This window comes from Aptenodytes patagonicus, chromosome 7, assembly GCF_965638725.1.
Source record: "Aptenodytes patagonicus chromosome 7, bAptPat1.pri.cur, whole genome shotgun sequence".
Lineage (NCBI taxonomy): Eukaryota > Metazoa > Chordata > Aves > Sphenisciformes > Spheniscidae > Aptenodytes > Aptenodytes patagonicus.
This window is the reverse complement of record NC_134955.1, coordinates 60,677,220-60,729,357: the sequence shown is the minus strand read 5'-3', so window position 1 is coordinate 60,729,357 and position 52,138 is coordinate 60,677,220. Positions and strand designations below refer to the sequence as shown.

General features: G+C 41.3%; 1 protein-coding gene across 1 annotated transcript; it reads right to left on the bottom strand.

Annotated features, from left to right (window-relative positions):
• Nucleotides 1–1,400: 1,400 nt before the first annotated feature.
• On the bottom strand, nt 1,401–51,168 carry DYNC1H1 (dynein cytoplasmic 1 heavy chain 1). Its single transcript, XM_076345471.1, has 78 exons — nt 50,859–51,168; nt 48,046–48,133; nt 47,266–47,439; nt 46,792–47,047; nt 45,224–45,410; nt 44,780–45,051; nt 44,443–44,670; nt 42,868–43,944; nt 42,399–42,578; nt 41,632–41,781; nt 41,233–41,379; nt 40,946–41,086; nt 40,627–40,803; nt 40,404–40,514; nt 40,202–40,321; nt 36,767–37,006; nt 36,064–36,219; nt 35,586–35,699; nt 34,845–34,955; nt 34,554–34,763; nt 33,979–34,125; nt 33,586–33,752; nt 32,697–32,870; nt 31,788–31,953; nt 31,521–31,709; nt 31,243–31,437; nt 30,256–30,538; nt 29,887–29,987; nt 28,188–28,347; nt 27,647–27,890; nt 27,269–27,452; nt 26,592–26,804; nt 26,180–26,418; nt 25,913–26,069; nt 25,273–25,500; nt 24,805–25,035; nt 24,540–24,680; nt 24,040–24,273; nt 23,241–23,447; nt 23,025–23,146; nt 22,489–22,654; nt 22,088–22,251; nt 21,691–21,820; nt 20,791–20,924; nt 20,411–20,525; nt 20,123–20,284; nt 19,831–20,045; nt 19,540–19,744; nt 19,227–19,400; nt 19,011–19,130; nt 18,762–18,882; nt 17,938–18,133; nt 16,630–16,747; nt 15,424–15,639; nt 14,651–14,863; nt 14,357–14,484; nt 13,789–13,942; nt 12,847–12,993; nt 12,614–12,764; nt 12,152–12,405; nt 11,846–11,980; nt 11,653–11,747; nt 11,386–11,560; nt 9,861–9,936; nt 8,569–8,729; nt 8,182–8,293; nt 8,040–8,100; nt 7,521–7,644; nt 7,060–7,173; nt 6,608–6,778; nt 6,184–6,401; nt 5,851–5,954; nt 5,249–5,460; nt 4,224–4,377; nt 3,327–3,469; nt 2,729–2,897; nt 2,237–2,364; nt 1,401–1,788 (listed from the first exon to the last, which is right to left on the bottom strand). The coding sequence occupies exons 1-78, from the start codon at nt 51,127–51,129 to the stop codon at nt 1,660–1,662; spliced, it is 13,956 nt and encodes a 4,651-aa protein (XP_076201586.1). The 5' UTR covers nt 51,130–51,168; the 3' UTR covers nt 1,401–1,659.
• Nucleotides 51,169–52,138: the final 970 nt, after the last annotated feature.

Genomic DNA, 52,138 nt, shown 5'->3' with positions numbered 1-52,138 from the left:
GCTGTAAGCTGGTACCACAGCCCAGGGGCTGAGCTATGCACAAAAAGCAGTAGCTGAAAGGTGCATGTTCAGCTGAGCTGCTAATAGCTAGAACTTGTACATATTTTAGCTAATACTTCACACTACAACTGGTATCTGGAGCACACTGCTATTGGTAGGACGTCTGCTTCCTTACTGTACGATGTATTTCAAATGATCCTGGAGGAAGTGACAGTATAAATTCCAGATACTAATATTCTGGTGATGGAAAAGAAAGCAACTCATAGAAGCTGAAACAGAACAAGGACATTATGTTATGGTTAAAACCAATCTTGGATGATACATGTAGTTTCCATCTCTGTTTGTCAAAATTGGATGAGAACTACAAGAAGCAGACAAAGATTACATGATGGACTGGTCTGGGATTCATTCTTTGTAAGGGAATAAAACCACAGGACAGTTCAACCTATGCAGATTAACTATAGGAGCTACAAAACAGTATGGAGAGGGTAGACAACAAGAATTCTCTATTTTAGTAATTAGTAGGCATCAACTGAAACAAGCATGTGAGGCAGGCTGAGGTAACAAATTTTCCTCCCAGCACAGGCATGTGCTGTAGAACCACTTATCACAGAAAAAATATTAGAGTTGATGCAGGTTCAGAAAGTCACTGCTTTCATAGGAGAAATCACTGGAAGGAAGGGGCTCCTGAGATTTCCGTTTTGAGATTGAAAAGCTATGCACCTGTATTCTTCACGTGCATCTTTGAACACTTGATATTAGCCACTGTTAGGACAGTTGTTCTGACAGGTTGGTCAGGAGGGCAGAAATGCTTACCCAATGAACTTAGGATCAGAGAAAGCAAGCAAATACCCAAACCATTACAGCAACCCAAGCAATTAGCACAACTCTCAGCTCCCCTAATTTGGTAACAGTTGGTGACACGAGTCTGAAATAAGATTATAACTCCTTGTTTAAGCATTTAATACCATCCTCCCAGGCTTAATGAGACATGACTTAATGAGACAAGAAACCGGAGCCTTATTTCACCATAAAAGCAGCTTAAGAAAGAGGAAGCCCTGTGGGTCTTGTTTAGGATACTCTAACTTCTGAATGCATCTCAGCAGCTGGTAAAAGCAGGTTACTTCAAGCAAGAGCCAGTTCATTGTAAATAATTCATGTAATGTCATCAGATGTCATAGTAGATAATGTCAGGCTTTGTGTCTTACTGCACTGAAGACTTACATTCCAAGGTTATTGTTACTGGAGGTTAGCTGAACCAGTTGCTGAGTGAGCTGTGTGAAGGTCAACAATATGCTTGAATACTGACTTACTACTTGTTAGTCTCCGAAAAGATCGTAGGTACAGTTTTCCCAGACCAAAAAAATCATCGTTAAGAATTATAGTTCCAGAAATAGTCAAAAGTTTTGCTACAGATTTTATTTCATATTACATGATCCATCAAATATCACATCTACCAATAGATGTCTAAAAATCTCATCCAATTTTCCTTCGAAGAAATCTAGCCTACCACCTTTCCAATGCACTGCCCCCTTTCTTTCTAGTCAACTTAACACAAATCCATCTGACAACCTAACCTCACCAGGTTACAAAAGTACAGGTGAATACTACATAGAAGACTGACAATTACTACAGCATTACCAGTCAAAACAAATCTTTTCACTCAGTGCAGAGAACTGCAACACCACGTTCGTAGAAGCTACGAGGGTCTTCCTTGGTAGCTATTTCAAAGTCAACCGTGAAAATCAGATCAGCACGAGTGAAGTTCAGATAAACTGGTAAAGTAACCTGGGAAAAAACATGAATATAGAAGAGTTTATGTAAGGCAGCTGAAGAGCGTAAGAAGTTTCTATAACACTGCATGGTATTTATGAGATGGGAATTTAGTCTCAGATAACTCAATACCCAAAATATGAGAAAAAAGCCAGGCCTAATAAATTCACCTAAAGCACAGCCTTCTTTATAGGTATAAATTCAAGTTTTGGCCTGAACAGCATTAGTATTTTTTGGATGCCTCTCCTTCTTCTTATCTAACTACAAAGGAAAGACCTAGTCAACACTAGGTCTGTTTGCTGCTAGCCCGGAATTTAGGTACCAACTGACACTGAGAATATTAGAAAAGAACATTTTGATTCGTGGTGCTCGATAAAAGTATCCAAATAAAGCTTCAGGAAAAAAATTACTAGGTAGATCTAATTATGAGAATTTTTTTAAAATTCTTTTTATCAATACTTACAACATTTGCTTTTTTATCAGCATTTGTCTGCTTGATCCAGCGAAGCTGTGTAATGGGCAGTACAGTTGAAATAGCATTTGAAAGCGACAGCTTGTTGTTACTGCATGTAGCTCCCTGAAGCTTCAGGCCTGTAAATTGAAATACACTTTAGAGTTCTAAGAGCTTTCATACACCCAAAGATTGTCTCCCTATGTTACCATTTAAGGGCTAAGTCCCCTAAATGAGAGGTAAGTATTTCATACCGCAAAATAAAGAGGTTGTAGCAGATACACTATCCAATACCACTTAAATATATACTGACCCTAGTCTTGAGATTTATTAGCATAATTACTTCCCTACTAACTAATATCAAACTAATCTTTAAACAACTTCAGAAAGTGTGTATTAACTTTTGCAATGATATGATCTTCTTTATTTCATACAGCCCATTTAATACCAGAAGCTTCTGAAAGTATTTTAGAGCAAGGACGTCCTTCTTTCTGATTAGCTTACCTGTCACTCCAAAACTGCACGCATCCAGTACTGCATTCTGTGTAGTTGTAACATTGACCTCCAGACAGAGTTCTTCAAGGGACCAACTGTTTGCTTGGGCAACATATTGTCTTGTAGCAGTAATATATGCCTCTGGTACAAACAGGCCACCAAGGCACACATGGATGTTCTAGTTGAGGGGAAAAAAAAAAGAAAAAAAAGGATATCAGCTGCAGTATTAATTAATGATTATTAATTAATTAATTAATTAATGATTATCATGAGTATTACTTCAGCAATCTATTTACATTAAAATTTTCCTGCCGCTACTGGAACACTGTGTAACTGCTAAACTGCTTTTTGCTCTAAGGCTACGTCTTCTGTCATTCTAAAATACTAAGTTTCCCTCTAATCTGTACGAACAGTTAGCCTGCTAAGCCCCACCATTTTGAGATCAGGAGATACTCAACAGTATTTACAAGCACATTTCGGAGAACATTGACTGAAGTTGTTTTGCCTGAGGAACTATTTAGAGGTCTTGATGTGAAGACTCCATGAAGCAGTTATACAGCTCCATCTGAATTAGACAGAACCTCTAGAAAAAGTCAGCACAAGATACCTTTAGTTCTTTTGCTCCACCAGAAGCAGCTGCCTGGGAAATATTCTGCAGCTGTTTAATGCGCTCACTGAAGTCAGACACCCACTGAATAACAGTCATACCAGCTGGCACTGTGTAATGAGACCAGCTACGAGGCAAAATACCTATGAAAAATGTGATTAGAATTAAGTTTTGTTTGCATACAAGTTGGAATTACACACTATTTTGACACTTTGCTTTTTCTCCCAATAGCCATTTAAGACTTGGACCAGGATATCAGCCTCTATCTTAAAAGGCTCCTCAGTAAGTGAAAGCAAATGGCCTCCAGGTCTAGTATGTATTTAAAAATGCCATCCAGTTACAGAAACCCTTCAACAGCAACTTCAGTTACACACAGCTATATACTGCAGTAACTGCTTCAAGTTTTCATGAAGATTTGAGTCCTTTAGAAAAATTTGAAGAGGTCAAGTATCTGTGTTTTAGGAAATGCTTTTGTTCAAAGCAGACAGCAGATCTTCATGTATTACTAGAAGCAGGATGTCTGCGAAAATTCCACATTTACGTACAATCTTGAAACAGAAGTTTAGAGAACTTGAATATTTTCTAGGAGATTTTATAGGAGCAATATTACTCACTTTGTGGTATAAATAACTTTGTTCCACCACAATTCAGAGACTGAAAGAATTGAGAAAGACTTCAGCTCAGAAATTAAGCTGCTGATATAAACTGTACAAAAAAGCCTAATATTAGCTATGTCAACTTGAAATCCCAAACCACCAAACCAATTGGTAAAGTCAGTCCCAATTTTCCTGCCTTTTTTTTTTTTTTTTTTTTAAGCTGATGAGAATAATAGCCTCCAACTTACAGAGTGCAAGAGGCAGAGAGAGCACTGGGAGATGCTAATTTGAATTACCATACCTTTCACCAGTTCATTTATAAGTGTACGCAAATAGTTGGTTTGTTTCTTTTTTCCTTCACACACTTGAACCACATCTGCAAGGTCCTGACGAACATCCTGAAGCAGCTTAGCTCCCATTTTCACCTCTCTCTCAAAGAATCGGAACAAAGGATCCTGATTGTCAAAACATTGAAAGTAAGTTGCAGATCAAAGTTCAGGATTCTTGCTGGAGAACTGCTACAAAAAGCAACCCTCAAATCCTGGATGGACTGACCAGTGACACTGTGACTACAAGCATTAAACAGGAAGATGCAGTCTATGGTGCAGAAAGTGACTGCAGAGACTGTTTTACAACCGACAATCTCCTTCCCTTGGAGAAGCAAGAAAGTAGAAGTCTTAGTTGAACAATTAATGCAGACTGCCTGCTGCAGCTCCTTCCAATCAACTCTGGATTTCTTTTAATCAGCAACAAAAGGTTTTCACCTACTATCCCAGAGTAAGTCTTTAGAAGCAGTTAGGCAATCATGGGCATATTCAACTGGGGAGCTTATTCCTGAGTTAGAGCTTAGGATACTACTGTCCAGATCACAAAAGTTTTCTCCAGCTCTTCCAATTTCTGTTGCCAGTTAGCAGAAGCTGCTGCTGTATCTCCCCTCACTAACCATCACTAAATTTTAGCAGTAATTAATGTGCACTGGCTCTAAAGGCAATATCGTAAGTAGCAGTCAGTGTGCTACAAATACAACGGGAAGCACTTGTTTCTTGCTACCTAATCACAGAGAAGCTTCAGAAATGGTACCCTCGATAGACAGTTTGCCACTGTGTTTCTTCAAATAATGCCCAGAATACATAAACCAACTTTTAAGAGCATTTCAAGAAACCCAGCGGGGCATTACATAGCTATGGCAGTCAGAATCAGCATCGATACAGGTTCCATTGTCCCCCCAACAGTTTAATCAGTACTTGCAAATCACAACGCACTTGTTCCAATATACCAGAACTTGTGCACTTCTTATACCCATGTTAGACAAAACTTAGTTCTTACCTTAATGTTCTCCACAGTTCGCTTCAGATGGTTTAGAGTTTGTGGGATAAGGTGAAGCCAGTTAGAGGCTGTGGTATGCAGTGTTCTCATCCAGGCTGGGCGACCATCTGACGTAGAATCAGTTCTTGTTTTCTTCTCAGTTTCTGCATAAGCTAGATCATCCTCATCCTCTAGCATCTGCATTTTCAGCATTTTACTGATCATATCTATGCCTAAACCAGAAGATATGCTGTTAGTCAGAGAAGCAGTGGCATCAGGATGAAAACATTTTACTACATGCAAGAACTAGGACTTCTCTTTTTCCCTAGTCTCGACCTAAGATACAGAACTGCTTAGCTGTAGGTGGCTCCAGAGCTCACAATAAAGCTTTCCAGAATCAAGATGGGAGCTTGACATCTGGAAGGCTGAATGTTTAATTCACAAGCTTCCTGTCAGTTTTTGGACTGCTTGAGTGTTTTACCTTGCAGAAGTTAAATGAACTATGTTGAGGGAGGAGGGGAAAGCTATCAACTCTTCAGCAGGATTTATATTTCACTTCTGCTTTTTAGTTAAAATGTTGGCCTAGTAATCTATGCGAGACATTGTTAAAGTTCTGATTTTACCTTGTGTGGTGAGAAGAACTTTCTCCGCATTATTTGGCAGGCCCAGCCATGACGGCGTTTGTGTATCTGGCAGCATCTCAACCCACTGGACAAATTCTTCACGCCTGCACGTCAGAGTTTTAATATTCATTAGAAGGCTTCCCTTATTAGAATGGCAAGGTAATTCTTTGCCTGAGACAAACATTTACACAGCTACATTCCAGCACAGAGATACAGGTTAGGCTGGGTTTGGTGGTTTTTGTTTTGTTTTTTTTTTTTTGTTTTTGTTTTTTTTTTATTTATTTTAAAAAGAGAAGTTGTACATAGAGATCAGGATAAGGACAAAAGTGATACCTGATTCCATCTGGCATCTGAATATCTTTGTGTCCATCAACTTTGCAAGCCAGTTTGAATTCACTATCAAAACTTAAAGTAGTGAACAGACGTTCCAAGAACGTATTTAACAAACGCTGATCAAATTCATTATCGACGCGACCTCCATAGATAGACTGTGCCATCAGTGTCTTTAATGCAGACCAGGGGATTTTATCAGGTGAGATGTTTTGGCGACCCTATAAATAAAATGCAATGTAATTAGCAGGAAACAATCCTTTTCACCTCTCCTCTGATAGAGGAATCAAATTCAAGAACTAAGTTAAATTGCCACCAAGTTATTTGAGCCCATCTAACTTACTAAATGTTTCCAGAACAGACTGCCTCACTGAAGATCTTAAGTAATCCAAGTATTACCTGTACCTAAGTACACAAAACTACTTGCCTTCGCTGTATCATCCAGCCATGTATCTACTGTGTCACAGGCAGATCTCAGATCAGATTCTCCAAATTCATACTTCTTGGACCAACCCAATGGAGCATAGCGCAAACGCTCTTGGATAATGGCATGGAACCAGGCAAGGAGGAAATATAAACGAGCACGCTCATTTGGAGACTAGGAAGTGGAGAGAAAGAAAAATACACACACACTTATTACACAAGTGAACTGATAATCAAAGCTTGCTAGAAGGCTAGAAAAGATCAGATTTAATGCTAGACTGCTGCCAAAACTGAATACATTCTACCAACAGAAGGAGCAACTACTACAGTACTTCTGTGAGAACAAAACATTCTATGTACATCTTAGAAGCTGAAGTTTTATCCTCTTTTTCTAAGGTAAGATTTTAACGAACACGTTCTGACATCTCCTTTCACCCACACAAGCTGCAGCCTTACCTTGCACATTCTAGAAACGGGAATGCTACTGAAAGTCCTCAGCATGTTTGCCTTTACACCAGGAGGAGGTTCAAACACAAAGATCCGGCCAGCACGTAACAAATTCACTGGCACCTAGAAGAGAAAAGATCAATAAACTCAAATCCAACTCTTTTAGCCTTCACTAAATTAAATCTCTCTAACAGCACAGTTTGCATTAGATTCAAAATCTCACTGTGAGCACACACAGTGATGTCCTGCCTTTCTTTGGGAGGGTAGGAGAAGCAGCAAAAGGAATGGTATGAAGTTTTCAGCTACAATTAAGTTATCAGAATCCAAGGCTAGTAACTACCCTGACAAGCACGTATTCTCCTCCCCCTTTAATGCAGAAAGGCAGTAATGAGAAAACCTTCCCTGGGTAGCACTCCTGGCTCTGCACGGCAATTATTCTACCAGAGCATCAAATTTCAGATCAGTGTTACCTTTGGATTAATCTCCATGGTAAGGAAGAGCCTGAAGCAAGCATGAGGTTGTAGGGAATGTAGCTTCTTTTCTAGTTGCATGAGCCAACCAGGAGCCAGGTGAACGTTCTTCAGCATTACCCATCTGTGAAGTTTTGAAAAAGAACAAGTGCTTTTTAGTGTACAGCTTACAGATCTTGGCTATAATCACCACAAAGAGTAACAGAATATGATATTAATGCTACAGATTTTCCTCCTTCTTTAAAACCTGTCTTCTACATAGAATCAGCTACTGTCTACTGTAAATGAGGTAACTTTTCTGTTTTGCAGATACAACCTACTTCTCTTGAAAAATATTTAAATGAAATATAAGTTGTGAACAGCTGTGCTTAAGTTATTACAAATTTCAGTTTAGAAGACAGTCCCGATTTTTTTAAACCAGTTTTACCTATTTACCCAATAGATTATTTCCCTCTCTGCCCCCTGCCCATTTACCTTTCTACTAGGCAGTATTCTAGCTAAAAAGGAGATAGAACTTACCTTCCAGATTTCACTGCTGTGTTTATTGCTTTATCTGCTTGGTTAAACCCTTCAGCAGAACCTAAAAGACAGAAGATTGTTAAAGCTCTTTCTGCTAACAATTTCATTTATGCTTAGATGATGAAATATGGCATGTTCTTACCAATAGCAATAGAAGTAATCTGTGTATTCTGCTCAGCTGCAAGGTCTTCAACATGACCACTGGCATCATAACCAGGCACTGAACACATCAGCACAGGGGTATTAGGTTTCACCTATTGTCCGAGAAGTTTAAAAGGATATGAATCAGTCACTACATGAATACAAGAATGTAGTAAGCTCAGTTTTTCTTCCCTCTGGCCAACTAAAGACATTATGCTACTCATAGTTTTACATTAACAAGTAAGAAAATAATCCGTTCTTCATACCTTGGGGAGAAGGATAAGTGGAAGAAATGTTCCAGTGGATAGCTTTACTCACTACGGAACTCATGCAAAGTGGCACTGAGCATTACCTCACGATTTTAGCCTTTCAAAAACAGGCAGGTTACCTCTGTATCTACGATGTGTGTCAGATCTAAAGGCTGCTCCATAATGGACATGAACGACTCTCCAAGATTTGTTGAAACAAAGGTATGTGCCATCGCCAACAAACGATCTGGACGGAAGGCCTGGATCAGAAGCAAGCGATGAATGGCCTGTCCAATAGGAGCTGAAAGGGGAGACAGGATTAGATGGACAGGTAAAACCATCCTCAACACCCTCCTCTTTTCAATTCTCCATTCAATTTTTCCCATCCTGTTCTGAAAACCAGATATTTAGAGAGTTAATTATCCCTTTGAAAGATCTGTTGCAACATAGTAATGGAATGCTTATATTCTGTCTTCACTTTGACAGTCAAAAGAAACTTACCATTGTCAGTTGGTTTGTCTTCTGCGACATTTTAATTACCTGCTTAATTGCTCATGTTGTGAGCCCTTTAAAAGCCTACCTTGACAAGATGCTTTTGGATTCTACTGGAATGCTACTGGTTTACAAAATCTACAGTCTAGAAGTATTGCCATGAAGTGATTTTAACTTCCAGGGACAACAGATCACATCTCCTCAACTCATTCAATAATCTGCTGTTCTGCTAGATTTTGAAGTATTAAATACTTGTCTAGCATGGATAGGATAGATAACTGAAGCAACTCTACATTAACAGTCAAGCTTTATGGTAGCTAGTAAATACAAGCTTAGAATTCTTAATTTAGAAAGCCACCTACAGGAATGAGCCCTGAATGATCACAGATGGCAAACACCTTTCAGACAGGGGAAGGGTTGAAGGTCAACAGTCATATCCTTAAGTTCTAACTCTTAACAAATTAGCACTAACAACTAATGCAGCAAGAATTAAGACTTCATGCTTAGATACAACTGCAGGAAGAAACATTCCAGTAGACCAGCCCTGTCCTCAGAAAATCTGTGTCTTGGAGCTCTTTAGGGTATTGAGCTGCCTCCAGATTTGCAATGACTAAGGTTAATCCAAACTATTATGCAATCTAATGAGATTGTGGAAGTACGTTTCATCCTCAATGGAAGACCAGATCACAGGTTAAGGTGCAGGAACCAAGTGTAGTGACTATTGCTTAAAAAAAAGTGTTTTGTTTTGTTTTTTTGTTAAACAAACCAAATGAAAACACCAAACTTGAGGTTTTTCCATGATCCCAACTTTATGATTTTCCCAGGCATTAAGGTCCAAATTGAAGTTCTACTTTAGAATTGCTTTAAAATCATAGTAATTCTACTTAGATTAAAGTCAGTACAGTAGGATTGGTGTGGACAATAGTGCGACTTAACTTACTTGCAGGTTTTTCTTCAGTCCAAAGATATGGTACAGTCTGCTCTGGTGAACTGCTATCCAGCCAGATACAGAATTGCTATATTGAAAGAAAATGCAAAAAACTTGAAATGGAGTTTCATGGCATCAAAAATCTGCTGCAAGGTGCAGGTCCTGTTCACGGTGCAACAGAGATGTTCAATCTCAGCCTTAAAAATCTAGAATTTAATGTACTGCAGAAGTGTTCAGCTACATACCAACTTTCAGTAGGAAACAAAGATTGCTAGGGTAGGGTTGAACTTGGTACAGTCCAAAGTCTACTAGTTTTGGATTTGCAAACAGATCTTTAAAAATTTTAGTAAGTAGTTAAATGTCTAAACAATGAAATGCACAAGTTCGTAAGATTTTTCCCATTTAATGCTCATATCTTACCATCTGTCTTTAGAATAAAAATTTAGATGGAGTACCAGATGAAGCATTTGAGCTTCCGTCTATGAATAAGTCTTGAGAAGTAAGACAGGGCTAACATTGTTAAAGAGAATTTCATTAATATAATAGTGCTTAAGTCAAACATTAAACTTAGCCCCAAATATTGTCCAACACTCAACATAGTTTGGTCTTTTCCAAGGCTTCTAGATATAAATGGTTTGAGTGTTTCATATATAAATGGTTTGAATGTTTCCCTGAGCAAGACTGCAATTTGACTAGCATATTTAGTAAGTTCTCGACTAATTTTTCTTCAATGCATTTCTCCAAGTTGTTTTTTTTTAAACAAAAATCCACATGTAAAACTCAAATTATGCTTTGTCTATTATGCTTTCTTTAGATGTGTCCAGTTATTTCACTGATATCCCCTAATTCTGCATTGCCTCCAGCACCCCTGATTCTACCGATCTCTACAAAGTCCCAGCCCAAGCTATACATTATTTTACCCCAGGTTGAAGAGTTTGAGGAAAATTAGACATAGCAAAGAGAATTCAACTTTTAATATAAAAACTAGGCAGGGCAACCAAACAGGTACTATTTAAGATATGGACATATTTTGGAACATACAGTTTCACAGTCAGGACACAGATGTATTCTTGGAACACTTAGGTCATCAGAAGGAGCAAAGTGTTCAGCAGCTGAGCACTATCCAAATTTATTCCAAATAGTAATGTCCAAGAGCCCACCATAATGATGTTATGTATGGCTAGGGCTGCTCCCCTCTACTGCATAATTATCACACAATAGCGAAACAGTAAAAGACACACAGTATCACGCTTTCTGCTACCACAGGAACCAAAGCTGACCGCAAAGTTAGATGAATGGTGAGGGTGCTTCCAAGGCCGAGTAATGAACGATGCTGGTATTTACAACTCAAGTTTCATAGCTTGATTACAAATGAAGTAAGAACATTCATTTCCACAACAACTACAACTAGTTAACCTGTAAGGCTTCCTTTCTCATACTAGGAGAGCTTACTTGTAAGCATAAAGCTCTCAAAGCAGACACCTAAAAAGCTTTACCAGGTAGTTTAGTGCAGAAACAAACCCTAGTCAACACTTACCTCATCAGCTTGAACTTTTGAAACAAGGTCCTTAAATGCAGGAAGGCAGCTCAACCTCATCATTGCTTCTGTTTGCTCTACAGTCAAACCACTGATTTTTGGGAGAGATGCAGTGTTTAGTACAATCTCCTTCCCTCTCAAGAAATGCTGGAATTCTGCATCATATGTAGGCTCCCTAATGTTAAGGAAAAAGACGACTTTAGCTAGGTGCCTTCAAGACGTCCCTCCCTTTTTCAACTAAAGCGAAGTGAGAAAACAAACGTTTACCCAATAGTGCCTTTCAGTTTAATCCGGGCCAGCAACATAGCAAATGTTATATGATCTTGATGCAGCATGCCACGTGCCACTCTATTGAAAGCCACCTACCAACAAAACAGTGAAGTTAGTAGCAGAAGCAGCCTTGAACTCTGACCCTTCAAAAATGATTGAAGAATTACATTTACTAATTAAAAAATTGAACCTGAAAGAGATCCTTTGTGATGATTGAGAGACGCTGAGTATGGTCTGTAATTCCCTTCAGATTTGGGTTCTCATACAAGACGTTGTGATAGATGTCCAAGAAAAACTGGAGAGAGTATTGGTACAGGAAATGTATCTGCAAGGCAAAAGAGTTTGTTTTTTCTCTCTAGAGTCCTGCTGTTTGACAGTCAATGGCTTATGCCTACCAAACTGCAATACAGCAGCCAGGGCTGGAATTAGGCAGTGCCTGTTTAGCTTTGAACAGTAAATACATGAAGCTTCTAGTAGGAAGAAGAACTCATCCTACCTGCTTCAGTGACTCCATAGTAAAGTAGATACTGCTGCATGCTGTAGAAAGAGGCAAGTACTGCTGAGAAACAGTCTCCACTTCTTGCATTACAATATCAGTCTCTTCTACTTTTCTGGTGACCTCTGCTGCTTCCTTCTTCAGGTTCTCAAGCGTGGTAATGATGGTGTCATCATCCAGGATACGTCCCTTCACTTCATTAAGCGCTTGTAGTAGGGATTTTTCTAACTGACGCAAGCGCAGCTGAAATTCACCTTAATTAGAAGAAAAATTACGTTACATATTGTATAGATGTATTAGCTTTTAAGAATTATATGAATTGTGTATACTTTGCCATTGGACATCCTGAAAAAGCAAAAGTATCAGCTATAAAGGTATTTCACTATGTATTTCTACAGCTACAGTAAACTGACTGTATTCTTTTAGAACAGGAGGAAGTTACTTTAGTTTTGGTGAGCATACCCTGAAGCTTGAGGAGGTCAGAGCGTTTTTCATCAACATCTGGTCTTTCAGCTTTCAGGACTTCATTCAGACACTGGCTCTGTAAGCTGCTGCGAGTTACCGTGAAGTTCACAAATGTAACACGAGAGCAAAGGTCTGGTGGGAATTCAACCTATCAGAGGAAACATGAAAAAACTTTTTCAGCTCTCTGACATACCATTTCTACAAACAGGACAGCCTTTTGTTTTACTTACTGTTGGATCTCTGGTGGAGAGGAAGATAACGAAGGATGGTGACAAATCAATATCTTGGTCTCCCAGAGTAATCAGAACTCTGCCTCCAGTTCTCCGGACTTCACGATTCAGAACAGGATTCAGAACTGGATCATAGCTCTCCACATCCTAGAAGCAGAGATATGTTAAGAGATTCTATTTCTTGCAAGTGTCTCAAGCTAAAAATCCTGATCCAGCTGGGGCTTAAAGCTCTGGTAGCTATCAGTTTGCAGTTGGTTTTGAATACGGATGACATTCAGAAGGTATTTCCACTTTAGATTTGTAGTTGAAGTACACAAGCACAGAGTTTAGGCTATTACCATACAATATCTCAGTAGGGGAGTATTATTATTGTGTTAGTTCTAACGCGTAATAAGCCCTATTCTAAGCAGCACAAGCAATAGTTACTGATCTCATCTGTGAGCTAATCCTTTGTTTTACCATTTCCATATTAAGAAATGAAAAATATAGCCATCTCAAGTGAAAGTCAACTATTCCTACAGTTGCCTCTTTCTTTGTATTACTGAAACTTCTTCCTGCTACTCAGAACAGATTTAATTCTAGATAACTAGCCATATTAGGTGCTATTACCTACGACTAGAGATAGCATATGGGAACAAAGGAACAGACAGGCAGGTTGCAAGTCATTTTATAGAGTGGAAATAAAGAAAGATCATTTGAAAATAAAAGCATTTGATCTTAAAATGGTGGAAAAAAGGAAATACCTTCTTTTGACTGTGCTTCTCACTAATCATATTTTTCTCAGGACTAACACCTCACATATCACTCAGTACTAGTTTACTTGTTAAATTATGGTTTGAAAATAAAGTTTGCATCTTACTAACAAAACAATTGCAAACTTCTCTAGCACACAGGGCAGAATTCAGTCATTTTAAATAGTTTCTACATGATCATACAACTAACCTGTACCAGAAGTGGGTTACCAAATCTCAAGGCGCTTTCCAAGTTCTTCCTGAAAGCGTCATCCAAGAAACTAGTACGAGTTATCTTACGGTCTTTATATTCATTCATGATAAACTCTGTAGCTTGCCCGGAGGGATCAATGATCAATGGATACCTAAGTTAGTAATAAAACACTTTCATTATTTGGGTTTTGACTGCAGAGAGCCTCTAAGCAGTTTTATGAATTTAGGTTGTATTATTAGTCTCAACTCTAAAAGCTTGTATACTGAAGGAAAAAGTTGGTCAGGTTCAACGACTTAGTTCAGTTTTGAAAGATAAGTCTGTATTTGGACAACAAAATAGCTTCAGTTCAAGCCAACTTAATTTTAACAGCTAAGCGTAACAAAACAGGCAAGAAAAGATGAGAGTTTTTATGTTTACACATGGTTGAGAAGCTTTTACAAACATTAGAAGCTCTCACAACAGTGAAACAGTGCTTTGAAAGAGTTACTGTGTTTCTTTGATAGGTGCAAAATCCGGCCTGCTGTGAGAACATCACTTTAGAATTCTACATCTTAGAATGAAATACCTATTAAACCGCTTGAGCATGATGGCATTCTCAGTGCACAGGTCGTCTGCAGGTAGAGAACTTGCTTGCCAGCGAAGCCGCTCATCTGCGTTGGAAAGGTACTCTGTCCTTGCAATGTCTGTACGGAACTGCAAGAAGTACATACAGTTAGTATTTGACTAAGGATTCTCCAGCTAGCTGGTGAAGACATTTTGACTAAATGCAGCTCTGCAAGGTATTCTTTTCCAATAGCTCCATTCTTTACTTAGCAATCTTAAAGCTTCTTTAACTGTTGCAGTAAATTGCTATCTTTACCTGGATATTTGCTTGCTGCAAATGGTGAGACCACGTAGTGAACAGGTTCTGACGCATCTGCTGATCAAAGTAGCCAGCATAAGCAATAAAAGCTCCTGAAAGTAAGCAGTCTCCTGCAATAGTAGACATCTGGTTCTTGAAAGTTTCACTTGTCTTTTCCCATCTTTCACGTTCAGCAGAAAGACTCTTCAGAAGAGCTGTGCTACGGTTTACCTAGAAGTAAGTGGTGAAGTAATCTCTTTAGATGATGAATTGTTACAGTATTAAATGTGTCTTGGGACACTTATATTGACTCAAGGCCCAAGTTAAATTTAAAAGCTCAGAATTAAATTAGATTTGTGTTTCTTCACTTCAGTGTTGATTTATTATGTTGGTATTCAATTGTTACTTGGAAGAATTTAAAAGTGTAAGTACTGGCATAGTAATGACATGCTAATAATTAGATCAAGTACATTGGGAATTCCGCTCCCCCAGTAAAGTTCAGTTAAAACATTACAATTGCACTACATCCATGCCTCTTTCCAAAGGCTTCCCACTTATTTTAAGCCTTGTGTGAACTGTCTCATTAATCAATTGGCAACATGATTTGATATTTCTAACTCCAGCCAGGTTTCAGTAGATTAAGAAGTTCGTGAGATCCAGGGATGAAACAGACAACTCAGATGCACTGCACAGGGAAAGCAACCAAGTCTGCTCACAAGTTTGAAGAATGGTTCAATTTCTGACTGTCAAAGATTAAGGAACAGAAAATTACTGATATATGAGAGTCTTACTTTTGCTTCTACAGCAGCCAAGTCTGCCTTAATAGCTTGAGCCTCCGAAATCAGTACTGCATATTCTTCTTTGTAACGGGCAATGCTGGCCTCAAGATCACGAATCATCTGCTCTACTTCATTTGCTTTCTGCTGGTTGTCTTTGGCATCATCCTCCAGCTTCTGCAGCTCGTTGCGTAGAGGTTCTACTCTTTTCAACATATCAGCATAGTTCAGCTGTAAACAGTAAACAGGCCCTTTATACTTTCTAAAATCACATGTGTTAACAAGAACCACAGCATTCAGGTATATACAATCAATTGCATCTTTTCAATCTTAGGCACTTGTGACCTGTATAAGAATTAATAGCTCCGTAAGAGAAACTTCGGATTGTTTATCAATCGCTAGGACTCTAGTTTAAACCAAGCCCAGACACAAAAGTAATTGCTTTTTGCAAGATTCTTTTACTGCTCTTTTTACTGTAGACTTACAGAAGTCATCTGAAAGGTTGAGACCACACTAAGTAGCGTACAGCACTGTTTTGCATAAATACTTGACTGGGTGTCCATGCCAGTACTGCGCTAATCTACCTTTCTTAGTAAAGAATTGAGTATAGCCAAGCCACAGAACAATTAGGATAGGACCTATTGGCAAGATATAAGCTAAACAGAGTCCCTACACATCATGCCATTCATAGCAGGCACAGTTTTAACAAGTCAAGCATACTGCTGTATTGAACACCAACAGGCAAGTGAAACTATCCTTGGATATCTCAGTCTGGGGGCATCTTCCCAAAAGCATATTCCTTTAGGAAACTAGTCAAGTATTTAAAAGTCTGCCTAAAAGACCTTAACAGAGCTGCCTGTGAGCGTGCCCCACTCTGAAGCAAGACAGAGACTGCATAAGTTTCATTAAGAGGATTGCATTGCATGTTCCAGCTAAGGACTGTATTGTCCTGTAGAATGACAGTACATACAGAAAGGATCAGCTATTGTTTACCTAAAGTTTCTTGGTGCAAAAGCTGTATCACAACTGGCCAGTAGTTCTCTGGCACAGTACTACAGGGCCCAAAAGCATTCATCTGAACCTTCTACTGATTTCTTTGAAGCAAAATAGCTTGCAATGTTTAGTTGAACAGAGACAGATTCAGAGCCTTTAGACACTGTTATATGCCTTCAGGTTCACTCTTTTCACCTTGCATTTGCTTTCCCACAGTACTGACTTTACCTGTGCAATTGCCCATTTCACCATAGGCCCACAGGCCAATGATGCTCTGTTTACAATTTCATAGTTGTAACTTGGATTTGACAGGTAGTTTTTCTTCATCTTCTCCCGGATGGCATCACTGAAAAGGAAAAGTTTTTAGAGATAGCATGAGTACACTGTATGTCAGCACACAGGTGTTCAGTATCTCTTTATCTGGCCTGCCTTCCACACTTGACAAACATTTCCTAGCAGTTTTGCTGACTGGTAGCTGAGATGTTTTAATTAGTTCAAGATGTTGTTTCAGAAATTACAGCTTACGGGTGATAAAAGGCACTTAGTATTTTAGGATTAGTCACTCACAAATTGCTTAACTCTGCTCAGAAGAAATTGGGGTTGGAAGGGAATTCGGGAGGTCTCTAGTCTGACCTCCTGCTTAGATTCAGAGCCAGCTAGGAGGTCAGCCTGGATAAAGCTCTGTCCTGATTTCGGCTGGGATAGAGTTAATTTTCTTCCTAATAGCCGGTATGGTACTGTGTTTTGGATTTAGGATGAGAATAATGCTGATAACACACTGATGTTTTAGTTGTTGCTAAGCAGTGCTTACACTAGTCAAGGACTTTTCAGCTTCTCATGCCCTGCCAGCGAGAAGCTGGGAGGGGGCACAGCCAGGACAGCTGACCCAAACTGGCCAAAGAGCTATTCCATACCATATGGCGTCATGCTCAGTATATAAACTGGGGGGAGTTGGCCGGGGGACGACGACTGCTGCTTGGTAACTGGCTGGGCATTGGTAGGCAGACGGTGAGCAATTGCATTGTGAATCACTTATTTTGTGTATATGCTTTTATCATTACTATTATTTTCCCTTCCTTTTCTGTCCTATTAAACTGTCTTTATCTCAACCCACAAATTTTTCTTTTTTTTTTTCACCGATCTTCTCCCCCATCCCACTGCAGGGGAGTGAGTGAATGGCTGTGTGGTGTTTAGCTGCCTGCCGGGTTAAACCACAACAAGCTCTCAGCAACCTGGTCTGTTATTGCTGCATAACAACTTTCAACTAATAATGTGGCTTTGGACAGCAACACACTGTTTTGCAACCATGCCTTGAAGTTATTCAACAGCAGCTGTTTTGTCCCAGTTTGCATGATACACCTTTGCTTCAGTAGTCTGTTTCCTGTACCACCTACACATTCATTACATGCAGGAGTAAGTTAGTCTCACAAGAAGTCAAGTGCTACTAAAGCAATTACACAGAGAAAAGTCCAATTAAGACCTTCCATATCTTTGTGAATAGTTTATTCACATAAATAATTCACAGTTGCACTTTACCTGATTTCCTCAGCAGAGAAGTTAACAATGGTTGGAATGAAGTTCTCTCTCATGATGATGGAACGTATTTGTTTCCAGTCAGTTGTACTTTCACCCAGTAGCAGGCAGATGGACTCCAGTGCTAGCTTCACTGCTGCAGGTGGATTAGCCATAGAACGGACCTCTACCAGATGCTGTTTCTTTATCGACTTCACAGCTAACCAGTGCCAGAAAGATGATGAATGTTGATTGGGAAGAAAAAAATGAACAAAGTCTGTTAAAGTACCTTGGATTAGTAAAAACGCTTCAAGGGTCTCAAAAGGGATTTGAGATTATCAGAGAAGCAGATACTAGTGGATAACGTTCAAACTACTGTATATCACTAGATAAACTTTTCTGAATGTCAACTTGCCAACTGGCCACAGGCATCTTATTCTGCTGCCTAAAAATGATTCACTCAAATCTTTATTACAAGCAATGACTCCTCTATCCAGTTTAATGAATGGACAGCTTGATTGTATGCCGTCTGTGCAGTAATAAGGCATCAGTGGTCTTTCTGATTATGATGTTTCTTTAAGAATATATAGACTGAATAAATAACTAGAGCTGGTCTGCCAGAAATGAAGCCACAAGCCATAAAAGGAGTATCGAGTATCAGATCAGTACTATAAACAGCATAAAATCAGAGTTCAAAGATTAGGAATTTCTTCAACACTGTTCAGCTCCACGCTAAGAGCCTACACTTTTGTTAGGCAAGACCAACTCAGACTGCACCAAAACGCATTCCCATAGACTTCAGTTTTAGATCCAATCCCATAGTGTGATCTCTTCAGGTGCTAACATACCATTCTGAGCTTCAATGACAGCAGGCTCCACCTTGTCAAGATCTTCTTTCACACTCATCTGCTTGTCTGCAATGACCTCCTGCTGCTTGTGCAGCTGTTCCTGAATCTCCTGGCTCATGACCTAGGAGGAAGTTTCACAGACAAAATACTGCTTTTTAGAAGTTGAACTTCTTCCAGTACTTGTTCTGCAGGCTCTGTTTTGTAAATAAAAATATTTTCTATGCACAGAGATTTAACAAAGTTTTTTACCTTTTTCTTCTCAGCTTCCTGCTGATCTTTCACCATCTTTTTCAACTTGTCATTGGCTGCTGCATTCTTCACTTCCAGTTCCTGACTCTTTATTCTTAGGTCACGCCGCAATTCTTCCACCTGAGATAGATTGTAAGATGGGAGAACTCAGATTAAGCACAGGGATCTATTTAATCACTCCAGCCTTATGAAGGGCAAAGTTTTAAAGATATGTACCTGATCAACTGTTTCCTTGATTTTTCTAAGGCCAACATTCAAATGCATTTGCTGCTCCTCCAATTCACTTCGTTTCTCATTGAACAAGTTGGCATAATGGTTGATGAAGTCTAAATAGTGGCGTGGTGTGATTGCCATGGTTCTACCTCCTCGTTTTGCCAGACGAGCATTAGCCTTTAGGGAAGAAGGAATTGTAGATTACGCATTGGTTTTAAACCTATTCAAATGCCAAAGATCGTACTTTTTAGGAAACTGGTGCATGATGCTGTGGCCTAGAGATCAACATAAGTTGAGCAATGCAATAAAAACATACCTGATGGAGAGTCTGATGAACAAACACACAACTATTAACAATAGCTTCCCTGTGTGATGGTGGTTGTGGTAGCTTATCATACACAACTGGCATGTAATCGGGCACAATATAATTTGGTTTCTCAAGATCCATTTTGCTTGTGAACTCTTTGCCAACTTGGTACAGTGCCTCAGTTGACCAGTCTCCAAACCAGTTCAAGACACACCTGAAATACAAAGAATTTGTGAAGACTTCCCAAAAAGTACTGTTTTAACAGTATTTGTAATGCATGTTGGAATATAGAGCAATTACCTGTTGAAGAGCGCAGGAGAGGTAGCTGCCCTGTCCTTCAGGCCCTCAGAAGATGGATTCATAGTGAACACAACATGGAGATTGCGAATAACTTGGCTGGTGAACCATTTGTAGAGTTCTTCATGTGAATCTAACATTAAACCTTCTTTCTGTGCTCCTTCTTTACACTGAGTCATGAGGGTGGCATATTCATCTCCTTCAAAGAGACCAGGAACCTAATTCAAAAGATAGTTTTGTCATAGCTTATAGTTGTAAAAAGGTGCTTAAAAGTATTTACTTAAAATCTTCTTACCTCTCCATTGGCTAGAAGAGTGTTCATTCTCTCCAGGAATCCAGAATCCAATACATTTGACTCATCCATTATAAAAGCTATTTTTTCATTTTTACAGCCAGAACGTCTCAATACTGTCCTAAGGTCTTCATCAAAATCTTCACCTGTATATTTTCTGTGAACCTAGTAAGATTTAACATTGGTTATTAATATTTTGTTTTAGCTTTTAAGGGGATTTTTTAGGGGTCAATATTTAAGAAGTGCGAGTTTTGACTAACAGTTTTTGTTAAGTGAAAATAGCATGCCAACCTTAATTTGGTAGACGCTCAAACCGTTCATCCAGGCAACAAATCTTGAGAGAGTTGTTTTCCCTGCTCCACTGACTCCAATAAGCAGCAAGTGGCCCTGTGGCTGACGGAAGATTCTGAAAAAGAACATAAGCAAGTATGTTTTGATCAAGTGTTATCAACTGACTGAAGCTTTTCCTTAAGCATCTAAACTTCAAGTCAGTACCAAAACTGACACGTCTTTCCAGCTAGGATCCTGCTATCTGGAGGCCAGAAGTAGACAATCTATAGACAACAATGGGATCATGCTCCATTCTTACTTTGTCTGTACTCAGGCTACTCTATTTTAGAACAAGCCTTTAAATACTATTTATATGAGCAGCAACTGAAGTCTCCACTTACCGGTCAATTCTTAACACATGATCCAAGACTTCATTGAACAGAACAAGTGGTACATCAAGTTCTTCTTCATAAAAGACTTTAAGCCTAGCTTTCACATAGTCTCTTAATTCTTCTTGATCCACTGGAATATAATCCTAAAAGAATCAGTCAATACAGTATGGAATTTAAGATTAAGGCAATTTTGCTTAGGGATCAACTTATGAGTAGATGAAAGCAGAACTATTAGAATACTTAAAGGTGCAATCCCCTACAAAAGCTTAAGAGTACTGTACTCATTTAACTTGCACAGGACATGTCCACAGCTTAGAGTGCCACAGATAGTGGCATGGGGTTTAAACACTGTTATCTGCTGAACCTATCATAGGTTGAGCCTGTGCTGCCAGTCACCGAAGACACTAGGAAGTAGCATGACAGACTTACTCCTTCCTCACTCCCCCAATCTATTTTAAACAGTCTTTCCTAGGCATCCGCTATCAGTCACAGAGATGGGTAGCGGATGGGTAGCAGGCGGGTAGCAGGCTAGATGGACTTCTGCCTTGACCCAGTAGGATTTCTACAGATTGCAAGAAACAGTTCACCATAAATTTACAATATCAACGTTGTTCAAGGGTCACTACCTTATCCAAGAGATTCTGTAAGCAGTAACTCAGCAACTTTCTGGGAGTGTTATCCTGTTCTCAAGAAATATTATTTAATACTGCCTTTATCTGCTGTGGTAGATCTTACAATAGTATCCCTGGCATAATGGCTATTAACTTTGTGGTAGAGTTCACTTCAGATAATCATAATAAGAACTTCTTAGAGATCAGTTTAACAAAATGATGGGCACCAACTATCATGTTAATATAGTCATAAGAACAGCATCACTCAGTTGCTCCCAAACTATTTATTTATTTTTACCTTCGACAGCCAGTTGCTGTATAAGATAGGTCTGCTCATAGCTTTTTCTTTGTCAATATTGGGGAAGTGCTTCAGAGCAACCATATCTATGTTCTCATCAGTCCAGCGTCTCTCCTCATCTTCTACAAGTCTGGATAAAGAAAAAAGTCAGTGACTACAAATCCTCTGTAACAGGAGGATATAGTCACATCACATGGCAGTGCTACCACTAAAGTATGTTTCTGCTTTGCATAGATACGACTCCCAGTAGTGTTAAGTTAAAGCAAAGGGAAATATTCTCATTTGTATTCCAGTTATTTAACATGAACCACACTTCAGTTTGGTCTTCTAATAAAAGTTGGCAAGGAGTGGGGAAAATTAATTTTGCACCCTTTCCCCCGCCTCCCCTTTATTTTACCTGTCTTGGAAGAGACGTAAGGCTTCATGGGCCCAAATCCTGATAAGGCCTTCAACTGGTAAGGTTTCTAGTGGTCTTAATGCTTCGAATATACCTCTCACCCATCGAGTCATTTCACGAGGTGAATAGATGTAGTGTGGCTGTGTGTCTTGAGTGAATCTCTCCTAAAAATTCAAATATAATTAGTTACTTCATCCCAAAGTTGTGCTATATTTTTACAGATCTTGTGTTGCACGATATTACTTTGCTACTGTCATTCAGTGGCTTTCACCAGAACTCAAGTAACTAGTTGAGTTCTTGCACACATATTAACCATATGAAAGGCAAACAATGCATGTTAAGTGATCCAGCATAAAAGGAAGATTTCTGATTAGAATTTGGGGTTGTATTAAAAAAATTACCTGAGACATTGTGTAGAATTCTACCATAGCAGCAGTGAGGGGTTCTGCATATGTGCGAAGTGATGGGATCAGCCTTAGCATTGCACGATTGAATGTTCCATATATCTGAGTAAGCGAAGCTGGTCCAGGATAGTCCACATAAACCACAGGAACATGTCGTAAAAATCTGAAAGATTAGCACATTACATAGCCCAGAAGGTCAAATTACAGCCTGTATTATTTTCTTTATCTTTTGCCAAAATTAAATAACTGCTTGATTCAAAATTATCAGCAGTAACTGCAGTTGGCTTAACTGCTCCTCAGTGACTTGGACCAAAAAGTATTCTGAAGTATCCACAGCATTTTAGACAGGTTATTCAAGAAAAGTCCACTGGCTAGCTGTCACGATAAGAACCAACTAGCAGTTAGTTAAAAAGCAAGGAATACAACTTCAGCACAGCTGGTGTTAAACAAGTGTATTAAGAACAGATTACATAGTCGATGCTTCAATTTTGACCTCTATTCTGTTGCTATACAGAATTTACTAGATACATTACCTATGTGAGAGAGGTTTTCTTCCAGGATCAGTAGGTGGATTACATGCACCAACAAACTGAATTCTCTCCAGTTTCACCCATGTCTGGTCTGATGTACGATAGAATCCTCCATGTTCCACCATCTGGAAAAAAAAAAAGTAAAATAAAAATCAGTGGAACGTTGTATTTCCCTGAAAATAACTGTTATGATATAGTTGATTACAAAGAAAAACAAACCTGTCTAATGAAGGATATGACTCTCTGTGTGCCATACTTATCCATATCTGGCAAGTTGATTTCATCACAGAACAGCACCAGCCACTTTCCTAACTGCACAGGAGCCAGCACCACTCCATTAGGTGTACGCCTGTACTCACAGTAGTGATCAAAAGTTTTCAAGAGCAGTTCTGGAGTGGTAGCACTAGAAAAGTTGAGTCCAACCACCTTAAAAAGAGAATAGTGAAAACAAAGTTAAAATACACTAAGGCTTGAAAAAGAGCATATCAAGAGTCCTGAAAACAGGTATGTTCGGCTTTCCACAGTGGAAGTATATACACCATCTATATTTCAGGTTACTGCCTATATTCCGACTGTATATTGTTTGCTTCCCACTGCAGGTTCTCCATTTACCATGCAGCAACACCTCCTGTCGAACCTTGTACTTAGAATATCACAGCTTCATGTAACTGTTACTCCACCTAAATACACTGAAGGATGAGAGCTATTCTTAAACATTACCACAGGTTTTTAAATATTAAATGGTGGAACGCTTCTGCATTATTGAAGCGGCAAAGGAAGGAAGTAGCTTTTAGGTTAAGGATCTTGAGACATAAATTTAGATTCTGCTCAACATAATTTTTATTTTTTGCTATGTATACACATGACTGACTGAGGTGGAGGTATCACTGAATTCTGGCTAGCAAATCATTTCCATGCTAAATCAAGACTGCTTTAATCTTTAAGGAGATTAGAGACTTGGTACTACTCTGTAATTCACACATGCACATGCGCGCGCACACACACACTTCTTGTGTACCTCCATGTCAGGCAGAGCTCTGAGAGCACTGAAGAGGGTCATGGTCTTTCCGGAACCCGGTGGACCACACAGTACTAGAGGTTTGTGTTCTGCCAGCCAAGTATATAGCAATGCTTCATGGCGAACGGTATCTAGGGTTGGTACTACTACATCAGGAGCTGCAACTTTGTGTGTCTCAACTTCAATTTGAGGAACCTTGGATTGCCACGGCACCCATTCACCTGTAATGGACACCTAGGAGCACAAAAACATGATCAGACAATTTAGAACAGGAATATAGCTCAACCTTAGCTAAAAGAGAATATATTTTTTTTTAAACCACAGAATAGTTTGTGGCATCAAATCTGATGTGTTTATTTAAACAGGCAGCTTGCTCACTGAACTGAAACTGTAAAATTTAAGGTAGTCTAGCGTTTTATTTTCCAGTTTCATCTCCAAAAATCTAAAGCAAGCTTCTAAGAATACAAAAGAGCAACACTTCTAGCATAAGAAAGGTTTACCTCATAGTCAATTATAGGTATGTTGGGTGCAGTTGGCAGTGGCACAGTGGTGATTCTCCTAATGTATTCTCCCAGCTCTGCTCTCATTTTCAAACGACTGTCTCCAGAAAGAGACCAGAGTATTGCGTAAACCAGGTACCTCTGTAAGAAGCAGAAAAAGCAGGTTTTAGAGTAATGGAACAAAACTTAATGAACAATAAATCAAATCTAGCTGCTATACTGACATGTCAAACACAGCAGTCACTTAGCAGCATACTGTTTTTACCTGGATGTAACGCTCCAGTTGATCTATCTGCATTGGAAAGTCTGGATGATTGGCATTGTACTGGGCTACGTTGCGGCAAGCTTGATGCAACATGGAGAACAGAGAACCAAGACAGCGCAAGCGGGTGAGATCCATAATATGCTCCAACTTGAAAGCATGTTCAAGTGCTTTAGTTACCAGGCCGTTAGATGTGAAATATGGCTGCATTATTGTTGCAGCATCTCTCTGAATCTGTTGGGGGGAGACAAACACTGCTCAAAGCATTTACTTCTCATTTGATTACCAGGCAGCAGGAAATAATTTTGTTTAAGGTTTGAAATGCTTCATATTTTAATATTCTTTAAAAAAAAAGAAAAAAGACGTGAAGAGGAACTCAGCTTTTCTATGATAGGCTGTCATAAATTCTAAGTACTCCTTGTGATACAAGTCTTCTTACTACGTTATCCCATAACGTAATCTAAATTATACCTGCAACATTGGGGATGCTGCTTCTTCTCCTTCATCTTCTTTGCCCTTTCGCCTTCGCTGAGCTTCCTCCTCACCTTCATCCAGAGGAATGCTTCTTAGTCTGGCCAGGAAGTTATTGAATATCATGTCTGTACTGAGAACATCCTCACTGAACCAGACCATGCCACACCTTGACACAGTAGCCAAAGTGGCATATTTCAGATCCTGTACCTCAAACATGATACGCACCTGAAGAGCAGAAATTTAAAACACGAGTTTGAAGTAAAAACAACCAATGAACCAAAAGCAAAACAAAACAAAAAACTCCCCCCCAAAAACCAGAGACCTTTTAAAATAAGTTAATTTATATTTAGCCTGTGAATAATCAACAGCAGCATTAAACTATCCTAAGGTAAATTCATCATTATTGACTGTTACCCTAGACTTTTATATAATCCACAAAGGTTGTCTTACAGGGTCAGAGTAAGTATAATGAGAAATGTTTGTTTCCACAAAAGCTCCTAACTCCAGCAAACCACTACCCGAGATCAGTATTACTCTGCTTGTAATGAGAAAGAGGGACAGCACTAGTACGGATTAAGGTAACAGCAACAAGTTTATAGGACAGCATGTAAATGTCGTGTAAAAAAAGTAACATTACATTTGGTGGAAGGCTGAGACGTTCTCCATTTGGCAGAGTCAGTAGTTTGTTGTCATCCAAAACAGAGTTCAAGTTCTCAACCCATTCAGGGTCTACATCACCATCAAAGATAATCCACTGACGTTTTTGTAGTTCACCTCTCACATTGTCTATGATTCTACATTAAAGGAAATATTTATTGCAGTAGAGAACACAGACTCAGTAAGGTCAGATTACCCATGGCACAAGTGTACTGGCCATTTTTCATTTGTGCTATTAAAGACTCACTTTCTCAGGACATGTGTAAACAAGCCATCTGTCCATTCTCTGGTGTTTGGATCCAAAGTACCATAGAGGTGATCTTTGCTGATTGCTTTTGGATCTATAATATGAGCAACACCTTCCACACCCTCCAGCCGTTCGAGGGCTTTCAGAAGCACTCTCCAAGCCATGCTCTTTCCACTTCCAGAGGGACCAACCATCATCAATCCATGATTTATCTGTGTAATCTGATACAGCTGAAGAACCTGTGACAGAAGAAATGATGTACCAATTAAGTCTCAACTTCAGTAGTCAATCTAAGCTTCTATGTATTGCTCGCTTAAGACAAGAAAAAGGAAAAACTTTCCACCTTTCATAATAAAAAAAGTTTAGTCTTATACATAAACTTCAATTCCACCTTTTCAGTTTTATACTTTACCTTTTCAACCCACATGCCACCAACTTCTTCTCCATCACCGTAGGTAAGGTACATTTCCTGACACACTTTCTTAAGCTCCTCTCGCAAGGCTGTCATCTCCCCACGATGATACTGTACTCCAGGGAATACATCAGAAAGGAGACTGAACAGCAATGGAATGTCTTCTGCAACCAGTTTTGGTACCATAGTTTCACATACACTTTGGATCAGGATCTGCAGAGAGAGTCACGTTTTGGTTAAGATTTTTTGTTTAGTTCACTTTACCAAATGTGTTTGACAAGGAATACTTCACTAAATACTTTATTGATAAAGCACCAGACCAGGGTCGTCTTGGTAAAAACGACCATTGATGGGGTTTCAACTTTGAAACTACACAATGAATTCCTATTGATTTTCAGTTTATATAACTATAGTTTCTTATGCCTCTTCACTATGCTTTTGGTATTAACTGCTGAGGAACTGAGCAGCAATAAGCACGTTATGAGTGCACCACCTCCTACGAACAAGTCTTTCATTATGATTCAGGGACCCCTAAGACATGTTTAACTTGGTGCTTCTAAGCTATCAAATTACCACCTTTTGTAACTAAGATTACTTTGCTTGCACGGCAAAGCAAAAATTACTAAATGGTAAACACTGCAGGGTGTGTTTACCACCCTGTTTACACTGCACATTACCTCTTGTTCTGGTAAGTTCTCGGCGATTTCTCCCTCATCAACAACTTCACCACGCTCTTCTTTCTCCCGCTTTATCTTCTGAATCCTCTCCCTCTTCACATTACCTGCACTAACTAGCACACTCTTCAGTGCTCTCAAGCCAAAATCATAGTGACTTTGGGAGGACAGCTGTTCATCACAAAGCCTAAGAAGCAAAAGAGACAAAATACAATTTAATTCTCAATAGGGACCAACACAACACTCAGTAAATGTCATTGTTTACTTGAAACGATTGCTTGAAACGACTGCTGCACAACGTGCTTAGTGAGTTGCAAAGAACATTATAGCTTTGAACAATAAGCTCTATTTTTACTGATTGAAGCCAAACTTGTTACTCACTTGAAGAATGGTACTATCTTATTGGCAAGCACTTCAGCTGTACGGAAACCTTGGGAGTACAACATGACCTGGGCAATCAACTGACGGTCTGGTTTTGTCATTGCCAAGCTACGGAACAACTTCTTCAAATTGTCAGGGAGATTTGATCTGCCTGCATAGCCAGGATTCATGGTGATGAAGATAGCCATGTCAGGGCTCACTTTGACTTGTTTGTTCAGCAGCTCACAAGTAATAGGTGTTGCAGCTGAAAAAGAGAGAGCATTTAGTTACACCTGAGTCAGTGATCAATCACCCTGAGAACACAAGTCATACTTTATTCTATTTTAGTTTCCTACAGTAATGGACAGCAGGTCCTCTAGTACTGCAACTCAAATACTCAAATACAAATTTCTACCAGCTGAAAGTTACTTCAAGTTTTTAAGTTTTGATAGGAAGTGGCTTCCTCCTTGGATTGTTTGGGAGAAATGTAACTGAGCAACAAAACAGCATGAAGGACATTAGAGATGCTGTACAACAATATTAGGAATGAACAATTACGTACTCTTGTCATAGTTGGGGTTGGAATGCTCTCGCAAGGCTTCCTGGATGCACTGAACTTGCTGTGAAACAGCAGAGAGCATACGCTCCTCCAGTCTGTTGAACTCGTCAAAGCAGCCCCATGCACCCACTTGGCAAAGTCCCACAAAGATGCGTCCCATTGCCTGCACGTAGAAGGGAAAATTCACTGAAGTTGCATGATCATTCTTGCCTATGCATAGGCAAAGGGAGCAGAGAAGAGCACTTTATACAATGCATCCAAGGCAGAAAGAAGCTGTATTTATATGTAGGTTACCATCTTTGTAGTACTGTAAGAGTTAAAAAAGGGTTCTAACTGACTTTCAGATGTTCACTGTTTCATAGAATCAGAGAAGATGATCATAGCTTCCTATTACCACATACTGTACTGCTGTGTATTCACAAAACAGCCAAGGTAAGTCCACTGCATAATGTTTTGTTTGCTGATACTATTAATACCAGGTGCAGTTCTAGTCCTTTATCGCAAGGAGGACGCTAGAATTACAAAACATTTCAGAAGAGCAAACTGGATGGCCAGAGTATGATAACGCTTCCACCTAAAGAACAACCTTTAAGGTAGGATTCCGCAAAAGGCAACATGAAGGAATATGACGGAGGTCTAAAAGCCACTGGTTTAGGATGAATAGGAATCAACTTCACTGTCTTTTCCACTACAAGAATTAAGGAATCATTAAAAAAAAGACAAAAGAAGGTGCTCCTTCATAAAGTGCATAATAATGCAGTGGAACTCTTTGGTAGAGAATGCTATAGAAGCAAGTGTGCATGTGGATTTAAGGGGAGAAACGAGTACCTGCAGAAACGTTCACTGGAGTATGAATAGAGTTACCCATTTCAGCTTGGGACCTCCTGATCCTCACAACTGTGAGAGGCAGGAAGGGGACTGGGGGCAAGGAAGGAGTATCATGCACTATCTGTGATCTTACTGCTCCTCAGCTATTTTCTTACAGTCACCACTACAGGCCAAATGCTGACTAAATGGACCCCTGGTCTGATCAAAATACAGCTGTACAGGAAAAAAAAAAAACGAAACAGATGGGCAACCTGGCAGAGTCCATGAAGTATCGTGATTCCTTGTCCATGTTTTATATTGTTTTTTATATATACACCTGACCGAGGCTTTTATTTTGAGACATTTGCTGTGTTACAGTTTACAGAGGCATTTCATCTGGTTCTCAGTTTGAAGGCGTCATTAATTTTGAAATACCTAGGTAAATTTTCTTAGTTTTGAAGAATCTTTCACATGCTGAGGCAAACTCCACAGTTATGTCACAAAGAATAATTTGGTAATAGTACAGCTATTTTGGCAGTCTCATACTCTCATCTGTTCTCCATTAAACCAGTACTATCAATGCAAACTAACCAGTTTAAGTTACTTTCCTAAAGCCAGTCTTAAGCCCCCGTCCCGTACTTCCTCTTCCTTTCCCTCCATTTGCTGCTATAGAACTATCTGTTCTAGAAAAACAGAACCCCACCCCCAATGTTCTGCCCCACTTTTGCTTTAGGCATTTTTTGTTACAGAGCATCTATATGATCCACAGATACTGGCTCAGTTAAGACTTATAGATAATCACCTTGAAAATAAACACTGCTGGCTGTTTCAGAGTTCTGAAGAGATTCCTATTGCTTGTTAACAGAGACTACATTTTTTTAATCAAACAGCTTACCTGGAAGTCAAATGTTTCATCGCAGTTGAAAACCAACACAAAGCGGCCAAGCTGATGTCCAAGAGCCTTAACAGATTCTGTTTTACCAGTACCAGCAGGACCTATTTTTGAAGCGGGACAGACATGTTTTAGTGTTTCTCATCTGAGGTACCACCGCCTACTCATGTAATCTGCCAGAATGCCGATTCTGATGGTCCTTGACAAGAGGATTCAGTGAAACCTAAAACTGTTACAACTTCCCCCAAAAGACTGTTTTGTCTTCAGTATCTTAGTTATAAGCGTCCTGCATGTTCACATTAAAGCTATATATTAGAGAGACAAGTTTATATACTTGTCTCAAGTTTTTATTGTACTTCAGTACAAACTTACCAAATGGTGATCCTCCAAGTCTTGCCTCCAAGGCTTGTGTCATTGTCAGGTAACAGCGGTCAGTAAGAGGAGTCTGTACTAGCTTATCCTGAACACCCAGGTACTCAAAACCATAGTTGAATTTGGCATTTGCCATCTGAATGGAGAGCTGTTGCAACACATCTGTCTGTTTTGGGTCAAAGTAGAATCGCATTTGGCTGAGCCACTCAAAGGATTTGGAGTTGTCGATCTTGCTTTTGATCAGTGATCTTGTAACATCTCTCTGGTGTACCAACTCGGTGATCTGGAGAATGAAATAACTCCTTAGACCACAGCAATACCAAGCCATTGCTAATAAAGCCAGGAATCCTACAGCTTCTCAAATTAGCACAGTAAATTGCCATCACTTAGAAATCATGACCTACCAATAGTCTCTGCCTTAAAATCTGTTGTTACAAAGACAAAACTAACAATGTTGACTGCTCTTGTTAAGGACTTCCCTAGCTTTCAGCAAAGCGCTCTGATCCAGTTAGTCTGTTAATCCATTACACTGCTGAACTAGATATTTTACTTGCCAGAAACTATGAAGGCAGGTACTCCTAAAACAGACCAGATATTGCCCTCTAAAAATCTATAGAAATAACCCAGGATGGGATAACTTGTCCCCCCGTCAATCTTTACCTACAAACAAAAGCATATAACAATTACAATAATAAGCAGCTTAAGGAGATATTTTACATTTGAACGAAGAAATCAGTAACTTCGATATTTGAAAGAGCTAGTTTGAAGACCAATTCAGTGAGCTAGTCTATAATATGCTATGATACATTAAGCTGACTAGAGTGAAAAACTACCACCACCTACATCAAGCCCTGATCCTGTAGTTGCTTAAATTGCATGAAACTTTTTCCTAGAGGAAAAATAAGTCTTAGACTAATCAATCTTTTCATTAAACTTTTAAAAATCCTCATCTGCAAACCCAGAAGAGGAAAGGAGGTTTGTACTTACCAAGTGTTCCAGTTTCCTTCTGCGAAGAGGTGGCTGCTCCATCAGCACAGAGTCTGCCAGGACATTGAGTGTGACCTCAACATTAGCTAGCACAGAGTGGAGAGGGCTGTTGTCTCCAACTCCACCCATACCATTGAGGGCTGACTCAACATTCTCAGACCACGCAATCTGGGCTGACAGGACAACAAGCTGAGCCTGTGTAACAAAAATCCTCATCAGATAGTTTTCCTCACTGAAGTAACCAAGCTGCAGTATGCTTAAGTGTTCCATAGTGATACCTGGTATTTGTCAATCCAAGAGATGTAGACTGCTGGATCAATTGAAGTTGCTTTTCCAAAGATTTCTACTTCAGTAACTGATTCTGCAAGCAATTTCGCAAGGGTCACTCTCATTTCTTTTTCAACAAGAGTGAGCCACTCATTGATCTTGGGATGTTCTGTGATGGAGACAGGTGTTTTGAACAGCACCTGCAAGAATTAGGTTTAAGTCAGCCCATGTTCACTTACTTTCAGAATTTTATTTAAAAAGAAACACTGCAGCTATACCTCCTCTCCTTCACGTGAGGATATACCAAGAACCACAGAATTATCTTCATTGAGAATAATGCTAGAAACACCAGCAAACATCTTCTTGAAGTGTTTCTGCAGCTTAGCAACATTTTTGCTGTTTCCAATGATTTCAAGCAAGTCTTCATCACCAACAAAATAAAACCTAGTAATTACATAAAATTAGATCTATATCAGAACTCCAACTATCACTTTTAAATTTATTTATGCTTCATAGATGGCCACTATACAGGAGTAATTGACACTCATTTCCCCAACACCGCAAGAGTACACAAACCATAAATTTGCTAGAAATACTTCAGTTCTAAGATTAAGTCTCAGTTCATGTGGTCTGTACTATGCAAAAGTGTATATATGCTCCATACTGTGGATTGTTTTCTTTACCTATCCATCCCTGCAATACTCACAGTAGAGCTTAGGATTGAATTAAGTCTATTAGGCAGGGAGAACTCCCACTCAGTACCTCCTTCACCCTTACTCTCTCATGCTAAGTGACAAACTAGTTGAGGACTAGAGGTAAGTCAGAACCAGTGACTTAAATACTGGATTGTGACAGTTTAGACACTGTCCTTCAATCAAATGCCAGAATTAAGCAGTTCAAAAGAGAACCTGTAAGTTTACAGAAATCAGCTGCAATGGTTCCTTAAGCAATATCTGAATCCTACAACCAGTCACAGATGAGCAAGTAAGGGAAGTTTTAGTCCCTCCTCCTGAGAAGTAGCTGTAACTGAATTCTGCATTTAGACAATGCAAATTTAAATGGTCGTAACATCTTATATATATGCAATACATAAAAATTGGCAGAGGCTTTGCAGAACAGTACACCAATTCCTGCACAGAAACATCAAATTACTTTACTTCAAGAGTCAACTAAAGTCAACTTTTTACCGAGGGAAAGAAGATCTCTCCCTTTCCAAGTATTCTCCAAGCGCCTTCTGTATCTTCCCGAGCAAGTCTGCCAGTCTCTCTAATGACCTCTGCACACCTTGAATGTTAAGAACATCCATCACAAGTGGAGATTTGGACACTTTTTTCATGAGTGCCAAAAATTCAGTGCTGATGCTGCAAGTAAAGTAACAGTACATTAGTGCAAACTCAGTAACCACAGGCCTGCAGAACACCGAACTTATTTGTCTCTAAATGACCACTGCCTCTCTAATTGTTGCGGCTGCCCTAGGGAACACAAGGCTAAATTCCCAAAATAGCTCTTCATCTACCTCAAGCCCACAACAACAAAATCTAATTACTTTGCAATGTTCAATCCATCAATTCCACTGCTGAAGGTTTACTTTTCTTCATTTCCCGAAGAGATGCATAAATCTGATTCTTTGATCTGACTGGAAGTGTGTGGAATGAATAAGGATGACCAGAGCAACTTAAAGCAGAGGAAGAAAATGACGTTTCAAGGGTTAGACTGAAGGCTGTGGCAACAGAAGTCAGCCTGCTTCTTGCAGCCACAATGCCAGAAAAATCCTTGAGGTAGCTGACTGGAACTAGCACGAAAAACCACCTGAATCCCAATCATCTTCTAAAAATCGTACATCAGCCTGTTTATCACAAACCTTTTTCTGTCATAGTTGTCTACATGCACCTCTTGCCATATTTGTTTGCTTGATGAAGTTATGTCTACAGCAGGGCTGTAATCCAGCTGGACCAGGTAAGAATACAGTCAGTATTTCAACTTAGAGAGTGCTACACTGAAGTCATGAAGTTGCAGGCCTGGCCACATGGTGTTCCAAGGGAGGCAAGAAAAAGAACAAAGCAATTAAAAAGTTACCTCTGGAACCGCTGGGTCTCCACAGGCAGCAAGTGCTTGATGTCTGCACTACCAGTAAAGATACCCTCCAGGTAGACCCATCGCCTTTGGACATCTATCCAGACATCAAAGAGTGCCATGATACGGTTCAGCTTATCTTCCCAGCTAAGGGCATCTTCCTCAAACACCTAAAGTTTAAACACTGCATTAATATTCATTTTAATAGTATCAGGAGTTTGACTGCTAATAATTATTAGTGGAAACAAGTTGTTTGAGAGTTACAAAGTATGCATATGCAATTAATTGTCTGTCAACTTAAATAGTGACTATAGTCTCTCTTGACAAATATATAAACTAAACAAGAGGGGAAGGCAGAACTAAATGAAGATTCTTTAGCTTTGTTCTCCATTTTACCTTGTAGTATGGCGATAGCTTCATAGCGGACACACTGTTAATGTGCTCTTTTACTTTGTTGAAAAGGTCATCCCATCCACGAATCAAACGACATTTGTTCTGGTAATTGACCAAGTCCAGTTCGTAAGTGTTCCACACTTCTCTTATCTGAAGAAAAAAAATGTTTAAGACATGACATCAATCATTTCTGCTCTAACATAGTTACAAAGTAGAAATGCATTACAGTAATCAGATTTTACTTTTTTTACCCAAGGATTCTGGGTATATGCTCAAGCTTTTGCTAAAAATATTGAGAATATGATGCAGTTAGGTAAAACTTAAGGTGGGGGAGAATATGATGCAGTTAGGTAAAACTTAAGGTGGGGTCTTTGCAGTCATTATCAAGGACTGCTTTTCCCAAATAATGCAAGTTTCATCAGAGGAAGCTTACATAGCTTTAAGCTGTTCCCCAAAACAGAGTGTTCCATGGAGTCTCAGCACTTGTATCAACAGCTTAGATTGACAAGTTTACTACACAAGCGTCAGCAAGCCTTTGATTTGCTATTACATGCATGCATACAAGAGCTGATACTAGCCTGTTTCAAGAACTCTTCCAAAGCCATCTCTCCCTGAGCCACGAGCAGTACATCTTTGACAATTGCTTCATTTCTCTGTAAATCGACATCCCAGATCTGACCCAGGGTCAATTCTGAGACAACCCAGTTAACGTGAAGCCTTTTCATCAGCTGTTTCCAGTGACGATCTTTAAGTGCCTCGGATTTCAGTTCAATAACTAGCATGTTTATCTACAGAAGACAAGAAAGCAAGTTACATCCTTGAACTTGAACTATAAAATACATGCGTTTTAGAAATGAGTATTAACTTACCTTCATGTAGCCCTTCAGAAGTCTCTGAACATACTCATAGGAGGCATACTGTCGCAAGCGGGCAGGAAAGTTTTTCAGTTGGTTTAGCAGACCATCTAAGTTTTGTCGAAGCTGTCAGTAACATAAAAGCAATGAAATCTTTCTCTGCAAGTGCTGTGCACATTGTTGTACAAGTTTAGAGTCGTCTATATAGTTTTACAGAAACCTCTCGCTAATGAGATAATCGACAGTACAGCTCTTTTAGTGTTATACATATTTGCATAAGATGTGGTTACGCTGTAGCTGGGAATGTAATTTTATTGGTCCAATTAACATTTATGACATAATATTGTCACAGGCAGTTTATGGCTTAGTGTTCCTACCACTCTCTGCCTCCTAAGCATTGAACTAAAACTGATGCTGTTCATCCAACCATATAATGAAGTTTCCCTAACAAGGTCCAACAGCCTATTTAAAAACAGCACAGTTTCTTCCCTGTAGGTGCAGTCCAATCTCAATTTCAAAACTACTGGAATTGCATAAATCCCCTGCAAAATTACTTACGTTGTGACAAAGCCTCTGATTTTTTTTTTTTTAGCTTAGCATGAGAAGAAACATGCTCACAAGATACTGAAAAAGGTACCTAAACGCTGAAAACAATCTGGAACGTGACAATTCAGCATGTCTATCTCAAGAGGTCTAATTCCTAATTTGCATATACTTGTGGTAGCGACATTGTTCATGTATACAGAAGTGAAGTACCTTGCGAGGCTGTACTGAAACCCAGGGCTGTTCTTTCATTTGATCAATCTGTTCCCAGACCTTAGAGAGTTCAGACCAGACGCCTTTGAGATCCTGCAACTCTTCAAGGGCTACCTATAGTAAAGAATGTATCAAACATCAGCAGTTATTCTTAATTTCTTCAAAAAGTCATTAGTATGGGGGAGTTAAACAGAATACTTTTAACATGTCAAAAACCTTCAGATAGCTCGCCAATTCAACAGAACTGCAATAGCAAGTGACCCAGATGAGATTTTTGCATCTCAGGTCACATAATAGCTTCACGAGAATAAGTCAAGGAAGAGATCACAGACAATCTCTTAAGGCTAGAACTGAACGAGTGTGGAGATTGTGTCTTGACACTAGTACATCACAGGCTACAAGTCACTCTCCTAAGGGAGAGATGGAATGGAAACGTTTTTATCTGAAACTGACAAGAAGTTGTGTGAGCAGGTTGTACCTGGACACGCTCTTCACTGCCACTGAGTAGTCCCGTATCCGTTAGTTCCAGAGCTTCCTTGGCCTTCGCACACTTCTCACGATCATCCTTCAGCCTACCGAATTTTCCTTCGTAAATGGTAAGAGCTTGAAGAGCCTCTTCTGGACGCAGGTTTCCCTAAAGTTTGCATGGAATACATTAATCCAAAAATCCTACAATCAAGTTGAAGCCAAGTTAAAAGCAAGGACTAAATACTAAATGTTGGGTTTGTCTCATTATTTTTCCATTTCCAGTTTGCTGACAATAAAGCTACATACTAATCCACAATAAGTCTCATCCCACTTTTACATGCAATTTTTGGCTTTACTAAATATCACTTGGGGGGGGGGGGGGGGGGGGGAAGGCAAAAAACCAGCTTGCTTCCAAATCCTCCTACAGGCTTGCCTCTGACATATCCCTTGTTGCAGCCAAAGATTTGCTAGGAACTGAAGTTGTCTTGCCTTTTGCACCTAACAGAGGCCTACATTTTAAGGGTAAATTTCCCTCTGCCACCCCCCTTCCCCCCAAATCAACACATTGGCAAGTTATGATAGAACCCTCAAAAAGACTTTTATCATCATCTAAAATGAAAAACTGAAAAAAGCATAAAAATAAACTGCCTACTCCTTATTGAATGCAGAAATCTACCTCATATGCTGAATAAGCATTAATCATCACTACTTACTGTCACTGGCTTTGTTTTCTCCCAGTCTGTTAGCAAGTCAGTTGTTCGGCTCTCCACTGCACGATCCTCTTGAACTATCTTCATCTGCAAATTTGCTACTTGTTGTTGAATGGCAGAATCCTTTCTACGCATGATGTCATTAAAAGCACCCCATTCTCCTTCAATGTTGTCAATGTACAGCCAAGAGGATGGAAACTGGAACCTTTGTTTCTCAAGCAAGCGCTGACCATTGCGATAAAGCTACAAGAGACAGTGGTTGTAAGTTAAAAAGATGAAAATAACTTAAGTCACGAGGCTAAATACTCCACATATTAACAAGCACTCACTATAGAATTTTCACAGGATTCCTCAGGACATGAAGTTCAAGTCTGTTCTCAAAAGACCTTGAATATCATAAAGCTCATGGCAGGGCTCATTGAGAGGGCTTTAAACTAGGTTCAAAGGGGGAAGGGGATAAAACCAGGCTCACTAGAGACGAGCCTAGGGGTGGCATGCCGATGCTGGGGGCGAAATCGATAGCCCAGCTCAAGTGCATCTACACCAACGCACGCAGCACGGGCGGCAAACAGGAGGAGCTGGAAGCCATTGTGCAGTGGGATAGATATGACTTAGTCACCATCACAGAAACATGGTGGGGTGACTCATGATTGGAGTGCTGCAATGGATGGCTATAGACTCTTCAGAAGGGACAGGCGAGGAAGGAGAGGCGGTGGGGTGGCCCTGAATGTTAGGGAGTGTTTCGATTGTATAGAGCTCAACGACTGTGATGATGATACAGTTGAGTGTTTATGGGTGAGGATGAGGGGGAAGGCCAACAAGGCAGATATCCTGCTGGGAGTCTGTTATAGTCCACCCAACCAGGATGAAGGGACGGATGAAGCGTTCTACAAGCGGCTGGCAGAAGTCTCACAATCGCTAGCCCTTGTTCTCGTGGGGGACTTCAACTTCCCGGACGTCTGCTGGAAATACAACACGGCAGAGAGGAAGCAGTCTAGGAGGTTCCTGGAGTGTGTGGAAGACAACTTCCTGACACAGCTGGTAAGTGAGCCTACCAGGGGAGGTGCCTCGCTCGACCTGCTGTCTACAAACAGAGAAGGACTGGTGGGAGATGTGGTGGTCGGAGGCCGTCTTGGGCTTAGCGACCATGAAATGATAGAATTCTCCATTCTTGGTGAAGTAAGGAGGGGGGGCAGCAAAACCGCAACCATGGACTTCCGGAGGGCAGACTTTGGCCTGTTCAGGACGCTGGTTGAGAGAGTCTCTTGGGAGACAGTCCTGAAGGGCAAAGGGGTCCAGGAAGGCTGGACGATCTTCAAGAAGAAAGTCTTAAAGGCGCAGGAGCAGGCTGTCCCTGTACGCCGTAAGAAGAATGGGCGGGGAAGACAACTGGCCTGGCTGAACGGGGAGCTCTTGCTGGGACTCAAGAAAAAAAGGAGAGTTTACCGCTTGTGGAAGAAGGGGCAGGCGAGTCAAGAAGAGTACAGGGATCTCATTAGGTCATGCAGAGAGGAAATGAGAAAGGCAAAAGCCCAGCTAGAACGCAATCTGGCCGCTGTCGTTAAAGACAACAAAAAATGTTTTTACAAATATATTAATGACAAGAAGAGAGCCAAGGAGAATCTCCATCCTTTATTGGATGTGGGGGGGAACATTGTCACCAAAGATGAGGAAAAGGCTGAGGTATTTAATGCCTTCTTTGCCTCAGTCTTTAACAGGCAGACCAGTTATCCTCAGGGTACTCAGCCCCCTGAGCTGGAAGACAGGGACGGTGAGCAGGACAAACCCCCCATAATCCAAGAGGAAGCAGTCAATGACCTGCTACGCCACCTGCACACTCACAAGTCTATGGGGCCGGATGAGATCCACCCGAGAGTGCTGAGGGAGCTGGCGGAGGAGCTCGCCAAGCCACTCTCCATCATTTATCAGCAGTCCTGGTTAACAGCGGAGGTCCCAGACAACTGGAGGCTTGCCAGTGTGACGCCCATCTACAAGAAGGGCCGGAAGGAGGATCCGGGGAACTACAGGCCTGTCAGCCTGACCTCGGTGCCGGGGAAGATTATGGAGCGGTTCATCTTGAGGGCGCTCACAAAGCATGAGCGGGACAACCAGGGGATCAGGCCCAGCCAGCACGGGTTCATGAGAGGCAGGTCCTGCTTGACCAACCTGATCTCCTTCTATGACCAGGTGACCCGCCTAGTGGATGAGGGAAAGGCTGTGGATGTGGTCTACCTGGACTTCAGTAAGGCCTTTGACACCGTCTCCCACAGCATTCTCCTAGAGAAGCTGGCGGCTCACAGCTTAGACAGGTGTACTCTGCGCTGGGTCAAAAACTGGCTGGACGGCCGGGCCCAGAGAGTTGTGGTGAATGGAGTTAAATCCAGTTGGTGGCTGGTCACGAGCGGTGTTCCCCAGGGCTCAGTTTTGGGGCCGGTCTTGTTCAATATCTTTATCAATGATCTGGGCGAGGGGATCGAGTGCACCCTCAGTAAGTTTGCAGACGACACCAAGTTGGGCGGGAGTGTTGATCTGCTCGAGGGTAGGAAGGCTCTGCAGAGGGACCTGGACAGGCTGGATCGATGGGCCCAGGCCAACTGTATGAGGTTCAACAAGGCCAAGTGCCGGGTCCTGCACTTCAGCCACAACAACCCCATGCAGCGCTACAGGCTTGGGGAAGAGTGGATGGAAAGCTGCCTGGCGGAAAAGAACCTGGGGGTGTTGGTCGACAGCCGGCTGAACATGAGCCGGCAGTGTGCCCAGGCGGCCAAGGCCAATGGCATCCTGGCCTGTATCAGAAATAGTGTGGCCAGCAGGAGTAGGGAAGTGATCGTGCCCCTGTACTCGGCCCTGGTGAGGCCACACCTCGAATACTGTGTTCAGTTTTGGGCCCCTCACTACAAGAAGGACGTCGAGGTGCTGGAGCGTGTCCAGAGAAGGGCAACGAGGCTGGTGAGGGGTCTGGAGAACAAGTCTTATGAGGAGCGGCTGAGGGAACTGGGGTTGTTTAGCCTGGAGAAAAGGAGGCTGAGGGGAGACCTCATCGCTCTCTACAACTACCTGAAAGGAGGTTGTAGCGAGGTGGGGGTCGGTCTCTTCTCCCAAGTAACTAGGGATAGGACGAGAGGAAATGGCCTCAAGTTGCGCCAGGGGAGGTTTAGATTGGACACGAGGAAAAATTTCTTTGCTGAAAGAGTGGTTAAACATTGGAACAGGCTGCCCAGGGAAGTGGTTGAGTCCCCATCCCTTGAGGTATTTAAAAGACGTGTAGATGAGGCGCTTAGGGACATGGTTTAGTGGGCATGGTGGTGTTGGGTTGACGGTTGGACTCGATGATCTCGGAGGTCTTTTCCAACCTTAATGATTCTATGATTCTAAGCTGCATCTTAAGAGCTAAGCCTGACATTTCCAGAAGTAAGAATGATTAGCAAGACAACATACCTCAACTTGCTTTTCAAACTGCTTGATTTTACGTTTCAAGGACTGCACGTACGTGATGAACGTCACTGCATCTGATGTGCTGGCAGTGTCCACTGAATGCTGCTCCAGTTCTTGACGGGACTGTTTGGGGCACAAATCAGTGTTTTAGAAGTCTAGAACAGTTGATCTAAAAGTGAAAAACTGGAATTTGGACTTGTCTTACCTTAGAAATTTGTGAATGAAACTCTGTCATATTCTGACCAAGCATTTGGCCAAATTTGCTGAGCACTTCCTTGTGCCAGGAGTCATACTTCAAGTTCACTTTTGATTGTACCTACAATTGAATAAAGTTACATAATAGTAATCTGTTGGCCTTGCTATCTTCTGTTATACACCCATTCTGAAATTTAATGCATTTATCACAAACAATAATTAGAATTTCTTACCTTGCCATAGTCTATGACAACAGGTCCAAATTCCTTTCTGGTTTCTGCATTGTCAAACGTTCCTCTTGCCTTTCTTATCTGAACTAAAAGGGCTTGCCACTTATTCAGGTCTTCTCCAAGACGGTTGTATATGTTTTCAGCCTGCATATCCCACAGACACTGGTACTGCAGCCAAACCTAATTGAGGTATTTCACAAACAAATGTTCAGAACTTCTCCAGCATATTCCAAAAGACTTGTGTCCCGCCAACCCCCAGGAAAACTGAGAGAAAAGTCCATGTTCATTTTAGCTGTAGCATTACATGGTGTCAGACTCCTACCTTGACATACTGCTCCACTTCAGTCACAATTCCCATGACAGCAGAGTATGACTCCTCCAGAGCCGCAGGGCCATCAGGCATCCTTGTCAATGCGTTACGATAGAATTTCTCTTCCTCAGACAGCTCATAATGCACTCCGACCTAAGAACCACAATTATACATGTGATATACATGAATTTCTAGGGCACTCAGATTCAGTCCTAGAGCAACACACTAATATATCGAGCACAATTAACTGCAAAGTGAAAATAATTGCTCAGACTTAGATACAGCTTCATTACACTTACCTGATATCTCTGACTTTGAATTCTTGGTAGCGACAGGATTACCATCTTCCAAGAAAACATTTCTTGATAAAGTTTGTATCTACACTCTTCAATTGGTGGATTCAAGTATATCACCTGGTTGGTTATTCTTAGTTCATGTACAATGTTCTGCAGAAACAGTAAACACACTCAGTTTTACCAGCAGATACTACTACATGTAGACAAGAATCCTGAACTTCAAGAAGTAGCACACATTTTTGAAAAATCAACTTCGACTTAAGTGGGAAGAGGCAAGTATTCCTCCAAAACCAGATGCAGAAGAAATATTTATCTCCCATATAAGCCTCAGATATAATTCGTGCATTAAGTAATTTACAGTAAGGCTAAAAAACCACATAAAAAACCCACAACAAAACTTACTTTGATCTTGGGTTCGCCACCGGGCTTATGGCTCACTTGAGGAGCATCTGTATCCATGTCAACTTCTGCTTTGTCATCTGCTTGCCCAAGAAGAACTTGGGTCCAGGCCCTCAGTCCAGCTTGCAAACGAACACCCAGGATTCTCTCAATCTAAAGAAAATAAGCCACACTGGAGGAAATAGCTGCATATTCACTGCATAAAGATCCCCACTATCGATATATTCTGACACCAGGCACACTATGGTGCCTCAAAGAACCAAGTGCTCCTTTACTAAGTCATTAAAGAGGTTTAGAAGTTTTGGTAATTTTTTCAGTGAATACCAATTCAAAGCTTCTCCTGTCCTCATGGACTTTAATGGAATTAAAACATTTTAACTGCTTTGAAGTTGGCCTAGTGTCCAATACCCTGAAACTTAACTCAGCAGGCAGAACCAAACAATATGAAGGCAGTGAGTCTTTGCTACTGGCATAGCAAATTTTTACCACCTTTTATCTACCTTGCTCCCCAGCACCTTCTAGGCAGTCAAGCTGTATCAGAGTTTTTTCTTCAAAGGACAAAACTCCCTTGAATTAATTGATCCCAAAAGTCAACAGCTAAAAACAAACAGGTCTTTCACCTTCTGCATACCAAAAATGCACTGAAATTTTCAGAGAATGGGAAGACAGAATTTTCCCTGGGTGACTATGAAGAGTATAATAAAAAATCATTTTTCACCCAATTAAAATGTTTCCTCTAAATACATACTACTCCTTGATCTCACACCTACCTCCATATCCAACTTATTGACCCAGATTGGCAAATTTGAATATGAATGAAGATTTAAGTCATCCACAGCTTTCTGAACTCTGTTCAAGATTTCGGAGAAAGTCTTGTGATCATACATGCATGTTTCCAATGATCTCACTTCCAAGTCTATTTTCTCTTCAATAATGAGCAGATCATCCACCTAAAATGGTTTAGGAAAAACAGGATGTTTAGTTTGACAGGTTAGATAGAGGCAACAATAATTACGCAGTAATGGTTAGTCACTTCTCTTTATCTGGATGCAGCAAGTCTATCAATTTTAGTAGTACTAAAAGATCCATTCAGCTGGCCAATTTGTGCCAACTCAATCAGCTACTTAACGAAAAGAGCTACAGAACAGGTCATCAGCTGTCCAATTCCACTTTTGGTTAACCACACATTACTGAAGTATAAATGTAAAAATTTTGCAGAATTTGAAAGATAAAACAAACCTTTTCCTGGAAACTGAAGACAGTCTCGGCTAAGCGCTGTACATACGGATCAAGTTTGTACGATTCCCACACGAGTGCAATTCCTTCTGCAATCAAAGCCTGCACTTCTTTCTTCAAGCCAGCAACCAGAAGTGAGATAGTATTACGCTCTTCTACTTTCTCACATGTTCGTTCATATGTACGGACACTTTCAATGAGAGAAATAGCAAATGGATAGAGCTGGTTTGCTTGGTGAGCTTTGTTGACAATTGCTAGTGGAACACGGAAACCAAGCCACTTCAGGTTTCTGACTTCTTTTGAAAGTGTAATTATTTCTGGGAGGAAGTTGACTTTCAGTTTCAGGACATTCCCAGATCGACCTCTAACACGAGTGCTTTCAATGGTGAAAATACGACCAGACACACCAAGATTGCGTTGCTGAACTTTTCTTGCCCAGTCATCAAAGATCTCCTGAGTGTTGAGCTTCATGCGAAAGCTATCTCCATCCTGCTTTAGCTTCTGACCTTCTACATGGTTCTCCCAACCTTTGCCAAGGACATCCTCAACACGCTTCATGTAAGCAGTGAGCTGTCTGTCAATCTGTTTTGCCCAAATTATAGACCCAGACACAGGAGGCAAGTCACGAACATGACTCATTTTACAAGCTTGACTCTGTGGGTATTGTACTTTAAATTTGTCATGAAGAGACTCAATATCATCTTTTACACGTTGGATCAATTGTGTTTGATATTCACGAATGGCACCGCGAATGTGAGGTCTGACAAACAAGGCATTAAACCGAGAGAAGATTCTGAACATTTCGTTGGCATTCTTTGCTGTACCAAGCTGGTCTCTCAAACGGGCAGTTATTCTTGTTTCAACTCTATCAATTCTTTCATCGTATCGTTTCATTGCTGCCTCCCAGGCTTCTGTACCTTCTTTGGAAACATCTAACCCATCTACTTCCTTAACATTCTCATAAGCAAGATTGACTTCTTCAATCGCATTAGCATCTGCAGCATCAAAAAGGACTTCTGCTACTTTCATATCCTGTGGCTCAGGTACCTCTCCTTGATTTTGCTGGGCAACAGCAGTTACCTGCATTAGAATCACAGTTTAGTGAGTTGGATGCTTCAAAATTTACCTACAAATAGCTAAACACAGTCTGTTCTAACAAGCATTGCAAAAACCCTACAAATTAGTATCAAATCCTTAACAAACTTTCAGTCATGTTTCAGATTTAAGTTGCACTAGGAATGGGGCAACACAGTTACTTTACAAACTTCCACTACTGTGTATAATCTCATTTTCCGCTGTGGTTTAATAAGCATGTAAATACATGAGCTTGGCTAATCTCCTCTATGTTATGCCTGGACTTGCTGTGTCTATTAACATGAGCATGGTCAGGTAGTATGTGATGTACATCAGAATTAAAGCTAAGCCTATTAGCAAGGGTTCAAAACTAGACTGTTTTTGGAAGCAGACAGCGAAACTGAATGTTACATTAGTTTTGTGTTGGTAACTTTTTAAAGCAACAGTGAACACTTTTGAAGAAGCCACACAGATTTGCTGTCTGATAATGACCAAGAATATTACCTGAGGTCGCAAGACTCTCACAATAACTGCCCTCAGCTGCTCATGCTGACGCCTGAATTTCCTCATTTGATCAAGACGACTTTGGAGTTTCCTATGAGCAGGATTGATACGCCACACCATCTTCAGGTTCTCTTCCCTTTTTCTTTTCACAATATCTCTCAGCAGAACTTGGAGCTTCTCATATTCATCATCCCAGGTTTGGAATACTTCAAAGCATGCAACCATTACCTGAAGAGAGTTTTAGAATAGGAACTTCAGCTCCCAAATGAAATGCTTCCTGAAAGTCACTGTTCAATGCAAAAATACAGCCACCAGTATCCCAAAACCATGAACATACCTTTTCAAATTCTTCGTAGGCAACATGCATCAGTTTTCTGGTTCCCAACACTTTAAGTAGCTGAGAGCTCAGATCTCTTGAAATAGCCTCCACTAAACGCAATGCCCTTTGGATTGGGTATTTTGTGTTTCTGATTTTTCTCAAATGGGTAAATATTGCAACAAGGGCCTGCCTTATTTTGTCCAGCTCAGTAGCAGACAGCAAGTCATTCAGTGGAAAGTCTTTCATCAGTGGATTATAGTCATTCACAGTTTCCAGAGCCTGTTTTAGACCTAAATGTAACATAAAAGATTTTGAATATAACTATATAATCAAATCTGTAGCTTTAACTAGACCAAGGTTACTCTAAACAGCATTGTTCTTTGTACCACAAAGTTCAAGTTTCATAACAGCTTAAAGTTTCATAGGACATTTGTGAAAAATTTTATTGAACAGACGTTTTACCTGTGTCTGTATCAAAGCTGACAGTTGCATGAAAACGTTTGCCATGTTTTAGAATATCCAGCGTCAGAAGAACTTCTGGACTTTCACGTTTTTCCTGAATGCGATACAGAGCCCGCTCCAAATTTAACCAGAAGCTTATCTCCTGTAATGCAGTGCCTGATGCAGGATCTCGATCTAATTTGGTCACCTTAAAAGTAAATAGAGAGAAAGAGAGGGGAGGAAGAAAAGCATGTAATTTATATGCTTCAACTGTAAAAACTTCCTCTATTACTAAATATAATTGAATCACATAACATCTACTAGGTTTTAATAATCCAACCTCAGACAGTTTTGGCACTCATTCTGTGAGCAGCGTAGGAACTGCAGTGCAACAAGAGTCAAAGTTTAACTCCAGTGGTCCTAGAGGTTGGTTTTAGGACCTTCATGTAATACCTTCAGCATAGCCTAAAAAGGTCACCCGTCCACTTTCCTGATCAGTGTCTGTATTCTGGTTAATGACAGATGAGCCACGCAAGAAAACAAATGTTTTATGCTCTGGAGTAAGAAAAGGCACCACTGTTCCATGAGCAATAGGTGTTAACTGTGCCTATGGAGGAAAAAAGCCAGAGTAGTATCTGAGATGCTATTTCTGAGCGTCCTGGTTTTGGCTGGGATAGAGTTAATTTTCTTGCTAGTAGCTGGTACAGTGCTGTGTTTTGGATTTAGGATGAGAATAATGCTGATAACACACTGATGTTTTAGTTGTTGCTAAGCAGTGCTTACACTAGTCAAGGACTTTTCAGCTTCTCATGCCCTGCCAGCGAGAAGCTGGGAGGGGGCACAGCCAGGACAGCTGACCCAAACTGGCCAAAGGGATATTCCATACCATGTGACGTCATGCTCGGTATATAAGCTGGGGGGAGTTGGCCGGGGGGCAGCAATCGCTGCTCGAGGACTAGCTGGGCATCGGTCGGTGGGTGGTGAGCGGCTGCATCAATATTTTTCCCTTTCCCTGTTTCCCGCCCGCCCCCCCCCCCCCCCCCTTTTGTTGTTTTACTTTCCATTACAATTTCTTCTTCTTCTTCTATTATTTCAAGTATTAAACTGTTCTTATCTCAACCCACAAGTTTTCCTGCTTTTGCTCTTCTGATTCTCTCCCCCATCCCACTGGGGTGGGGGGGAGGGGAGGGTGAGTGAGTGGCTGTGTGGTGCTGAGTGACAGCAGAACAGCAGAGTTCTTTTGAAAAGTAACAGGCAGGAGTACAAGAGATTGCAAGATAGGACTGGAGCAACTGTTCTGAAGTGGTAGTGGATGCACCTGGGGAAATAACAAAACAAACCAACAAGTTCTGCTACTTGCAGAACAATTTAGACTAGACTCTAAATTTAGACTAGGCTTAGTCTAGTCTAGAATTAGACTTAGTCTAATTTAGACTAGCATCTCTGGTGACTCGGAAAACTGGTCTCAGATCTTCAGAGTATCCTGCATGGAGCAGTATTTTACCAGTTAAACTGTAAAGAAGATACACAGTACTACATAGAAGTTCTTATCACATAGTCTAGTACTTGTTTGTTGGGGTTTTTTTTACCTTTTGTATCTCTCTAATCCAGCGGTTGACTCCAGATTGTAGCTGATTGAGGAATAATGGATCCTCAGCCTTCTCACCAAAATCTGTAACTTTTGGTTTTTCTCCACGTTCATAACACTGTTTGGCAACATTAGTAATGGTTGCATGAATTGGCAGACTAATCTCTGGAATTTCAATATTCTGCTGCAGATGCAAGAGGCCCATTTCAAGTTCTGCAATCTTTTTCTCAACTGAAGGAGCCATCTTATCTCCATCCCTAAAAAAGCACAGATGTTTCCATATAAGAAGCCAAAACAAAAACCATACACAACACATTTAAGCCATCTGAACTACTTCCCCAGAGTCAGCAACACCATCATATGCAACTGTGTGCTTAAACAATTTCACGAGTTGCCTTGAACAGTCACTTATTTTTTTCATTAAACACCTACTTTAATTCATTAGCAGAGAAGTGCAGTATTTATACTGAATTACCTGTCTGCTTTGCCAGATTCTCTGATATAGGACTTGAAAAAGGGAGCAACAGCATTGCTAATGAAAGAGTGTAACGTTTCATACGGAGAATCTTCACTGAGAGTGAGCACTCTCAGTTGGGAAGACACTGGTTTGTCGGCATCAATCACTGGTGTGCGCTTAATGAATGCCAGGCTGCAGAACAGAGCAGAGAGTTACCAGCTAAACATCTGAAACTTAAGTGACGATTAGAATAGCTTTAATCTGACTGCAAGTTTAGGTCACAGGAGTCAAATGCTAACCTGCATCATCATACTTTATAATCTTTCTTCTAAGAGACTTGAACACAAGTCTTACAATAAATACATCTTCATACTTCAGTAATCAGCCAAACTTAGCTATCAATAAGGACTTTGCAGTATGAGCACGCTAAAGAGGCACACATCTTGCAAAGCTTCACAGTCAAATATGCATTAAGGTAAGTGACAAATATGTAAGAGTCAAACATAACCGAAGAACCCAAGTTGTGTGTATGTTACATTTGCATGTATGCCAAATTAATAAGACTTTGTTTCTTTAACCTCAGAGCTAGAAGTCCTAAGTCCATTCCCTTCAGCCTCATGACACACCCTTGTTTTATCAGAGCCTCCACCTTGAAAAGCTATTGCCCCACCTGAATAAAAACACCACATGAAGCACTAGGTAAACTGGAAGTAAATTTGTCGGTAAACTAGGTAAATCTGCTTGTGTAGGTTTTGCATTCATAGGGTAGAAATGTCAAGATCTATTTTACTAACTCACCTGTTTGATTTTATTCCATAATGAATGTCAGTGCTGATACTGTAGGAAATGAACTCTTTTTCCTCTTCTCCTTCATCTCCCACATCCTCTGCAAAAGATATGCTATGTAAGAAATATTTTATTTCTAAGGCATCTGCCACTCTCTCTCAACCATCTTCTGCTATTACCAGACTATTTTCTACCCTTTAATTTCTACACCAACTTATTATGCAAAACAGCTTAAATTTAGCTTTGCAATATCCCTCAAATTCAGAGTGGGTTCATTGTTTTTTAACACAACCCTACTAACTTTTTTAGGTTCTATAAAAAAAAGGATAAAACATTACAACAAGCAAATTATAACCCACATTCTGCTTGTGAAGCAGAGAGAAATCTTCTGCAATACAGAATGTGCATTTATTTGTAGAGATATGCTATCAGGATAACTACATTTAACTGAGAACATTAAACAGCTGCTTTTTTCTTTTATAGGTTGCTTTGTATTTTCAGACTTTTTCTTTAAAAGTGATTTGGAAATTAAGCCTCTGAACAAAAAAACCTCCCAGCAAAACAAAAACCCAAGCCATAGGAAGTACTCAGGCATTACCACAGCCCACGTATCACAGATGATGTAATTGCTGGGGATGCGGGCAGTTGTGCTGCAATGCAGTGATTTCGGTGCAGAAGGTTACTCCCTGTTGGGGGACACACTCTGACGGGACACATTACAGTGGACTCTCGTCCTGCTCTGATTTCATTTGGCCCTTCATAGGAGATACAGCCTCAGGGTGTCACATTTATGATCCCAAGCACCAGAAGCCCAGTCACAGAACAACACTGCACTAGACACCACAGGAACCCATATGAAAGCTGTTGGCAGGCTGTGTAGCTGGCGATACCACATAGCAGTTTTTGTTACTCAGAAACATGGCTTCTGTTTTGTTGTATTTGTAATCAATAATTGACTTCATACTATCTAGTCCATGCACAAGTTAATATTGTTTTTAATAGCGTCAGAGAAAGCAAGATCTTTATATGCTGCTAGAGGTTCCGAATCTGTCACGTTTGAAGACCGGCTGTCAATCAGAAAATCCACTCTCCCCAAATAACTGCTATTAAACAGAAGACATCGATGGAAATGCCTTCTGCCCATAGTAAATTAATATTTACCTTCTAAAACATGTAACAAGTGCCTCAATTTGGTTTTAACCACACATATATAACAGTATCTATGCGACAAGCCTGGAGCTAACTCATCACCACTATCTTTCATTACTTCCAAACCGAACTAAGGAAAACCAACATCAAGCCTGACATAAGAGAAATTTAGAAATTATCTGCATAGCCTATTAACATCCAATGGGTTTTCTTTAGATCTTGTTAAGCACTGTATCATGAATTCATAAAGACTGTTGTTCTTTTTTTTCCCCTCTAAAAAATTCTACTGTTATCCCTGCTGAAAAAGAAGTCTCAAACTTTGGAAAGGGAGGAGGATAATCAGCGGAAATAGGTGTAAGATAAAGAAAGATAGGATATTTTAAGCAACATCTTAAGTTCACAGTGAATAGACAGCAAGTGGAAGAACCTTCTTCATATTTCCCTCAGTGTGCAGCAACTGCAGGGCATATATCCAGTCCCTTACACTGTGGCTGTTGACATGTTAAATAATGCAACATGAAGTACGACTATATGAAGATTTGATATACACCTGTGGGGCTGAACCAACAGCACACTAGGAGTAGAGATCCAGGAGTTTAATATTAAAATTTTGCAAGCTCAGGCTGGCAGGCATGTAGCCATATACAGACTGTAGGCCCTGTTTAATAGTAAAAGTCTGTGTTATTAATGAAGCCTAGTTATATTTTATTATTGTTCATTAGGCTGGATTCTGTGACAGTAAGTGCCTATTTAGCAACAGATTTGTTGACAAGAAAAAGTCATTTTTGAAATAAACAGAGTCAGTAACAGCAGCATGCAAATAACAAAGATGTTTCTCAAGTCAGAGCGTCAACTTCGCTGCAGTATTTAATGCAGCATTTGATGAGGCTTCTGAGAACCGTTTACAAGCAGCATGGCCACCAGGCTTTGCTAACTAAACAAAGACACTGCAAGGTCTACATCTTGATTTATCAACTTCGGAGTCTCGCTAATTATGGAACAGCACTTTTTACAGGCCGATTCAGGTTTGGTTTTTTTTTTTCCTCCAGGGTGCTGGGGTCTTTTTTTGTTCTGCTTTAGACCGGTTATCTGCCTTGCCAAGAAGCGGGTCATTTCCCCAGCAGAAAGGAGGCCGCAGTAGGAAATGCCTACAGCCCACTGACGAAGCACTTTCGGTGCCTTTCCCAGCAGGACAGGCCACGGTCGCAGCACACAAAGCACCCGCGCCCACATCCAGCCCACGACCCCGCCGCGCATCTCCCCCGCGACCGCCGAGCAGCGTCAGCTCAGGCCCCGGACCCGGAGAACAACGAATAACGGGGGAGGTCGGGCCAGGCGGAGGCAGCCGGCGCGGGATCCGCCCGCTGATGCAGGCCCTTGCGGCCGCGGCCGCCGCCCTCGCGTAACACCGAGCCCCGCGGAGAGGCGCGGCGGCGGCGCGCCTCTCCCCGGCTCTCCACTCCCGGAGACGGGCCGCACCCGCAGTGCGGCAGGCCGTCGCCTCCCCGACCGGGGCCGTACGTGAGGCGGAGAGTCCCCGCAGCCCCCGCGGCGGGCGGGGGAGCGCGGCGGCGCGCCCCTCCCACCCCGCGGCAGGGCGGCGGCCCGAGACAGGCAGCGGCGGGCGCCGCCGCCATTTTGACAGCGCGGCGGCGGCCGCCCGGCTCTCGCCTCACCTTTGAGGGTGGAGCGCTCCACCAGGACCGTGTGGACCTGCGGGTCGGAGAGGAACTTGCGCATATGCTCCACGGCGCCCTTCTCCTCCAGCGCCGCCTCCAGCGCCGCCGGGGCTTCGCCGCCGTCCTCCAGCAGCAGCGGCACCAGCTTGCGCAGATGCTTCTGCAGCACCGACACGTCGGCCACGTTCTGCACCGCCGAGCCCGACACCTCCATGCCGCCTTCCTCGCCGCCGGGGCCGCCGCCCCCACCGCCGCCGGAGTCGGACATGCCGAGGCAGGGACACCGGCAGGCGCGCCGCGCTCCGCCCGCTCAGCCGCCGCCCCGGGACTGGCCCGCCCGCCGCGCCGCAAACGACGCCTCTCCGCCGCGGGGGAGGCTGGGAAAGGCAGTCCGCCACGCCCCCCGCCGAGGGGGCGGCTCCCGCTCCCGGCGCGGCTCCGCCCGCCCGCCGCCAGCCTCCCGGCGGCGCGGCAGGATCCGGGCCGGGACCCCGCAGCGCGGAGGGGAAAGGGCGGTGCCTCCCCGGCAACGCGGCCGCTCTGCAGCCCCGCCCGGGCAGCGGCCGCTTCCCCGCCTCACCCCGCCACCCCCCGTATTGAACAAGTGTTTTACTCGAGTAGTTTCTTCTGGAAGGAGGGCGCGGTAGCTGAGCGGCAAGGGAAAGGGAAGGGCCCCCCCCCCCCGCTCTCAGCACCCGGCAGCACACCTCGGGTGAGACGTGTTCTGCTGCTGCCGCCCCGTTACCTGGAAGATAAAGCAGCCCCGGGGCTCATTTGTCCGAAGAAACGTCTATTTCACGTGAAAAATAAACCCAGAAGCCATAGGAACAGGGGGTACAAAAGACATTTTTCCATTAAGAAAGCAGCGGCCAGCTTGTCACCATCCGGGGCGCATGAGACACGGCTTCTCTTCACTGAAGAGCAACCCCCGACCCCTTTACCCAGCTCATCCAGCTAGCCGCGCTACTTACAGTTTACTGAATCCAGCACCCGAACCATTAATCCCAGTCTTTTGTGAGACCGTTTCCCAAAAGCATAGGACTTAAAGGACACAGGAGGGACTGAAAGCACAGCGGTGAGAAGGGGACTTTTCCTTCAGAATCTCATTTCATTTTTAAAAATCCTTAAAGCTCTTTTACAGCTGCCACATACGTGCCTGCCATATCCCGGTGTGTAAGTTTGGCTGATCTAAGGTATTAGATGAGTTTAGCTCACTGCCGCTGAGATGGACAATCCTGTTCCTCCTTGCCCAGACTAGTCCCCTCCCTCGCCTGGTC

What these genes read in the sequence shown, in the direction of transcription:
- DYNC1H1 (XM_076345471.1), bottom strand. Translation starts at nt 51,129, where the DNA reads ATGTCCGACTCCGGCGGCGGTGGGGGCGGCGGCCCCGGCGGCGAGGAA. An exon ending in CAACCCCAACTATGACAAGA is followed by an intron (nt 27,891 to 28,187) that starts GTACGTAATTGT and finishes TCTCTTTTTCAG; the next exon opens with CTGCAACACCTATTACTTGT. An exon ending in TATAAATGAACTGGTGAAAG is followed by an intron (nt 3,470 to 4,223) that starts GTATGGTAATTC and finishes CATTTTTCATAG; the next exon opens with GTATTTTGCCTCGTAGCTGG.